This window comes from Perissodus microlepis, chromosome 14, assembly GCF_051167445.1.
Source record: "Perissodus microlepis isolate ML-2025 ecotype Zambia chromosome 14, ASM5116744v1, whole genome shotgun sequence".
In the NCBI taxonomy this organism is placed as follows: Eukaryota; Metazoa; Chordata; class Actinopteri; order Cichliformes; family Cichlidae; genus Perissodus; species Perissodus microlepis.
In genome coordinates this window covers 3,526,864-3,589,300 of record NC_140474.1, presented here as the reverse complement: position 1 = coordinate 3,589,300, position 62,437 = coordinate 3,526,864, and the positions used below count along the sequence as shown (strand labels likewise).

Here is a 62,437-nt window from a genome sequence, read left to right as displayed (position 1 = left end):
TATAAGCACATTTGCAAGGTGTGTAAGAAATTATTAAAACCACTCATGTGTTTCCTTCCACCTACTGTCCCACGGTTTCCTCTCCAGTGTGGTACTCAGCTTCTCGTGAACACAGGCATTTTATCTTCTAAACGCTATTCAATTCATTTCAATGATTAATGCTTAAACATGGAAAAATGATTTATGCTTCTCACTGGTTCTCTAAAAAAAGTCCGGAGACCTCTTGGGTCACTATTGGCTTAAGCTGTACCATACCTAAGTTATTAAAACACAAATAAAGTCATAAAAATGTGTGTGTTTGTGTTCATCACTTTCCTGTTCTGGTGTTCTGGGTAAACCACGGCCTGAGGCGTGCCCTGGGGTCCTGCCCTCCTCCATTTCAGTCCGTTTGCATCCATTGGTGCTGCTGCTCAAAGTTCTGTCCATACTGGTTCTGGCCCCAATTGAGGCAGTCCTTTTCTCCAGTGTCCTGCATCTTCTCCTTGTCCAGCTCCTCCTTAACTTGACCCTTTTGCTTCTGTAGCTCCTTCAGGGCTTGCTCCTGCTGTTGGAGCTTCTTGTCAGGTTTGGCGACCTCCTGCTCCAGCAAGCTCCAGCCTGATTTCAAGTCCTGTGTCTGAGACTCTAAGCCTGACTGATGGGTTCGATTAGCAGCCAGCTCCTCCTGAGCCATGCTCAGTTTCTGCTCTGATGCCTTGAGCTCTTACTGAGGGCAGAAACCTCAGAGTCTTTTCGGTACACGTCAGATTAAAGTCCATTGATGTTTTCCTTGCTTTGCTCCACGGCCTTCTGCAGCTCTGCTGTCCGGCTCTTCTCAGAGGTCAGCTCCTGGCCGAGCCCCGACACCTGTGCCTTCAGCTTATTTTCTTCTGGTGCTTTTGTCCATTCTGAGGTGCCTCCTGACCTCAGTTACTCCTCCTGTCTCTGGCACGCCCTTTTTGCTGCCCGATCATCCGTGTTGGTCAGTCACTGTCCTGCACAGTTTTAATGCAGATTTGTTAAGGTCAGCATTCTTTTGCTCGGCCTCACTTTTCCTCTGGGCTTAATGGGCGTCTCGTCAGAGCTCTGTCAGCTGAAGCTGTCTGGAAATCTCCCCCGTGTAGTGAAACGGGCCTTGGATTTAACGCTCTCCGTCTCCGCTGCATGAGATCGTTTTCCTGCAGCTCTGTTGACATTTTCAGGTTGTTGTTGTGGGTCCAGCTGCTGTAGCATTTGGTCAGGGTCACATCAAAGATGGTAGAGGAGAGAGCAAAGATGGTAGAGGGGAGAGCAGGAGTCCAGGTCAGCCTCGGCAAAGCAGCCTGTAATCAAGCATAAAGAGAAAAAACAAAAACAAAACAAAAACAAAACAAAAACAGACGAACAGGAAAATGATGTTGTGTTGGCTGTGTTATTCAGAGAGGGGAGAAACACCGGGCCAGGCCCTGTGTCAGCCTTCTCTCCCCCTTTTTTTTGTTTTTTCTCACTATATAATCAACTCATAACCCACCAAGCTGACAGGACAACACAGGTACATGTTAAAATTCTTAAAATCATGTTTAAAAGCCCAAAAAGGAATTTTCCTTCATTCAGTAATCACTTGTATTAATCAATCAGCAGAAAACATGTCACAATTTGAATCTTCTAACCACTAAATTTGTCGTGTCATCACTGGTTGGTCAGACCAGTGTCTCTCTTTTTTTTTTTTGAAGTTAAGTTGTTGTCCTGCAACCCAGAGAGTTTATTCGTTAGTAGTGGATAAACTTTATCATTCAGCAACAGGTGTGTGTTAAGTTTCGCTGCTTTAACCTTGCTGGAAAATCTTCACGTGTTCATGAATGTAAGCTGTTTCTTCATTCCGTGTGTGTGCGTTTGTGGGTGGGTTATTTTAACTTTTTTCTCAAACGAGGCATTTCTCTAACCCGTGCCTTTCTCATACATTTCTCTGGTTGTGTGTGTGTTTTTATTTTGTTTCCCAAATTTTGATTTCCCACCTTAAATAACAGCATTCCATGTCTACAGCCAGGAGTTAGGGCTTGCTTGTGAGATTCAGGGACACATGGTGCCAACAACAATTCAGTCAAAAACTTGCCTGCAAATTTCCAGTGATGGTAACCGATAACTGGAGGAGAAGATGTCCTTTAAGTTTCTTTTCAGGGTGGGGACAAAGTGAGGTCAAGCTGTAAACTTTTGAGCCAAAGCTTGGCCTGTCTGTCGTCCCAATTCTGTTTATGCTTTTGCCGCTGTACTCAGGTTTCCAGGTTGAGAGAAATCCACCTGTATTAACACACTAAAACATTCACTTAGTATTTCTTTTCTGAAAACATCAGCTCACTTCATCCGCCTAGATTTTACTCTCTCTCTCTCTCTCGGTGCATACTTCTCACAGTCTGGCCGTTGCCTTTTATGGGCATGCAGAGTTCCTGTCACACACACAGCTGAAATTCGTGCTTGATCACACCCTATATTATGATAAAACCAACAGTAAATCAAATGTAACCGCTTATATTATTGGGCTGAACCAAGGGACACTTTAAAAATCTTATAAATCCTGCTTCACACCATAAAACCGAAACAAATCCCAGCTGTATTTCTCACACAATCTTACTCTGCCGACTGAAGTGTCGGTCTAAATCATGCACGATTTGTCTTTTCTATATCAAAACCCAGCCAAACATCAAACATTCACCCTAGTCATTCAAAACCTTATTTGTAATATTATAATCACCAAACTCAGCGTCTTATTTACAGGTTTTTAACAGTATTTGCAAATCATAATTATAAAACTCAAAAAACACGTTAAACAGGAAGCAAAAGTCCTCTGTGCGCTTCACAGCAGCCACCTCATTTGCATGTTCACACACCGTCTAAAAATAGCTCGCAGCGCTGCAGCGCGCTGTCGTCACACACAGTCTCGTCTCACACACAGCTCTATTATTTTATATTACAAAGACGTCCTATATTTACAATCACTGTCAGGCCTGACAGCTTTAGCGCCTACACAATTTTGACAAATTTAAGTTAACGGGTCCAACCGAAAAAGTCCAACTTTTTTGTGATCAATTAACCAGTATCTGTCCAACAGTTTCTGGCCTCATCTCTAAAGTCCCTAACTCAATTTAAAAGTGTCCAACACCCAAGGTCCAACCTTTGATGCCCAAAAAAGCGCAGATACCGTTCCAAACGGTAAGGAGACTCTAACTCCTAGCTTATTCCAGGATGCCCCGTACCCCACAGTTAAGCCAAACTGAACTAACCCTGTTCGCCGACAGGTCAAGGTCGCGCGTCCACGGCCAGGAGGGAGCGTAACCTCCGGGCTATGCGCTTCTTAGCAGTCCAACTGCCGTTCTTGAAAAATTTATAATACTTTGAAACAACAGTCAACACCCCAAAACAAGTGTATGACTGACGCAGGTCCAACCTGTCTGACCAATGGGGACTCTAACCCACAAAATGACCAATTCCCTATCCAACTAAATTCACTCAGCAGTCCAACTGCTCTAACTACTCAGTACTGTCACAGTTCTCATGAGATTTTTCATCAAAATCAAAACAGACATCTACCAGTAATTTCAGTGAGTAGACTTCAATTTTGTCATGTCCAATTTGGCACACTTTGGAAATAATTCAACAGGTAGTGCCTTACCTTTGTATAAGCTGGCTTATGCCCACTCACGTCAGACCACTGGCTTGTGCCTGTCCGTTCGACAACCTCGGACCGTCCAAACCTCCAAAATTCCACCCCAATACCACAGGACGAGCCCCCAAACTGTTACGAATTCAAATATTGGGGATGGATACAAGAGGAAAAACCACAATAACAACACTGGTCCGGCCGGGTTGAGTCAAACGATGATTTTAATGATCACACGCGTGGGAGATGGACAGCGTACGCAGACAGCATCAGATCTCAAAATGGTGGAGCATTGATCAAACTCTTATAGCCTCTAGTGGCCCCCACCTAATCATAAAAGCCTAAACATTCACATTCTTTCTCTCACACAGTGCCTAAGCTACGACCTTGGCTCCCTGTTTATCTGCTCCTGCTGAGATGGGGCAGAAAACTCCAGTATGTTCTGTTCTCTTCTAATCAGACAAGAGAGTACTGACAGGGACTAGAAGGAGAGAGCATATTTCTCCTGTTTTGGCTTCCCTTCATTGGCTTCCTGTTAAGTCCAGAATTGAATTCAAAATCCTGCTCCTCACATACAAGGTCTTAAATAATCAGGCCCCATCTTATCTTAATGACCTTGTAGTACCATATCACCCTATTAGAGCACTTCGCTCTCGCTCTGCAGGCCTACTTGTTGTTCTTAGAGTATTTAAAAGTAGAATGGGAGGCAGAGCCTTCAGTTTTCAGGCCCCTCTTCTGTGGAACCAGCTTCCAGTTTGGATTCGGGAGACAGACACTATCTCTACTTTTAAGATTAGGCTTAAAACTTTCCTTTTTGCTAAAGCATATAGTTAGGGCTGGACCAGGTGACCCTGAATCCTCCCTTAGTTATGCTGCAATAGACGTAGGCTGCCGGGGGATTCCCATGATGCATTGAGTTTTTCCTTTCCAGTCACCTTTCTCACTCACTATGTATTAATAGACCTCTCTGCATTGAATCATATCTGTTATTAACCTCTGTCTCTCTTCCACAGCATGTCTTTTATCCTGTCTTCCTTCTCTCACCCCAACCGGTCGCAGCAGATGGCCGCCCCTCCCTGAGCCTGGTTCTGCCGGAGGTTTCTTCCTGTTAAAAGGGAGTTTTTCCTTCCCACTGTCGCCAAAGTGCTTGCTCATAGGGGGTCATATGATTGTTGGGTTTTTCTCTGTATCTATGAAGCGCCTTGAGGCGACTTTTGTTGTGATTTGGCGCTATATAAATAAAATTGAACTGAATAAGGCGATGACTTTCTGCAAACAGTATTTCTCATAACTCAGCAGTATAATGCATCATAAAACAATATCATTCATTCACAATAAACCAGCAGTCTAATGTAATGCAACTCAGCTTAACAAATGCAATAGTTATCACCTTCTTCTAATTCAGGAGAATAATGCAAACTAAAACTACATAATAATTCACCATCTTTAATTAAGGGTCTAACATGGCATAAAATAATATTATAATCTGACACTTTGCAGGTCACTATGGTTAAGAATGCAAGAACAATGATTTCAAGCATCACCATCCTATTAACATGTCAGGTCTGCCATTCTAACCCAAACAGCCTGACATAATGATCTCCAGCCTTGTGCTCGTCAACATTCTCACCTGAGTTAACAAGACGATTACTGAAATGATCTCAGCAGGTCCTTTAATGTCAGCAATGAAATGCAGTGGAAAGGTTTTTTTGGGGATTAAGTTAATTTTCATGGCAAAGAAGGACTATGCAATTCATCTGATCACTCTTTATAACATTCTGGAGTATATGCAAATTGCTATTATACAAACTTCAGCAACTTTTCCAATTTCCAATATTTATGTAATTCTCAAAACTTTTGGCCACGACTGTAGTGAGGAGGTAAAATTATTAACAAGATGATCGATCTCTGATGATTATGCCATCTCAAGGGCAACAGAAGCAGTAATCTTCAGAGACATGAAACACGGGACCTTCCCTGCTGAGTGCTAGGAGCAAAAACTCCTCCTCTCCCCTTACCAGGAGCTTCTGCTGTTGACCCACTAGATATTTGAAGCAGTTCAATTCAATGCCAGTAATTAAAGCTGCATATTACAACTACTACAACTCCAGCCGCAAACTGAAATCAGTGAACTGGTGAAACACATTCTGGATCTTTATGGTGAAGCAGATACATGAAAACCAAAAAAATGACCTGGTTTATTTTGTCTCAGTTAGGAAGAAGAGGGTAACACGAGCAGCAACAGTGGCATGACTGAAAAAAGTCCTAAATAAAACAATTCAGTATTTTTTGGCTTGACTTAAAAAAGGACTACAACATAATCCAAGAATTTATGCATTTTCCATAAAGGTTTCATTATTGTGTGGATGCTTTAAGCATCCACACTATTGAGTTCCTCTTGGGACTTCCGTACACTTTTTGGCACTTAACTACTTCCACAATTTTCAGCCGATTTTCACCGTTCAAATTTTAAACTATTCTGCTATTTCTGCTAATGATGGCTATGTCTTTTGGTATTTTTCACTATTATACTTTTTAAAATATTAAGCTTAATTTGTCCCATTGAAATGAATGGGAAACTTCTGCAATTCTGCTAAAATTTGCTTGTTTTTGAAACTTAACTACTTCCTCATATTTTCACGTAGAACAACCATTCAAACTTTAAAATGTTCTCAAATTATTGGGCTATTCAGGTATAAATCAGCTTTTTCAAATCTTTTACCGTTTTACTTTTATGCCTCTTAAAGTTTTCAGTTGCAAAATTGTGATTTTTCACAAAATACATGCGTTGTTATGGTTGCTATGCACTTGGCTTCCAGTGTGCCACTGAAGGTTTTGCAGTCTTCTCTTCATGTCCGAACAACTTCTCTCTACTTGCTCAATTTTCACTCAACTTCCACAAATTATACATCAAAACGTAGGTATTTTTGCTGGCTTTCCGAAAATGTCACTATCATTGTTGTGGGATTTATAGAATTTTGGCAAATCTCCTCAGACCAACACAAAGTTGCAAAACTCTCCATAGAAAGTCAATGGAGAGCTTGTTTAAAATCACCGCTTGATTTCTGTAATGAGAGGCATATTCGAATCATCATATCTCCTTAACGAAGCGAAGTTAAGACATAAGGCTTGTCCCAGTATATCTTCAGACACTCCTGACGCTCACAATTCAAGAATTATTTTCTCAACTATTACCGTTCTGAAATGAGTTAGACTTGTTTGAGGGTAGGAAATTTGTCCTTCGCTCAGATTTCTTCAGATTTCAAACTCTGGAAATGAACCACTTTTTTCTCTCGTCATATCTTTTTAATGGATTTCCACAGAGACCTGAAAATTTCCATGACTGTTCACCAAAGCCTGCTGTCTCTTACGGTGAAAGAATGATATTGATACTCCAAATAGATTTAGAGTTAGAAAGCGTTGTTTGAGGGCAAGTCAAGGCAGTTTTTGCTTTGCTCTACTCAGTTATGGTGCATTAGAAGTCAAATATCTTTAATAATTCATATTTTAATGATAAATTGTCAACACTTTAAGATTCCCCCATCTCTTCTGAACAAAACGGTGTAAGAATGACCGTTCTAGCCCCTACGGTTAGGAAATTATGGTCATTTGTTTGAGGGGAGTCGTCACTATGAGAAATAGACTACAAAAATCCTGTCTCTGTGCTGCGTGTGTGCACCTGTTTTGGCGGGAAAAAGTACACAGCCTCTCTGATTGGTGGATTCAAATTTAGCAGCTCCCAGGCTGCTTGACTGACCTAGAAACTTGCTTCTCTCGCCGTGTGTGTGTGTGTGTGTGTGTGTGTGCGAGACAACCACAGAGAGAGAGAGAGAGAGAGAGAGAGAGAGAAAGCCTTTTACAGTATTCTGCAAACTTTTATGATTTTACCAGCTTTTCTAATATGGACCTCAGATTCTTGTTAACACTCCATGGCACAAATACTGTTCCCTTTAGGCTCTGTGTATGTGTGTGTGTATCAATATTTCTCCCATTTTAAAGTATTACTCCTCCATAATTGTATTTCTGTTAAATCAAAGTACTTTTACTAAATCTTAGTACTTCTGCTCAATCATAGTATTTCTGCTAAATCATAGTATTTTGCCAAATCTTTGTTTTTGTGCCAAATCATAACATTTGTCTTATGTTATAGTATTACTACTAAGTGGAGGAATTTCTGTCATGTTACAGTATATGTCCTGATTACAGTATTTCTGCTAAATCATAGTATTTCTACTATATTATATTTTTCTCTCTAAATATAGCACTTCTGCTATATAATTGTATTTCTGCTATGTTATAATATTTGTGCTAAATCAGAGTATTTGTGCTGAAACATAGTATTTCTGCCAAATGATAATATTTCTGCTAAATTATAGTATTTGTGCTAAAACATAGTCTTAATTTAAAATTACAATATTCATAGTTCATCACAGTGTCTCTGGTAAATCACAGTATTTCTGCTATGTTGTACTATTTTTCTAAATCATAGTGTTTCCGTAATGTTTAAGTATTTTTGGCTAAATATATTCTTTCTATTATCTTATACTATTTCTCCTAAATTCTTGTATTTTTGAGAAGTTATCATGTTTCTGGTAAGTTACAATATTTCTGCTAAGTTCTGCTGTGCTATTGTATTTCTGCCAAGTATTATGTTTCCTCTAAGATATTGCAGTTCTGCTAAGTTATTACATTTTAGCAAAGTTCCTTTGCTTCTGCAAAGTTTTTACAATTTCTGCAACTTTTCAGCTTTTTCAGCTAGTTTTTGCATACAGCTTCAGCTTTAAAGCATCCACACTGCATTTTCGCAGGAAATGCAATTTTTTCTAGTTACAACTGAACTGCTTGATTAAGTTAAAGACTCTATTGTAGATAAATCCACAGAGAAGTATCAGTTCTTTTAGGTACTTAGTTTGGCTCAATCTTAATGTTTCCAGCTGCAGTAAGTGCCAGTTTCTGTCAAAACCTTCAGAGAAACACATTACACACAAATATAAATTCAGTTTATAACCATGCATTATAAGCATTATAAGCATTAGAAACATATTTCCTGTGAGAACTCATGCAGTCTTAATACTGAGGCCACAAAACAGCTTCACGTGACCTGGTCTCTGTATTACACAGGAATTTCAAAATACACAGGGTAATAACTTTTTCTTGTCTAGACTCACTTGTACTAACAGTGGAAATCAGACTTTGTGGTCAGAAAAGGTTGGAGACATGGGAGAATCTGAAATATGTGCTTATCATCAACACACCTAGTTCTGAGGAAATTTTGGCAACTTCACTCTGTGTTCACTGTGTGAAAATGTCTTTAGCTGGTGATGTGAGGTCATTAGGAAAGACACACTCAGACATAAAATTATACCATACTCCAGCTTTTTGTGTGTAGTAGTCCAGTATTCGTTGTGTTTCAGGACTGCAGCTGGTCTTATAGACAACCACTCTGTTCACTCCCAGTAACTGCAGCATCTCAAGACTCTGTACCAGCTACAATCCAACACAGATATTTTAGAAGGTTCAGACATTTAGACACGGAGCAGTTTGGAACACCCATGACATCCGCAAGCAACGCAATGCACCAGGTCCATTTGGGAAACCCGACCTTCTGTTTACCTCACCACCTCCTGGTATGTCATTTGAAAGTCTGTGGTTTTTTTTTACTTCCTTTAGTTTACTTTTACTTTATTGATATAGCACTCTTCACAGGATAAAAACCACAAAGTGGCTTCACAATAATATAAAACAGATAAACATAAAACAGCACAATTTAACATACAGCACAAATTGAGTTAAAAGCCAGTCTAAGAAAATGAGCCTTAAGCTGCTGTTTAAAAGAATAAATACAATCAAGGAAACGTAATGATGGAGGCAGAGCATTCCATGACCTGGGAGCCACCGCTCTGCAAGATCTATTGCCTCTGGTCTTCTGGTGGGACTACCAACAGCCATTGATTAGATGATCTCAAGCTGGGAGAGGGAGCGTGGGGTTCTATGAGATCAGAAATGTAGGCAGGAGCTTCACGATTCGGAGCTTTGAAAGTCAGTACTAAAATTTTTAAATGAATTTTCTAAAATGTACTGGAAGCCAGTGTAATGAGCGTAAAACTGTTATAATGTGCTTTCTTTTTTGTGTCTTCCTAAAAAGCCTACTTCTAGTACAATAAGAGATTTCTGAATTTCTACTGTCAATACAAAAATTGCTTCATATTGGCACCTTTAAATAAAAAGTAATCTAAATGTTTGTGAGTGATATTTCCATCTTTTTAAGTTTCTGCAATAACATCTGCAAACCCTGATGATTGCTTATTATACAGGTTCTAGAACAGCTTTGTGATTATTCATTTATTTTTTATCATTCAAAGTGAACATCTTTTCAATATTTTCTTTCATTCGCAGGATATGGCAATGTGCTGCACATAGTTGACCCAGACCTTTTAGACTACGCCAAACAATTAATCTGTGACAGGGAAGAGCCTTCACTGGTAGCAATCCAGGAATTCAGAGACATGTGCCAGAACATTTTAGAAAACAGCCAGTTTCCCTGCACACATGATGGTTGCCTTGCTGCATAGCTCATGCTAGTCCAAGAGCTCACAACTGCCATGAACAGAAATGCAGTTCCTACACCTTCTACGTTTGCAGAGGCAAATGACATATACATCTTTCTGAAGAGAGAGAGGATGGAAGGTGCACCAGTAAACATTTCCGATGACCAATAAAATAATACAACATTGTTTGTTAACATTTATTTATCCTTGTTTACAATCAGCAGGTAATTTGAAAACTGTCTGACCAACAAAATGTACAATAAAATGTTGAAATACAATTGACAAGGTGCCATCTTTCATAATGATTCAGTGTTTCATTTACCACAACTTTTGTTAACCCTAATGTAGAACATAATTAACATTGAAAGACTTTTGAACTGCAGACTGTAGCAACATTACCACTTGTAGCCATATCGGCTCGTAAGATCAAGGCCTGACTTGAGAAACTTAACGACATCAGATGCGGAAGGCCTTGAGTCTGGGTCATAGCTCAACAAACCACCAAGAAAACTGTGTTTGTCACTGAGATGTGATAGGGCATGTCGTGGGGTTTTGGTGGCCATTAGTGCAGCCAGTTCTCTTTGTTTTTTAACAATCCACGGACTGGACCCCGTCAGGATCTCCAGATATGTGGCTCCAAGGGACCACATGTCTGTCTGGAACGAGGCCTCTTCAAACATCAGTATGCATTCAGGGGCCATGTAAAGATATGTGCCACCAGTTGGACCAATAGCCTGGGCAGTGAACTTACTCCCTTGACGAAGCATCACAGTGTCTTTTATGTTTGCCATGCCCCAGTCTGTCAGGACTGCCTTCTTAGAAGGGTGGTGAACCTATAAGGTATACATATGAGAACTTCCCAGGTTGTCCAAAATCTCACAAATGTTATCAAAACTGTCATTCCAAAGACCACAGCTCATAATTGAAAAAAAAACAAAAAAAAAACGTCAAAGCTTTTAGCACCCGGATCGCCCAATCACTGCAGATTTATTCTGAGATTGTTTATTATACCCAACATTAAAATTAACACATTGGATAATGATCAATCACGGTTTTATAGTCCTGTGCATTTTTATCACCATTCCACTTAAGAAAGTGGTACAGACTAATAAAATAATAGAAACTTTCAGTTTGTAAAGCCTAAACTTATTACAACATGTTTGGGAATTTTGTAGGTGTGCAACAACCAATATATTTTGGGGACTATGTAAGAAACAATGTAAGGCTTCTTACTTTAAAAAAATCCTTTATATGAATATGCCAGTACATTTGAACAATGAGAAACTGTTGTGTTTAATAGACTGAAGAGAATAAAGTTAAATAAATAATATACTATTTTGATTTTGATTTTCACAAACAAAGTAAAGAAAAATAAAAATAAAGTATGGCTTACCATGACATTTGCTGGCTTTATATCCTGGTGAATGATTCTCTGTGCATGGATGTACTCTACTGCCATGGATAAGTCCAGTGATATGAAACCGGCATCATCCCCTTCAAGCTATCAACACAATATATAATATTAATAAAACAATGCGGAGCCAGGTGTGACAATATAACATGTCTACCACTCGAAATTTATTACTTCAAATTGGATTAGTATTCAAATGCAATTGCAATTTCAATAAATTACAATGGGACCTAAGACCAACAAAGTCAATGTTTGGAAGTGACCATCAAAAAGCCCTGAGTCCTCTTGCGAAACTGAAAGCAGAGGTGAACGGTGTGTGTGAGCAAGGTGGCCAACAAATATGACCCAGTTACACCAGTCCTGTCTGGAGGACTGGACCAAAATTCCTGAATAATATTGTAAGAATATTGTAGAAGAAAACCTAAAATGTTTGAACTCATCCAGGTAAAAAAAAAAAAGCAATTCTACCAAAACAGTAAGGAAGCTTATTGTTAAAAAGCTAAGATTATTCTTTTACTAAGTTCACACTTTTCTGGCATTTGGCAATTAAAGACCATTTTGGTAATTCTAAATGGTTGAAAACATGAGAGAAATAAAGTCATCAGTCTTTTTATATGTTGTACACAAAGATGGTTTCAAGTACATATTTAAACAAATGCCAGCAATAAAAAGTATTTTTTTAATATGAGGGTATTAACATTATTCACATCTACCTAAATGTATTAAACATAAAATTATGAGTATTAGTACCTTTACCAAGAAGCTGTCTGTGTGAAGCACTTGCTGCAGGGTTGCGCCATGAATGTATTCAGCTGCCAACAAAAAGCAGGACTCAGTGCGGGCAACTGCCATGAGTCTGACGATGTTGGGGTGAGACAGTCTCCTAATAAAACAAAAACATCTCCAAATAAAAAACAAAACAGAGCGATATTATGTTACAGCTTGAGGAACAATCGATTTGGACAATGAAACAAAAAAAAGTGTGTCAAAGTTCTTACAGTGAAATGTTTATCTCATGATTAATGTAGCTGTCCTCCATCCCTTGTTGGCCACACATGTGGCCACACATGATCCTTTTAACAGCTGCTGGAGTACCATGAAAAGAACCTATATGCCATGCCAAATGTCCCTTCTCCCAGTAGATTGTCCTCGCTGTATGTAATTAAAGCCTCTTCCACATATGGAACACGTGGAAGATACACTTGGGGATAAAAAACACAAAGTAACATACATTAACATACAGCTACTGCTAATCATTCTTCTACTAACTGCTGGATCAGTAATATCTTATCCAGGTTTACTCCAGGAACTTGAGTACCAAATAGTGAAGAATGAAAACCTTTATTTACAATTTTGTCTGATGATATGATGTTAGCCCTAAATGAGAAAGAATGCTTACATGATGGCAATTTTGGAGTTGTGTTGAAAGACTCAGCAAAAACTATCAAATGCCCACTATTTCCAGCACCTTCAGATAGCTCTTCAGCTCCCTCCATAGCTTCTTTTGCCTCAATAACTGCATGTGGTAACATGTCTTGGCTCACTGCTCCACCTGGACCTAGAGATGACCCTACATTGTCCTCCTTCCTTTGCTTGGACTGGCTTTTCTTTCTGACTCTCCCTGTTTCAAATTCAGCTGAGCTGGATGTTTCTGGATGGAAATCCTATGAACACATTCAGCCAAGATATACTTTTTGCAGGGTGCGCTGTGAAAAGATCCACATTCATGACAATGATAAGAAATTAATTAGTCTGTTGAAAATGAAGCCATGGTTTTACCTGTTCTGCAACACTTTGTCCTATGAGGGTTTCAGGAAGTTCATCTGCAGAATAAGATGCATATTATATACTGTAACTGTGCAATGACCAAGCATAGTAAACAAGTATGTAAAGGTTGGAAATGTAATGCAAACAAAAAAAAGAAGTCAATTTTAATGATTTAGTTAGACATCCAGGCATTCACCTAAATTGCAACTTTCATCACCACCCACTTTAGTTACAGGGTCTTCATCTGTAAAATAACACATTAATTGCAATATATCTGAATGCCCAACATGGTCAGCGTACCAAAAAGTAACGATTATTTCATACCATACAAATTTGAGTGCTAGACAGTAGTTAATAGCAATATTGATCACTTTATTACCCAGTTGTCTTCGCCCGATGTATAGTGTTCTTTTCCACAGATGTGTAATATCAGAAACAGTTCTGTATTCTTTGTGGAACTCCTCCTTACTCCACCTGGTCCCGTCAGAATGGCAAAGAGTGAACTCACTCCCCTCAGTATGCTCTGGCCAGAAGCGTTCTTTGCCTATGGTAATTAAGTCATCATAGGTTTCATGGCCTTGCAGAATGATTCGAGGTGGAGCTTCGTCCATTATTAACTTCTGGTACCGTCCACACTTTCTAAGAGTTCTTGGCTTCCACTCCATAGGAGCCAGTCTGACCTAGCGTCAAGGAAAAAAGTGAAATTTATGAAAAAATATGCCTTTTTAGAAAGTTATTTTTTTAATATATTGCTGATAGTCATACACGTAGCTTCACTTTTTAACTAACCTTCAATAATGATTTGCCATGGTCCAAACGTTTATCATTCAATGGAAACTGCCTTTTCTTTACTTGAGGCTGTAGTAGTTTCTTGGCTTTACCAAAGGCCTCTGCTGCACCTGTAATGGATGAAGCTGAAAGTTAATCAAACTGATTTGCAGCAAGTTCTATATTACAAGTGATCTTAAAGCAAAATAATTGGGGTTTTCTTACTGAGAAATTCATTGCCACGTGTTGAAGTAGTGTCATCTGCAATATAAATAGGGCAGTGATGTGAAACGTGGTTTATAGAATTCTACTACAATCACAGACTACTGCACAGTCATCTGCTTTCAAAATGTATTGCATCTATTAATAAGGTGGTTAGTCAATCATAACCTGCTAAGCATATCATGTTAAATAAAGGAGATTATTTTACATGTTGTTCAAAAGTATCAAAACCTACCTGATTTTTCTGCTGTCAGGAGCTTTTTTACGTTGTTATCAAAGCCTTTTTGGGTAATCTCACCTTCAAATAAAATTTTAAAAGGGTAAGGAGTTATAGATTGACTGTAGGAGCCAGATCCTACATGACTATCTAACTTTTAAATTGGAATAAAGTCTTTTAATTTTGTGAGAAATCCATCTTTTGTCATTTTTTTAAAAATCCGACAATATCATAAAGTAATAACTATATACGTCTATTAACATGCATATTAATAAAGAGAAGTAAATAGGAATACCAAACAATGTTAAATCATTAAAGTACGATATTGTCAGGGTTCTTTGCAGTTAAAAAATGAACTTGCAAGCATTACAAAAACATTTAATAAAGTGTTTGCCCGTGTCTGCCCGGCTGACTCAGGTTGGCTACATATGTTTCTTGCTTACATCTACCTCTCTCACGCTTGCCGTGTCTCGCCAGGGCGGAGCTCATTGCGGGCTCCCGCCCTGGCCCTCGCACCTGAAGTTAATCACACACCTGTGGCTCGTCGCCTAAACTCATCCACTACTTAAGGCAGTGGCTGGAAACATCTCGTTGCTGGACTATTGAGTAACCTCGGTAGTAAGCTCCAGAGTACTAGTCTCTTGTTGCCTTTTCGTATCGCTGACCCTTTGGATTAATCACTTGTTGTCTGTAAATAGGAATTCCGTTTCCCTGGAACCCTTGGTGTGCGGGCTGCTGGTGTGCGGTGTTTTTTGTGAAGTCCCTCGTGTGTGAAGAGCTCCTTTCCCAGATTTCCCTGTGCCCTGGATTCCCCCCGCCCTCTCACTTGTATATATTTGCACCTGGTGTTGTATAGTAATAAACGGAACTGTATTCTAGCTGCCTTGTCTGCGCTTGAGTCCATCCCACTTCGTGACAGATTACCATTTTCAAGGTCTTTTTTCAGCTGCTCGTAAGCTTTCAGCTTGTCCATTTGCTGAAACGTATACAAAACAATTACTAAACAGTTTAAATTTAAATCACGTTTCACCACCACTGTCGCTAGCTAGAATGAATTAGCCAGACAAAAATAGTACTGATTTGGTTTCGTACAAAACTAGCTTTCCTTCTCTGATATGTAACTTTCACAACATAACCGCAACTTAATATAACACAACTGTGGCAAAAATATGGACAAATATGGTCTTCATTAATCCCATGCAAACGTACACCTATCTGGAATAACCCTGACATATTACAAAACAATAATATGATTAATTTTCCAGAATGGAGTTGTAAAGGAATTAAATACTTAGAACATATATTAGAAGGAACAGAATTTATTCCATTTGACAGACTAATTATACAATATGGGATCAACAAGAAAAGATTTTTAGAATATCAACAAATTAAATCCATAGTAAAAAAGAAATTTAACCTCAGTCAAGTTGAATTACAAACACCACCAAGTGCGGTACATTTTCTTACTCTTAAATCCCCCAAATTATTGTCTAAAATATACAGAACACTTTCTAAAATAGATGAATCAATATCCCTTCCTATTGCAAAGTGGGAAGCAGATTTATCAGTCAGCTTAGACCAAAACTTCTGGTCTCAGATATGCTTAAAAACCTTTAAATTGATTAGAAATCCCAGTCTGCAATTAATACAATACAAAATACTACATAGAGTGCACTATACAGGTCATTGGATGTTCCAGATGGGCTTTACATCTTCCAACAACTGCTCACACTGTCAAGGCAATACACCAGAGAATTACATCCACGCTCTTTGGTTCCACCAGTGCAGAAGTTTTGGTGCAGGATATGTGAAGACTTATAGAAGTGTCTGAAATGTAAAATTCCAACCTCCCCTTTAGTGTGCTTGTTGGGCAAATTGGATGATATCACTACAGAAACTAATACAGTCCACATGGTTTTTACTGCCCTATGCATTGCCAAGAAAACGGTCCTCATAAACTGGAAAAATAAAAAATAATCTTAATTCTAGCCAATATAGAAACCATCTAATAGGTCACATTAGTCTCGAGACAGCCTCTGCCACCACATTAGATCAATCCCTCTGGGCTCCTTTGATCGGCTCCATCACCTAGCGGGGGTGGGGGGTCGTGGTTTGGTCCCGCCTTAGCTATTGTGGTTGATGTGGAGGTTGGGACGGGCTTAGGGCGTCTGGAGAATCCCTAGGGACGTTATCCCTGGAGGGCTTAACCCAGGGGTTGTGGTCATAACCTGGTTAGTGGCTCTGGTTGCTCTTAGAGGGTGTTCTCCTTGTGGCTGCGTGCAGCAGGGCTGGGGGAGGGTCTGTGCTGGCGGACGTAGGTTACTGGCCTGGTAGCCTGGCTGCCCCTGTGTGGATCCGGAGCAGGCGTGGGGGCTTGGGGTTCGGGGGTGCTTCGCCTCCGTGCTAGGGCTCTGGCTGGGCCTTGGGGGCTTCGGTCCTTGTTGGTGTGTCGCCGAGGTTGTGGGCGGGTGGGTGCACGGGGGCTCAGCCCTGGCGCAGGGGGCCCATGACGACTTTTTTCCTGAGAACTGAGACCTGACAATTTTTTTGCCTGATACCTGATGACTTTTTTCCTGACACCTGACATTTTTTTGTCAGAGACTTGAGACCTGACAACTTTTTTCCTGATGCCTGACAACTTTTTTCCTGAGACCTGACATTTTTTTGTCTGAGACCTGAGAACTGAGAACTTTTTTTCCTGAAACCTGACGATGTCCTAAAATGTACACCGTAGTGCCCTTGTTTCATATTCTTTAAGTGCCAATAGATGACTAGGACGCTCTGATTTAAATTAGTGCTTCTGTCTGGTTCTGTGTAAGATGAACTCTGCTTTAGATAAGGTTACTGCATTGTATTCATCTTTAGAATAAAGTGTTTTACTAGACAAAACTTTTTACAACATTAAAATGTATTTAAAAAGAATGACAAAATGTCACAATCCTGGGTAATTGGACCCAGCGTTTTGAGTTTTAATATATTTTGATGTTTTGGTTTATGTTTAATTCCAATAGGTTATCTAAGCTCATTTGATTTTGCCTAGGTTGCTATTTAAGTTCAAAGTTACTTGGATCCCTTTGTGTCATCCCCCCTGTCGGTTCGTCATGTTGAGTCTGTGTGTCTTAACCTGTCATGTTTCATGTCTGCGTGTCCTGTCTTGTCAAGCTCGTGTCATGTCCACGTCCCTTTATGTTTCCTGTTTTATTTTGAAGCGGTCTGGTGTTCCATGTTCATTGTGTTTAGTTTCACTTCCCCTGTGGCGTCTTTGTGTTCATTGTAATCAGCTGTTTCCCCATGTGTTTCCACTTCCCCTGATCACCTCCTGTGTGCATTTAGTCTGTTTGTTTTCATTCATTTGTTGTCTGATTGTCTGCTATTCTGCTATGTTCATGTCGTATTTCCAGGTTTTCATGTGTTCATCACAGGTTTTCATGTTCATGTTAAGGTTTTTTTCGTGTTCACCAAGTTTAGGCTATTGTTTAGTTTTGCCTTTGCCCTTTTATTTTATACTGTTTAACCAGCCTTAAATAAATGGCTCGTTGATAGGTTTGTAGCTTAAACCTATTCGCTGGAACGTTAAAGACAATATAATTACACAGCAAAGCAAGACACGAGTAGGCAAAGTTCTTCATGTTTCTCGTGCACGGGAGAGAACCGGACAAACGCCGTTACTTCGCTTGACCCCAGTTGCTCTCGTCCGCTCCCCCGTAACACTGCTCTTTTATTGAGGTTACATGAATATACATAGGTTCATTAACATATGATGTCTACATACAAACAAAGAGTACCTTGCCTGTGTGTGTGTGTGTGTGTGTGTGTAGGTGGTCAGAGTGTGACCCCATAAAGACTTCCCTAAACCTGCTGGTCTGGAAGTCCAGCAGTTCATCTAAACAAAAGGCACTTAGCCTAAAACAGATATAGATACGTTTATCCTACCATAAAACAATAAGACAAGGTACGACCTCTCCCATGCTCCCAGGATGTAGGGGTGAATGCCAGAACACTCTGGAATGCACACCAAGCCTTTGCAGACTATTAAGGATCAAACCTCTACCAATCTAAAACTAATTATAAAACTCTAAGCATATATAAGTAGATATTTCTAAGCATAAATGATAATCAACAATACAAAACCTGACACTCGTCCTTAGTTAAATCAAAGTTTCATTTTGCATGTCAGCACTTGGGTCCTCCTCCTCACTCCACACAGGCAGCTTCTCCACTAACTGTGACATAAAATTTCATTTTCTTTATCCCAAAATTGTAACTGCTCATTTACAGCAACACAAACAGAGAGTGACTTCAAATATATTTTTTAAAAAAGAGACTAAGAATGAAGTCTAATCTTTACATATTTATGCTTTTTTATTATTCAATCCATATATTCTTGACACAGCTTAATAGATTTTTGTTTCAGTGGTCTAAACCAAAGTGGCAGCTCATTCTCACACTTTATGTAATAGGAGGCATAGTAAAACACCTACTCTTCAAGAATTCAGTTCATTATTTTTTCTACTTTCGCAAAACTATAAACTTTCTTTATGATATCTTAAACATTTTCCATTTAAATTCTAGGCACATTAACCATCCAAAAAAATGTATAACACAGACAAGTAAACAAATGTTGGTCACATGAGCTTTTTAAAAGACATCCTTTTTTTATATGTTTATACATATAACACACACACACACACACACACACACACACACACACACACACACACACACACACGTGTGTGTGTGTGTGTGTGTGTGCTATATATATATATATTATATATATATATATATGTATATATATATATATATATATATATATATATATATATTTTTTTATAAACATAAAAAAATTATATCCTCTCAATTATATTTACATGTACATGTGTTATGAAGTCTTAAGAAAATAATCACCTCAGTTCAAGGCTGGTACCTTTGGTGCTTGCCACTTATCTCTTAGTGAATAATTTCAGGCATATGAATTTTTCAAGAACAGATTTGTACCATTGCTGAATGTTATATAAAAGTTAATTTACTGCCTGGAAATAAATAGTTTCCCTTTGGAAAACATTTGAGAACCTTACTAAAATAGCTGCTCAGGAAGATAAAATATTGTAGTTGTTTGAGACAAATTTTTAGTGGTGGAGTAATCCTCGCTTTATATTGATATTTGGACTATTTGGGCCAGAGTCAAAACTGATGTATGTTTTTTACTGAAGGACTATGTCACTCTCTGGATAATTAAAGTGTTTTCATAAAAACAGAGGTCAGTGTTACCCTTTTCTCTAACTTGGAACTCATAGCCTTCTCTGTAGAAATAAGAGGGAAAAAAAAACGGCAGTAAAAGCAGTATCAGTCAAGATGACATGAAAGATGTTTGCATTTTGTGCTGTCTGTGGTTGTCTTGGTGTGTTAAAAATACTGAAAAAAAAATTAGATGAGATGACAGGAAAGGAACATAGTTGGAGTTCCAGTATAGATTTTATACAGCAAAATCAGTACAGTGTTTACTATATATGCATTTTGATTCTGCACAAATGGAGATTCTCAGTTCTACTAATGCAACTCTATTTGTATCCATGCAAGGAGTTGGAATCTCACATACTGAAGATTTGATCTCCAGATAAAGCCCTTCAAAAATTTTTTTGAGCAAATAACCATGGGGCTTATCCTAATGGGTTGACTCTCAGTCTGCTCCCTGAGTGAGAAACATAAAACGTTTAACATTAATTACTAGTGAAACCTGCGTTTTTTAAGGGACTTAAAAACCTGCATTACAGTGGCTTGCAAAAGTATTCGGCCCCCTTGAACTTTCCCACATTTTGTCACATTACAGCCACAAACATGAATCAATTTTATTGGAATTCCACGTGAAAGACCAACACAAAGTGGTGTACACGTGAGAAGTGGAACGGAAATCATACATGATTCCAAACATTTTTTACAAATAAATAACTGCAAAGTGGGGTGTGCGTAATTATTCAGCCCCCTTTGGTCTGAGTGCAGTCAGTTGCCCATAGACGTTGCCTGATGAGTGCTAATGACTAAATAGAGTGCTCCTGTGTGTAATCTAATGTCAGTACAAATACAGCTGCTCTGTGACGGCCTCAGAGGTTGTCTAAGAGAATATTGGGAGCAACAACACCATGAAGTCCAAAGAACACACCAGACAGGTCAGGGATACAGTTATTGAGAAATTTAAAGCAGGCTTAGGCTACAAAAAGATTTCCCTTGAACATCCCACGGAGCACTGTTCAAGCCATCATTCAGAAATGGAAGGAGTATGGCACAACTGTAAACCTACCAAGACAAGGCCGTCCACCTAAACTCACAGGCCGAACAAGGAGATCAGAAATGCAGCTAAGAGGCCCATGGTGACTCTGGACGAGCTGCAGAGATCTACAGCTCAGGTGGGGGAATCTGTCCATAGGACAACTATTAGTCGTGCACTGCACAAAGTTGGCCTTTATGGAAGAGAAAGCCATTGTTAACAGAAAACCACAAGAAGTCCTGTTTGCAGTTTGCCACAAGCCATGTGGGGGACACAGCAAACATGTGGAAGAAGGTGCTCTGGTCAGATGAAACCAAAATGGAATTTTTTGGCCAAAATGCAAAACGCTATGTGTGGTGGAAAACTAACACTGCACATCACTCTGAACACACCATCCCCACTGTCAAATATGGTGGTGGAAGCATCATTCTCTGGGGGGGGGCTTCTCTTCAGCAGGGACAGGGACGCTGGTCAGAGTTGATGGGAAGATGGATGGAGCCAAATACAGGGCAATTTTGGAAGAAAACCTCTTGGAGTCTGCAAAAGACTTGAGACTGGGGCGGAGCTTCACCTTCCAGCAGGACAACGACTCTAAATATAAAGCCAGGGCAACAATGGAATGGTTTCAAACAAAGCATATCCATGTGTTAGAATGGCCCAGTCAAAGTCCAGATCTAAATCCAATCGAGAATCTGTGGCAAGATCTGAAAACTGCTGTTCACAAACGCTGTCCATCTAATCTGACTGAGCTGGAGCTGTTTTGCAAAGAAGAATGGGCAAGGATTTCAGTCTCTAGATGTGCAAAGCTGGTAGAGACATATCCTAAAAGACTGGCAGCTGTAATTGCAGCAAAAGGTGGTTCTACAAAGTATTGACTCAGGGGGCTGAATAATTACCACACCCCACTTTTCAGTTATTTATTTGTAAAAAATGTTTGGAATCATGTATGATTTTCATTCCACTTCTCACGTGTACACCACTTTGTGTTGGTCTTTCACGTGGAATTCCAATAAAATTGATTCATGTTTGTGGCTGTAATGTGACAAAATGTGGAAAAGTTCAAGGGGGCCGAATACTTTTGCAAACCATTGTATGTCTTATCATAGTTTCTTTATTTGTTTAATTTATTATTCATTATTATCTTCATCTTGGGTTTCCAAAGCCCTGTAAAAAGGTAATATTGGTTCCCTGTGATGGCATTAGCCACACATAGGTAAAACATGTCCATTTGTTCACTTAGTTTGATTTGCAGTTGCTTCACTAATATAATTCATTAATCAGTTTACTTAAACCTAACACTGATATTATGAAGCGCACAAATAATAGCATTGTGCGGTTTTTAAAAAATTTCTTTTGTGTTATATTAATTATGTTTCTTCCTTTGAGTTACCTGGTTTGGGGCAACCATGTGCTATCAGAAACAGGGTTGTTTTAGGTTTACTTATGTTATTCTGTGCTTAGTGTTAGTGTTTGTTTGTTTTTCGTTTTCTATGTTTCCCCCCAATTGTGTGTAAATGGTTTGGCCAAACCAGTATAAAAGCGACCCTCCTGTGTCTCTGTAATTATGTCAGTTTGTGAGTTGTGTCTACTTTGTTTGTTTAAATTTTTGGAAGTTACTTTTTGAGTTATATTTAGATGTCCTCTTTTATTGGCCACTAATTATATGTTTGAATTCTGTCTTTTATTTTTTTTTTTTAACTTTTTTTTTTTGTCTGTTTTTTAATTTTTACATAATTGTTGAGTTGTCTTCGGCCAATTATCATCCTCCTTTCAGATGTGGATAAAGGGGATATTTCATTTTTTTGTTTATTTTTTTTAACCAGGAAAAAAGTTCTAATCCTTAGATAATCTTTTAAAGGGGTATTGTGCAGACAATACTCAGCACTTGCAAGCAGACTGTTTCTCATGGGGAGCCTAGTGTGTGCGTGGTAGGAATCCAGTCTCTCTCAGCACTTTGTTCACAGCTGGTGTGAAGTGGGCGCTGTAGCTCAGCAGTCTGCCATCATAAATCAGCTTGTCTTTTGTCAGGTTGGGTTGTATGGGAAATCTGCAAAAAAATGTATAAAGCATGTGTTTGATACATTATAGGAGAGAAATAAAGAATTCTGAATTCACCAGCAAAGATAGTGGTAGGAGTAAAACCTTACAGGTAAAAAGTAGGGGTGGGAATTAAACGCGTTAATTGCGATTAATTTGGAAAAAAAAAAAACTAACACATTTAATTGCACTTTGCATTCCAAGCAAAGGGGGGACTTTTTTCAATTCACTGTTTCCTGGTATACTGATAACACTGATGCACACATCAGAGCTACAAAGAATCAGAAGAAAGCGCGGACTGATCTCGGACTGATCGGACTGATCGGAAGCAAATTTCATTTCAAAAGACTACCCAACAGAAGCCTTGATAAAAGTGTGGTTTTGTGCAAACTGTGCTAAAAGGAGTTTGCATTACCACTGAGGCACTTCAACCTTACGGTACCATCTAAATGCAAAACATGTTGTAGTGAGCGCAGAAACTGTAGGAGCTGTTCGCGCTTGCAGTCCCAGTTTGGCAGCCCAAACTTGACAAAATAACTGGCTTCAGAACCAAAATTAGTAAGTCGATATCAGACAAAATTACAAAATTGATTGCTCTGGCCTGTAGACCACTATCGGTGGCAGAAGATAGGGGGGTTAGAAAATGTGCTACAGTCAACGTCAGGTGATCCAACTTTGCAACTGCTGAACCGAAAAACTATTTCAAGTAAAATTCAACAGCTTTATGACACTGAAAATCAAGAAAAATTAGATGCATTATAGACAGCCCTGCTAATATGGAGGAATTACACCAGGAGCAAACAAGACTGGGGCAACAGAAAGAGCCACTCATACAGGATGTTTCCACATGGTGGAATTCAACGCTGGATATGGTTTCTCATCTACTAAAGAATCAATAGGCTGTTTTAGCTGCTTTAGACAAAAGCACAAGCTAGTCATTTTAACTCCATCAAAGCTGGTAAAACTCCAAAAGCTGGCAACTGCCCTTGAGTCATGCAGGTAAATAAAACTATTTTTTAACTTATTGTTACTGTTTCTTCAAAAAGCTCTGTAGTTGACAGTTATTGTGTAGAATAATAATTACTTTCTTGAACTGTCTCCTACAAATTTGTGACTGGGCTTCTTGTATGTGAGACATAGGTCTCATGTTTAGTGGTTTTACCTGCTTTCTGCCACCTGCATCACACCATGGAGGTCTCTGATGATGACTCAAACTACATGGTGAAGTTTAAGACTGCCTTCACAAAGAACCTGTCTCAATGTGTAGCTACACTCAACAATCAGTGGCTCAAGATAGCTGCTGTGCTTGACCCACGCTTTAAGGATTTAAGGCGTCTTGCAAAGGGAGAGCGAGAAGAGGTCTGGACTAGCCTTGAGGCCTTGCTGCAGGAACAGTGTAAAGATGCCAGCACAAAGGAGCCACCAAAGACAAAGAGCTTCCTCCTCTCTTCATTGTCTTCAGACTCTGATTCAGATGAGGAAGCCCTGTGTAACAGGGCCCTGAGCTTGTACAGAGCAGAATCCACCATCAGCGAGAAAGACTGCCAGCTGCAGTGGTGGTCCAGTCGAGCAGGGACCCACCCACAGCTGTCTGTCCTGGCCTGCAAGTATTTAATTAGTCCTGCCACTTCTGTCTCATGTGAGAGACTGTTCTCACTTGCAGGTCACATAGTAACGAAAAACAGAGCTGCCCTGAGCTCTGAAAATGTAAACAGGCTAGCTGAAAGAGATGATCAGTAAATGAGCATGGAGGAACTGTTAGTCCAGTGGGTTTGTTATTTTGTTGCACTAAAATGTTCAATGATCACACTGATTTAGTCTAACGTAACAAATAATGTGGCCTAAAGTTACTCAGAGTTTAAAGGTGAATCTGGTCAAATAACCTTTTCTGCTTCTGCCTTATTTGTTTAAGAAGAAAAACTGCACTTTATGTTTTAAGTCTGCCCAATTTTGTTCAGGGATTATTTTTGTTTCTCTGTTTTGAATTGAAATGCAGTTTAAATGCCCCCCTCCCCCAGAAATTTAAAGAGCTTGAGTTTACAATATTTATGTCCACGTCTATTATTTGATTCAGTCACCCACTAAAACCTTTTTAAATTTAAAAAACATTTGCACTTTGGGGCAAATTTTCTTGTGCGATTAAATGCAATTAATCAAGGTTAAATACAAAGCCTCTAATTAATTTAAGTTTTTTAATCGAGTCCCACCCCTAGTAAAAACACATTAATAAATTAACAACTATCATTTTAGCTATTTTGTTAAAGATGACAAACTTTCCAAGTTGTTTGTAATCAGATATGACTGTAAATACATTCTTTACAATTTTCATCAAATCCTTGTAAAAGCCAGTGCAGGCGTCCTTGTTTGGCTACCATTACAAATGTATTCTTTGCATCTAGCCACAGAAAGATAAAGATCCCACTGCTCAGAAATAAAAACATGAATCTTTTGTTAAAGAGAGCAAGGTGAAATAAATATCAGTGGGCTCAATATACAGATTTAATAAAGAGTAACAATTTTTTAATAACATTAAAAGGGAAACAGAGTACCATGGGAGTGGACACAATTTTGCTGTTTTTTGTAGCTACTAATGTGGAGAAATTGTTTAACTAATTTACCTTGTGTGGTACATCCGTGCTATGTTCCTGTCAATCCAGGAGCAGCCATGCTGTGACTTCAGAATCCCATGAACAGTTGTTGCAAACACTGCTCGAGGGTTGACAATGATCTTGAAGTTAGTGTAATGAGTCTTCTCAATGATTGGTTCTTGGTACAGGTGGGCCAAAATGTTCACACCAGTGACATTCTTCCAGTCAGTCTGTGGTGGCAGACTTTGGGATGCTGGAGGAGCCAACGTGACATTGATGGGGAACACGTTATTTTCAAACATGTAGCACTTGTTGGCACCATATTTCTTCTCCAGCAGCGGCAACAACTCTACCCAGCTGGCAACAGAATAAGAAGACAGTTCTAATATGTAAAACCACTTGAACAGCACACAAGCAATTAAAAGGTGATTAATAACAAGAGGAAAGTTAAAAAGACTTTTATTGTGTTTTAAGTGTTGCAATAATAACTTCTGTATTTTTCTTCTAATAGGTCATACTTTTTTTAAAACATTTTTTAAGCAGTCTTCAACAAAAGTTCTCCAGACTTTCTCAAGATCTCTCAAAGTTTTTTATTTCCGGTCCAGTCCTGTACTTGACATGGTGCCTTTGTTGGCTGTTTGTTCATTATGTTACTTAACACTAACCTGTAAATAGTTTAGAATCAGAATCGCATTTATTGGCCAAGTACAGTGGCTTGCAAAAGTATTCAGCCCCCTTGAACTTTCCCACATTTTGTCACATTACAGCCACAAACATGAATCAATTTTATTGGAATTCCACGTGAAAGACCAACACAAAGTGGTGCACACGTGAGAAGTGGAACGAAAATCATACATGATTCCAAACATTTTTTACAAATAAATAACTGCAAAGTGGGGTGTGCGTAATTATTCAGCCCCCTTTGGTCTGAGTGCAGTCAGTTGCCCATAGACGTTGCCTGATGAGTGCTAATGACTAAACAGAGTGCACCTGTTTGTAATCTAATGTCAGTACAAATACAGCTGCTCTGTGACGGCCTCAGAGCTTGTCTAAGAGAATATTGGGAGCAACAACAGCATGAAGTCCAAAGAACACACCAGACAGGTCAGGGATAAAGTTATTGAGAAATTAAAAGCAGGCTTAGGCTACAAAAAGATTTCCCAAGCCTTGAACATCCCACGGAGCACTGTTCAAGCCACCATTCAGAAATGGAAGGAGTATGGCACAACTGTAAACCTACCAAGACAAGGCCATCCACCTAAACTCACAGGCCGAACAAGGAGAGCGCTGATCAGAAATGCAGCCAAGAGGCCCATGGTGACTCTGGACGAGCTGCAGAGATCTGGGGGAATCTGTCCATAGGACGACTATTAGTCGTGCACTGCACAAAGTTGGCCTTTATGGAAGAGTGGCGAGAAGAAAGCCATTGTTAACAGAAAACCATAAGAAGTCCCGTTTGCAGTTTGCCACAAGCCATGTGGGGGACACAGCAAACATGTGGAAGAAGCTGCTCTGGTCAGATGAGACCAAAATGGAACTTTTTGGCCAAAATGCAAAACGCTATGTGTGGCAGAAAACTAACACTGCACATCACTCTGAACACACCATCCCCACTGTCAAATATGGTGGTGGAAGCATCATGCTCTGGGGGTGCTTCTCTTCAGCAGGGACAGGGAAGCTGGTCAGAGTTGATGGGAAGATGGATGGAACCAAATACAGGGCAATTTTGGAAGAAAACCTCTTGGAGTCTGCAAAAGACTTGAGACTGGGGCGGAGCTTCACCTTCCAGCAGGACAACGACCCTAAACATAAAGCCAGGGCAACAATGGAATGGTTTCAAACAAAGCATATCCATGTGTTAGAATGGCCCAGTCAAAGTCCAGATCTAAATCCAATCGAAAATCTGTGGCAAGATCTGAAAACTGCTGTTCAAAAACGCTGTGCATCTAATCTGACTGAGCTGGAGCTTGTTTTGCAAAGAAGAATGGGCAAGGATTTCAGTCTCTAGATGTGCAAAGCTGGTAGAGACATACCCTAAAAGACTGGGAGCTGTAATTGCAGCAAAAGGTGGTTCTACAAAGTATTGACTCGGAGGGCTGAATAATTACGCACACCCCACTTTTCGGTTATTTATTTGTAAAAAATGTTTGGAATCATGTATGATTTTCATTCCACTTCTCACGTGTACACCACTTTGTGTTGGTCTTTCACGTGGAATTCCAATAAAATTGATTCATGTTTGTGGCTGTAATGTGACAAAATGTGGAAAAGTTCAAGGGGGCCGAATACTTTTGCAAGCCACTGTATGTGCACAAACACATACAAGGAATTTGGTTCTGGTAGATGGTCACTCAAGCACAGCAATGTAAATCACAACAATATGTAAACGATACAATATGCACACACACACACATATATACATAGTGTATATACTTACTTAACACATCTATTGAACATTCATGTTAACAAAAAACTCTGTAAACATTTATCCAGTCTCTCTCTGTCACTCTTGTGGAGGCACTTCAAGTCCTTGAAACGAGGAACTAAAGCTATGTACAGTGCGTGTTCTCAACGATATTAATAGGTCTGCAGTTTGTTGCAATCCACTTGGCAGTTGTGTCAGTCAATATGTCCGAGGTAGACTTGCTGAGTCCCCGATGCTCTGTGAGTGGTTTGTCGCAAGCTGGGTGACGCATTAGCCAAAGTCCAGGCAGCATCCCCGGCTAACGTATGCTTCGCGTCAATGTGCTATTTTGAGCTGGAAGTGCTTCGGTGAAAAGAAAATTCCTTCTTGCACAATGTGCATAATACTTTATGTCGGTCGACTGTTCTGTCTTGTTATTTTTTTAATACTTATATTTCCTATCGAGAGAGCCAATGTGCGTTTATCATCTTCCATACTGAGTTGATTGGTTCAACTGCCCGTCACTACCAGATCAACTGCCCATTTGCACATATGCAAAGGTAACTCTACTTGGACAAACTGCCCGAAGTGCGTTGACAAAAACATTTCAGGGATTTTGAGTCATTCTGCACTCCAGATGCATTAATTTCGTTAACACTTTTTAGTTGCATTGATCGTGACAGCGGATTAATTTGCATTAATGCGTTAATTTTGACAGCACTAATAAAAATAAATAAATTCCCCGCTTGCCCCTGCAGGCGGTCTATCCTTCAAGCTCAGGTCCTCTACCAGAGGCCTGGGAGCTTGAGGGTCCTGCGCATTATCTTAGCTATTCCTAGGACTGCTCTCTTCTGGACAGAGATCTCCAGTGTTGTTCCTGGGATCTGCTGGAGCCACTTGCCTAGTTTAGGAGTCACCGCACCTAGTGCTCCGATTACCACTGGGACCACTGTTACCTTCACCCTCCACATCTTCTCGAGCTCTTCTCTGAGCCCTTGGTATTTCTTGAGCTTCTATTGTTCCTTCTTCCTGATGTTGCTGTCATTGGGAACCGCTACATCTATCACTATAGCCGTCTTCTTCTGTTTGTCTACCACCACTATGTTCGGTTGGTTAGCCATCACCATTTTGTCCCTTTGTATCTGGAAAACCCAGGAAAATCTTAGCTTGGTCATTCTCCACCACCTTAGGAGGCATCTGCCATTTTGACCTCGGGACTTCCAGGCTGGATTCGGCACAGATGTTTCTGTATACTATGCTGGCCACTTGGTTATGGCGTTACATGTATGCCCTGCCTGCTAGCTTACACCCACATCTTACACTATGCAGTTATGTGCTAGATTGTCTAAGGGGCACCTTTACAGAGCCTGCACCTGGGGTCTTGCCTGGTGTGATAGACCCCAGCCTCTATGGATCTATCTGCCGGTGGTACATACCGTGCAGGGGCCTGTCCTTCCATGATGGTGCCTCCTCATTCTTGGGTTTCTGTTGTCTGAGGTATTCACTGAGCACGCGGTCAGTTGGGGCCATCTTACTGATGTATTTTTGGATGTTTGTTGTCTCATCCTGAACCGTGGTGCTGACACTCATCAGTACCCGGCCTCCTTCCTTCTGCTTAGCGATCAGCCTCAGGGTGTTGGACATGGGGTGAAACCCTCCATGCATGGTCAGGAGCTTCCTGGTCTTGATGTCAGTGGCTTCTATCTCCTCCTTTGGCCAGCTTATTATCCCAGCAGGGTACCTGATCACGGGCAGGGCGTAGGTGTTGATAGCCCGGATCTTGTTCTTACCGTTCAGCTGACTTCTCAGGACTTGCCTTGGAGGTTGCAGCTTTTCTTGCGACCTCTTTATGGTTTCCATTTGCCTGTGGGATCCCTAGGTACTTGTAGCTGTCTTCTATGTCTGCAGTGTTGCCTTCTGGTAGTTCGATCCCCTCAGTTCTGACTACCTTCCCTCTCTTTGTTATCATCCGACTACATTGCTCCAGTCCGAATGACATTCCGATATCATTGCTGTATATCCTGGTGGTTTGGATCAGTGAATCAATGTCTCGTTCACTCTTGGCATACAGCTTGATGTTATCCATGTACAGGAGGTGGCTGACAACTGCTCCATTCCGTAGTCAGTATCTGTAGCCAGTCTTGTCTTTGAGGGGGTTCAGGCCCATGTAGAACAGCAGTGGGGACAGAGCATCTCTTTGAAGTTGTCCTCTAGTGTTGTCCGCCACATCCCCATTGAGTTCCCGATGAAGGCTCTTAGGGTCTTGTTGAACTGGTATAGTTCTATGCATTCCAGGATCCAGGTGTGGGGCATCGAGTCAGAGGCCTTCTTGTAATCAATCCAGGCAGTGCACAGATTGGTCAGCCTAGTCTTGCAGTCTCAGCTGACTGCTCGGTCTACCAGTAGCTGGTGTTTTACGCCTCTGGTATTCTTGCCCATCCCTTTCTCTGCCCCGCTCATGTATTGACCCATGTGCCTGTTCATCTTACCCGCTATGATGCCTGACAGGAGCTTCCACATGGTGCTGAGGTTATTGGTCGGTAGTTGGATGGAACTGGTCCCTTCTGGGGGTTCAGATCCAGATTTTTTTTTCAATATTTTGGAGAGTATAAACTCTTTCAATGAGAATGTTTTATTAGTTAATAATCAATTCAATTCAAGTCATTTAGGCATTAAAAGTGCCATGGTAAGTGAGGCAGAAATCCAAAGGGGTTGAGTTAGGGGACATTGAGTCATTGGATTGAGTCATGACCCTCATAAATTCCGCTAAGGGATGGAAGGCCAAACAACCACAGAGTTTGGATAAACCCTCCTCAGCTAGCACAATCTCAATCAGCAACCTAGAAATAGTCTGACTATAGGTAGCCAGAAACACTCAGTGTTGCATACCAGCCAGTCTCTGCTTCTATATCAGTTCAAGCTTCAGCTGGACACCTTTTTTCTCCCTCCTGTTATTTGTGGTCTTCATGAACCCTGGAGGGGACTGCTGTGGAAGTGGGACGAAGATCCACTCAATCACACAAAACTGCTTTAGAACTGCGACGCTCTGCAGCAGCTCCTTTAGCCATATTCATTCTGTGCTGAGCACATGGCCACTGGTGCACTGATTTTCCTTTGGGTGCACTAGATTCTTGCCTCTAGAGAAACTGAGGCTAAGTCAAAGCAGGAAATTTGAACAAGAATGCCACAGCAAGTTTTCTGCTTTTATGCACAAAGATAGCATCAAATCTTGATCTATAATGCAATACCATTTGTAAAGTATCTGATTGACAGTAGATTCATTTTTCAGCATGACAATGATCACAAACACACAGCCGGTGTAGTAAAAGCATACCTGGGTTGAAAAACACAGAATGGAACGCTATTAGTCATGAATTGGCCTCCCCAGAGCTTGGACCTCAATACTATCAAAGCATTGTGGGATCAACGGGACAGAGAACAAACCGAAAGCCAGGCAAGGAAGAGCTCTGAATGTCCTTCAAGAATCCTAGAGAACTGTTACTGAAGATTACTAAAAAAATTGTAAATATTGACTTTCAACCTCACTAAAATTATACAAACTGTTCTTGTTTTGTCTTATTTGTTTTTAGTATATCACTGCACATATTTTCCATCTTCATAATAAACCATGAAAATACACACACATACCTGATGACATTCTGGGGCAGTATGAGCTCATCTATATCATGTAGAGCCACATATGTGGACTGGTACATGTATCTGTAAAGGCAGTCATTGAGAGCAGGAATCTGACCAAAGTAGTGAAGTTCACCGGGACCATGTTCAGGCAGCCAGCCACGAGACACGTTCACATATCTGGACAGAGACCAAGGAATAACCTCCACTAAACCTGAGAAAAGACATTGGAAGCAGTTCAATGTCAGTATTTAAAGCTGCACATTACAATTACTGCAACTCCAACCTCAAACTGAAATCATTGAACTGGTGAAATGCATTCTGGATCTTTATGGTGAAGCAGACACATGTAAACAAAACATGACCTGTTTTTTATTTTTGTCTCAGATGCTGTGTCCGAATTCAGGGGAAGGATGCTCATAAGGACACTACCTACCTACGTCACAAGGTAGTGTCCTTAGACGGACGGGTAGACAGGAAGTGAGCGGCTGTGGACAGCCCCCTTTTTTTCTCACTAGAAACTTTATTGAACAAACAATGAGTATCCAACATAACAGATGGGCTGTGGACAGCCTCCTAGCCTTCAACTCCGCCCTTACTTGCGTGTTTTTCCGGTCACTAGCGCCACAGCGCGAAAACTTCAAAATGGACCCAGAAATGTTGCTCCGTTTTAATTTTAATTCTCGAGGAGCTAGAAAAACCTTATCGTCATCGCCCGCACGTTTTGTACCTTTGGCTCATCAGAGACAATCATGTCCAGGTAAAATAATTTCCTTTAATCTACACGCATTTAGGAATTACTTAGCTAATTTCACGGATAATTGAATTATTGCCAGCGTTGTGCCAAAAAGTGTTCGTCTGCCAAAACTGATTTCCAATGTTTCCGTGTGTAATATGTGTAATATCTTTATGTATGTTGGTAAATAGACTTCGGTGAACATGGTTGTTTACAAAGGGGTTTTCTATATACAATAATTACCTGTTGTTCAAGTATCTTTATAATGTAGGTACACTTGATATATTTGTTGCGCTGTCTGCTGTCCTCTTGACCAGATTACTCTTAAAAAATAAATTTCTAATGTCAACAAGATTGTTTGTGAACTGGATAAATAAAGGATATATAAAAGTCACTGCCAAAAACTGATTGCAGCTTCTACCTTGTTACAGGAATGTTGCTGGTGGCTTAAAGTGACTTGATATCATTAATGAGGGAAACATTTGACATATGTTTCACGTATTATAGAACAACAAGTTATTTATAGCAGGTTAAATATGAGCAATCAGTTTAGGGCAAAAACTGGAAATCACTTTTTGGCAGACGATCATTTTTTGGCACAACATCGGTAATTCTTACACATGTACTGTATCATATAAAATATATAAACTAAATATCTTTGAAACATATAGAATCGAATCTTTTGTTTGTTTTTTTACATAGCACTTTATCAAACTGTTGTCTGCTACAGAGTTACAAGTATTATACTAATAATATAGCATCCACCATCTCCTGCTTGCATATTTCTGAAAACATCTTAGTGGTATGGCAGCCATCGATTGAGCCAGCCCTGCAAACCCTGTGGATGGACGATGCAGTGGACAGTGGGAGGAAGCATCCTAAAGCTCTTTGCAGACCACCCTGTGTGATTCTCCACTCGCCGACCAGAAAAGACGAACCGCAGGTCTCAGTTGCAGCACCCCATCCATGTCTGATCTTGCTTGGGCAGATTCAGCAACACCCCCAGAGACTTCCTGTAATCTATTACAGTTGTTCAAGAAACGGTCCAGGAACAGGTTACTCAGGTTAATCCTGCGTGAACAACTGAAAATATTGTTTTTCCATCTTTACATACGGTGTATTTGAAATATTCTTGTTTAATTGTTATTGTTTTTGTCTTGGTCGGATCATTTTATGTGGTTGTATTTATCCGCAATACCTTAAAGGCCGGTCCGTGTCTGACATAAACCGGTCTGTGGTGCAAAAAAGGTTGGGGACCGCTGCTGTACACCATGGGGGTTAATAGAACCGTACAGTTTTATTTTACAGTTCCAATGTACAGCACTCTGTGTCAGCTGTGGTTGTTTTAAAGTGCTTTATAAATAAAGGTGATGATGATGATATGATGTGTAAATTGATTTATTCTTGTACCTCCACGCCGTAGCGGCCCAATTCTTCACCCCAGTGAAGAGGTGATCGTTTTCTCCTCGTTTTAATAAATTAAGCCGTTTGGTCTTTGTTCCCCACAACATATCACCAATTCGAAAAAATCTAAATTAGCTGTATGTAAGCGGCAATACATGAAAAACTGCGGGACCAGAGGTGGGTCGAGTATCCAAAAATTGTACTCAAGTAAGAGTATCATTACTTTAAAATATTATTACTCAAGTAAAAGTGAAAAGTAGTCGTCAAAAAAGTTACTCGAGTAAGAGTAAAAAAGTACTTGGTGAAAAGGCTACTCAAGTACTGAGTAAGTAGCGAGTAACTGTTTGAAATGTCCGATTTATTTTATAAATAAATGCTATCAGACAAACAAAAATAAATACATATACAAATTTTAGTACTTTCAAAAGGAATATATGTAAAAAGATCCACAAAATAAGGCACAACAATTCTAATTTCAAGATTTCAGTTTTTCACAACGTAAGCTTTTTCAAGCAAAACCCACAGTAAATATATTCACATTTACAGCAGCCTCAGAGAAAACATTAGAACGAGGCAACTTCAACATAACAGACTACAACTGATGCGCCAGAATGTCATACTAGGGGCGGTTCTTTTAAATACAAGGAGGGATTAAGTAAAACAGAAACAAATGACACAGAGATGCAACAGGTATAATCAGGAAAAGTTTATTCCCAAGGTGGACAGCAGGAATGAACCCCCCCCCCACACACACACAACACATCTGTGCTAAAATTCCACAGGAATAGACATTTTAACAATTTTTGTATACTACAACAACAACAATCTTTGTATACTAAAATACCCTGAAGTATAGACAGTGGATTAACACAATGTAATATTAAAACACTAAAAACATGCGATACAAACATCAGAATGAAAATATTTCAAATAAAAACTACACTCACAAATAAACACTGAAATCAGAGTAAAACTAATTATAAAAGACAAATACAAATTTCCATTATGTGGATGTACATATGTGTATGGCTCACTTTACCATAAATTGTTTCTTCAGTCAGTGAAATGGTGGTTCAGCTTCAGCAGCAGTTGGCTCTCAAGGTTCTTGCTGTGAAGCTGTGACCGTTTGGCAGTGAACAGGAGGGGGGTTAGGGAGGAGTTAGGGTTAGGCAGGAGCCCTGCATGACTAAGAAGTCTTTCACAGGCTCCTGATGCAGGAAGAGCTGTATTGATTTTGATCAACAGCTTCTTGATGTGAGGAACGCCACGCAATAGAGCCACACCTCCAGTGAATGGACATGAAAGGTACCTCTCCAGCTCCCCTGCTTCTGGCTTTCCTGACCCCATGGATCCATCATCTTAGTCGGTTAGGCTGCTGTTTGCGCTGGCCTCATCCAGCTCTGTGTCTAGGTCTGATGAAGTTGAGACCTGTGGAAAGATGTATGGTTTTCAAAAGAATTAGCTCTGGTCATTATAGTGCTGTATACACTGCAAAGCTGCAGATGTTTGGCAAGAAGATTTGATCACACTGGAGATGGTTTTTACTAACTCTTGTAGAAAAACAAAATCTTGTCATTCATATCCCGCACAAACAGTTTGCAATGAATTCCAGATTAAGTTTAAAATAAGAATGCGTGCAAGACTAAGCAGTGCTAACCAATGGATCCTCCTGTTTGACTGTTACTATGGGAAAAGACGAGAAAGACGGTGATGGAAGCGTGACTGGAGCTGCGATGTAGCCTATATAATATTTATATTGTACGAACGTGATAATTCTGTATATTGTAATAACGTGAAAGGTATATTGTTCAAACGTGAAAGGTATATTGTTAGAACAATATATTTTTCTATTTTTCTTTTGCCTGGGTGGCAGCTCTACGCTTCTGTATCCGAGGCTTTTCAATGTGGCCTCACAAAATTATCACGACTACAACAACCATGAAAAGAGTTGGATGGACATTGCTGCTCAATCACAGCTGCCTGGTCAATGTTTTTCATTAGTAATTTAGCAAAGTTGACGGTGGTATGTGTGTGTGTGTGTGAGTGAAAGACAGAGAGGGAGAGCGAGGGACAGATTTTGTATGATGTGCTTCATGTTATGGACGCACAGTTTGAGCACTCAGGTCGCATCAGAGCATCAGGCCGTATAGTGTGAGACCCTGCATCGTGACCTATGAACTTCTAACCCCTGAGATTTAATTGTACAGTTTCAGCAGGAGCTGAATAACGCGACTGAAAAAAATCGCACAGTGTTTGCCCAGCTTAATGCAGACTGTTTAAGCTAAACAAGCTGCTGCTTCACATAATAAACCCTGTCAGCCGCAGTATTGCCTTCTGTTTTAACAGTTAAAGCAGTAGAGACGAGCTGTTTACATGTGCGTGGAACTCTAGCGTCATTAACCAGGCTAGCTGTTAGCTTATAGCTCACGCTAGCTAACCAGCGAGCAGTTAAAAAGACAGCCGAAGCTGCACAAAACAGCCACAAACTTATCTCACTACAACGTAGCGCCGAAAATATGACTCGCAGCTCGAGCTCGACACAGCTGCTGTAACATAAGACTGACATCCAGCTAACCACAGCTAAAAGATATTTAGAGAAAACTTACCGTTTCCACAGGTTACACGAGCTGAGTTTTTTCACGCTGAAAAGTTGTTGTTTTGGCTCTCACTGAAGACACGGACGCTGAAGACATAGCTGTTCTTTTGTACTGCTTTTAAGCGAAACATTCTTTGTATGTAAGGCCAAGGGTGTTCATCCTCTTCAGCTCTAGCGTAGACGACTGGCTCTGCCATGTTTTTAATGTTTCTTCTTTCCGTGTGTCCGCTACTTTAAAACGCTTGGGCCGCTCTGCCCGCCACAGTGCACTCATACACAGTAGAAAACAAGTGATCCAGACTTTAAATATCATTTTCACAAAATGTGCAGGCGTTCACATCTAAGTTAAATTTCCGTCTTAAGAATTCATTGGTTGGATAAACCTCATTAATGATTTTAAAGTGAACCTCTTTTACTTTAGGGGAAAGAGGAAGTGAAATATACTTTTTTCTTATCGCCTTAACCTCCATGGTCTCAAATTCTTTAAGGATATAATTTCTTTTAACCGGATTAGGGCAAATTTCATTTATCAAAATATTCCTGATCACTTTGTTTGTAAACCTGCTGTCACCAAATTCGACTCCAGCTATGCAGAGCTGCCTCAGTCCAGGAGAAATTTTAGAGTGCACAATATCTTCTTTTATCATTGATCTCAAAGGGACTGGGATGGCTTTCACCAGGGATTTATATCTCTTAGCAGTACATCTTACATCAAATTTCTCACAAAACGTCTCATGTTTTAATAAGACCCCATTATCATCCATAAAATGAGCTACAGCCCAAATCCCTTTAGATCTCCATTCATCCATGTACACAGATTTCCTACACAAACGGTTATACCTGTTGTTCCATATAGGGGTATTGTGAGGAGTAAAGTTATGTTTATAGATTAATTTCCAGTAGAGAAGGACCTGCTGATGGAAAGCTGAGAGTTTAACAGGTAACGAACTGCAATCAAAGTCACAACGTAACAAAAAGTCTATTCCACCCATTTTGCCAAAAATCACATTTGGAATAATGTTCCAAAAGGAATTTTTGTTCCTAATGAAAGATCTTAACCATTTCAATTTTAGTACACTCCACTGGCGGCATGTTATCTAATGTGTTAAACTAATTATTTTTTAAAAAGTAACGAGTCAAATTTTGCAAATGTAGCGAAGTAAAAGTACCGTTTCTTCTTCACAAATGTACTCAAGTAAAAGTAAAAAGTATCGTGCAAAAAAGGTACTTTAAAAGTAAATTTTTTTCAAAAACTTACTCAAGTAAATGTAACAGAGTAAATGTAACTCGTTACTACCCACCTCTGTGCGGGACCCACCATACAAGCTGGTTTACGGTTATTTAAATAAAAGAAACATGTCTATGCAGATGCCCAACGCTTAACAACATGACCGCTATAACAATTTAACTTTTGTACAACCAGATTTTCATATACTTACATTTGAAAGTGTTTTCCTCTCCCGCTTCGACCACCATCGTTATCAGAAACAAATCTCCTGTATGACCCGCAATGAATCCTGGGATATAGTAGGACACGAAGGATACATCGGACCCATCGGACCCATCCTTAAAATTTGGGGAAAAGTAGGACGCATTTGTCGCCACATTTTGAGCACTCTTTGAATTCGGACGGCCTTCGTCGCGTCGCTGTGACATCATTGCATCCAAATATGGCATTGAAGCATCCTTCCCCTGAATTCGGACACAGCCAGTGAATTAGACCAGAGTGATAAACCTGGAGCAGCAGCAGTGACATGACTAAGAAACAACCCAACGCAGAGTCAAAACAACCTAGTTTTGGCTGCACTAAAAACTGACAAATTAGGTTATCCTCTTTTGCTCTCAAACATAGTCCAAGAATCAATGCATTTTTCATCAAGGTTTTTGATATTAGAACTGGACTGTGTGAAATGCTCTATTATACATGAATCCACAGAGAAGTATCAGTTTTTTCAGGTAATTAGTGTTGGTCATTTTTAATGTTTCCAGGATCAGTAAGTGCCAATTTAAGCCAAAACCCTGAGAGAAACAATATTGCACACAAATATAAATCCAGTTTGTGAGCATGGATCTTGGAATTCTGGTATCCTGTGAGAGCTCATGCAGTCTTAATACTGGGACCACAAAACAGCTCCATGTGTCTCTGTAATACACAGCAAGTCAAGATGACTCGCTTGCATAAACAGTGAAAATCAGGAAACATGGAAACACGAAGATAAAGACATGGGAGAATCTGACAGAATGTAATAAATGAATGTGTAAATGTGTGTAAGACAGTTTTAACTTTCACTCATTTCAGCTGCAGCCCTGATGGTGTTTAATGGTCTGAGAGCACATAAAGAATACAAACAGACAGTACTTGCAAATATGATAGAATGTCTACAAGAACACATTTGTGTCCTGTTTTAGGATTATAGCCTATATGGAGTTTTATAAAAAAATAAAATAAAATACAATTGTGGTGAAAATGTTTATAGCCAGCATTACATAAATAAATAAACACCAAATGATACAGCTGCTTCTAAAAACTATTTCTCACTGATATTTAGAGAAAGACCAAAACTTTGGATGCTTTAAAAAACTTTAGATGCCGTTACCAACACTGAGGTCTAAAGAAACTATGATGTCATTTTCAAAAGAATTGATTGGTCAGTCGTGATTTCATACTTAACCTCTTGTTGATCTCTTATCCTAAAAATGACCTGCCCCTGAGAAGGTTAGGTTTTCTGTCTATGATGCCATATTGATATTCCTTGTTTAAACACGAACCATTATCATAGTACTGAAAACTCCAGGCTAATCCTGAAGTTGCCTGGGGAAGTCCAAATCCAGTACAAACTGGAGTGATTTATAGAGGAAACTGTAGTAAACCAGTGTGTGTTTTGTTTTGATCACAAAACATTAGCTGTGATTAGCTGAAGGAAGGAAGTTCAGGGTGTTTGGCAACTTCACTCAGTGTTCACTGTGGGAAAATGCCTTTAGCTGGTGATGTGAGGTCATTAGGAAAGACACACTCAAACATAAAATTATACCATACTCCACCTTTTTGTGTGTAGTAGTCCAGTATTCGTTGCGTTTCAGGACTGCTGCTGGTTTTATAGACAACCACTCTGTTCACTCCCAGTAACTGCAGCATCTCAAGACTCTGTACCAGCTACAATCCAACACATTTGAACAACAAGCTTCAGAAAACTGTAAGTGTTAATATGCAAGCCAGGCAGAAAAGTCTTGTTTCTTTATTATTATAACTGTAAGGAATACTGGGAAAAATATACATTTTCTGGTTTTATTTCTTCCTGTCTTAGTCTGCATACTTTAGAGAATGAGTTTCAAAAATCTATTTTTTCTGTCTTCTGAAAGCAAGAAAGCAAATGTCACTGTACCTGCAGCACGTTGGTAAAATCAAACATGGTGGAGATGCAGACGGTGAAGTTGTAAGGAAAAGATTCTGTCTTCTCCTGCTGGTTCTGCACCTCTAAAAACTCTTGGTTGAGATCATCTTAAGAGACCACACAAACATACACTTTTACCATCTTATTTTTGTAACTGAACTCCAATTAGTAATACTTTTTGGGTTAAACAATCTTAAAGTCAACTGACATATAAAAATGTTTCAGGTATCAGTTACTCCCTGAAGCTTTGTTTTACTGACAGGCTATAGAGTAGATATTGATATTTCACAAAATGAGTGGGAGTCTAAACCTGGTGGTGACATAGGAGGCAAAATGAGAAAATCACTAATGTCAACATAATGTAAACCTGAATGGTCATCAAATAGTTCACTTAGAATGTAAAGTTTAGAAAAATTATTGTAGAACCTTTAAAAAATTAAGTAATTATTTACCTTATTATTTATTTACTTTTTACATCAATATTTTGGTATTTAATTGATCTCATGCACACCATGAACTGGGACTAGATGTATTTTTTAAATCCATTCATTAATTGCTGAGATATTTCAACTTAAAGCAAACACCAAATTGACAAACAGACTGGCATTTCCATTAACATGCCCCACAGCAAGGTTAACATTGTACTTGTACTTGTAGAGTTGGCATCAGCGGAGGTCACAGCAATAGAAGATGGTGTCTCACAGCCTGAGGGAAGGGGGCACATGATGTCTGCTGTCCCATAGGCAAAACCAAAGTGATCAGTGTGGATGTCGGCCACACCATTAGAGAGGAGCTGCTTCTCCTGGCAACAAAAGACACAGCGATAGGCCAACTTCTCACTCCGCAGCACCACTGCAATGACACGAACCTGGAACAAGAAAAAGGCAGGAAGGAGGGTTTAATATAAGAGAAATTACAGGACAAGCATTATGTTTAACCACTGCCACCAAAGTGCTAATCAACAGCCTTATTGGACTCATACAAGCCAATCATGTTGTGTTACTCATCTGCATAGTAGATGTGCATGACAGAAAATATCCTTGTTCCTGTAAGTGAATATGTTGGTAAGTGCTTTTTTTTCTTGGTTTAATCTAAAATAAGGCAAATGTTTTCAATAACCTGCTGAATTCTGAAGTTTGAGCACTTACAGAAAAATTATGATATCTAATATATGAAATCTAATTTTTGTGACAGTTGTATTTTAATGGAGAGAGAGAGATGTACCAGCTACAATCCAACACAGTTTGATGTCATCCATGTGGATGAGGAGGGGGCTGATAATTGCTCCATTCTGTAGTCAATGTTGTCAATGATCTCACTGAGAGGGTTCAGGTTTATGCAGAACAGCAGTGGGAACAGAGCATCTCCTTGATAGCTCCCCAACTTGATGGTGACTTGTGCTTGTAAACATACACGGCAGTCCCAGTGGCATTTTGATCATCTTTATTTTACTGGTTGCTGTACACACACAGAGCTGCAGCTCTCCCGCTGCCAGCTCAACGTAACAACAAACATATTCACCAAAACTCCAAACTTTTAAGCCGGCGAGGCGTGAATGCAGATGCCGCCCAGGTGGGTCAATCGCACCTGCAGCAGCACCGCAAACCACGCCCCACCACAGGGCTATTGGCTTGAAGTTGGCCTCCAGCGGTTGCCACAACTGGTTTTAGTTCAGACTCTCAGTTAGCCAATGAGCTGAATAGATTTTATTTGAGATTTAATGATAATTATAATCCAAGGAATACACTTGATTTCTTAATAGAGAGCACCAGAGGCCCCCCAGCTTTGTTCTTTGATGAAAGAAGGGTGGGAAATCTTTTTAAAATGAGTAAGACTAATAAAAGTCCAGGTCCTGATAATATATGTGGCCAGGTGCTTAGAACATGCGCTGAGCAATTATGCAGTATTGTTTATTACATCTTTCTTTTATCTCTTCAGCAACAGAAGGTTCCAGAGGTATGGAAAAAATCAATTATTTCTCCAGTTGCTAAGACCACAAAACCTACATCATTAAATGATTTTAGGCCTGTCGCTCTAACATCCTTAGTGATGAAGTCCTTTGAAAAACTTGTCAGGAAGGAGATCCTGCAGCAAGTAGAGAAGCTTATAGATCCACTACAATTTGCATACAGGCCTTGTAGAGGTGTGGATGATGCAGTGGTTACTCTGTTGAACTTCCTTTATCGCCATCTTGATGGCGCCAAAGCTCATGCTCGGCTCTTATTTATTGATTTTTCTTCAGCTTTTAATACTATCCAGCCACATCTTTTAGTTGATAAGCTTCTTAACCAGTTTAAACTTGATTTTAATCTCGTTGGTTGGATTTTAGACTTTTTAACTGACAGATCTCAGTGTGTGAGAGTAAACGGTTGTTTTTCCAAACAGCTGAACTCTTCTACTGGCTCACCACAAGGTTGTTGTCTCTCTCCTCTACTGTATATTTTGTACACTAATGACTGTCGCAGTACACAGGCCAACAGGCATTTCATTAAATACGCAGATGACACAGTCCTTGTAAGCCTCCTTCATGGTGAAGAGGATTCCCATGGGCCTGTTGTGGATGAGTTTGTTTCATGGTGTGATCAGTCCTTCTTAATGATTAACACCTTGAAAACCAAGGACATGGTTATTGACTTCAGGAAGTCATCCCCCCATCCTGCGCTAACAGTGGTAAATGGTGCAGCCATTGAACTGGTGGACAGTTATAAGTATTTGGGGGTTGTTCTTGATAAGACTCTGTCCTTTGAGTCACATCTTGCTGCTACAGTGAAAAAGGTTCAACAATGACTGTACTTTTTAAGGAGGTTGAGAGGTTTTAATGTTTCATCTGAAATGATGATTCTTTTTTATAAAAGTTTGAATCTGTTTTAACTTTCTGTATCATTGCTTGGTACGGTAATATGTCCCTGAATAATAAGACCAGACTTAACAACCTGGTTGAAGTGGCTGGCAAGATTTCAGGGAGGTCTCAGGTCCAGCTTGTGGACTTTTATAACAGGCAGGTGCTGAGGAAGGCAACCTCTGTCCTGTTGTGTTCAGATCATCCTCTCTTTAATGATTTTCAACTGCTTCCATCAGGTCGTCGTTATAAAGTGCCTGCAGTGAAGACAAAGAGACATAGATTGTCTTTTGTACCTAGTGCTATTATCATAGTTAATAACACTAAACCATAAGTGTTGTTGCCATTGCACATTGCACTTTTTTGATGAAAAATCTAGGTTGTTTTATCAGGCTTATATTATTTTGGTGAGTGTATGTGATGTGTTGGTTGTCTGTTTGTTTGTTTGTACGGACATACTGCAAATCAATTTCCCGTTAGGGACAATAAAGTTACCATTGACCATTGACATTCCTATTGAGTTCCTGACGAAGGCTCCTAGGGTCCTCTTGATCTTGTATAGTTCTAGGCATTCAAGGAGCCACATGTGGAGCATCGAGTCATAGGCTTTCTTGTAGTCAATTCAAGTGGTGCTACAGATTGCTGAGCCTGGTCTTGCAGTTTTGGGCAACTGCTCTGTCCACCACTAGCTGGTGGTTTGCTTCTCTGTTATTCCTGCCAATTCCTTTCTGTGCCCCACTCATACATTGAGCCATGCCAGTTCATCTGTTCAGCTTCCCAACAGGAGCTTCCACTTGGTACTGAGGCAGGTTATTGACCTGTAGTTGGATGGGACCTGTCTTTGACCCAGCAGTTTTGAGTTTGTTTTGTATTTTTGTGTCTTTATATTGTTGGAAATATTTTAAGTTCTTGTGTTGCCACTATTAGTTAAGATTTATTTGAGTTTCATTCTAGTTTTACTATTTTTATAACTCCTGATTTATAAGTATTCTCTTGTCTTCACTGTCAATATGTCGTATTTCTTGTCTCCGTGTTTCATGTTATCAAGCTTGTGTGTCATGTCTTCTTTTCTCTGTTTCCTGTTTTATTTTGGAAGTCTTGTGTGTCTTTGTTCACTTTGTTTAGTTTTACTCTTCCCCTGTGATGTTATGTTCATTTGTGTCAGCTGTTTCCCATGTGTTTCTACTTCCCCTGATCACCTCCTGTGTGTATTTAGTCTGTTTGTTTTCATTCATTCCTTGTCAGGTCGTCTGTTGTTTCTTGCCATGCCATGTTTCCAAGTTTCATGTTCAAGTTTGTTCAGGTTCTTTTCAGGGCTCTTCATGTTGTGTTTTAGTTCTCCCAGTATAGGTTAATGTTTAGTTATGCATCAGTTTGCCTTGCCTTTTGTTTATGGGCTGAAATTGTGGCCATAAATATTTTCTACTTGTAAATCAACTGCGTAGTTGTGAACTGAGTTTTGTAACTTCGTAGACCAAAATATCTGAATATTTTATGTTTGTGCATCTATAGATGAGAATTTGTGTGTGTATAAAAAAAGATTTGTGTTTGTAACAAATTGTAATATATCCACTGCAGACCCGTCCACATTTTACTGCTTTCCAGCATACTTTTAGTATCGGTTGCCATTTTTACAGACACGGCTGCAGCTCTGCCGCTGCCAGCCACACACATCAACACAACAACCCCAACCACAGGACCCAGTACAATATTTAAGTTGGCGGGGCATTAAACTGTGGATTTTGTCACTCTCATGATCCCTTCCAGCTTCAGCCTCACCTTCTCAGACGGCACTTTATGAGTGATGGGGCAGAGGTCTTGTAGGTCTCCCGGACGTTAAATGGTAAATGGCGTGTATTTGTATAGCGCTTTACTAGTCCCTAAGGACCCCAAAGCGCTTTACACATCCAGTCATCCACCCATTCACACACACATTCACACACTGGTGATGGCAGCTACATTGTAGCCACAGCCACCCTGGGGCGCACTGACAGAGGCGAGGCTGCCGGACACTTGCGCCACCGGGCCCTCTGACCACCACCAGTAAGCAACGGGTCAAGTGTCTTGTCCAAGGACACAACGATCGAGACTGTCGGAGCCGGGGCTCGAACCGGCAACCTTCCGATTACAAGGCGAACTCCCAACTCTTGAGCCCCGATCGCCCGATTGGTCAGCATTAGCAGAAATAAACAGGAGAGATTTTGAAATCTGGTTCAAAGGACCAAACTGTTAGTAGAATTCCCTTATGCAGTGAGACACCCAGAGTACTGAGTTCCATCATGTGCATCATGCTAGGTTTTGCTTCCCCCGTCTTGTCAGTTAGATTAGACAGGAGCTGTCGAACCTCAGCCTCTGCTGCTCATGTCCATTTTGGCAATGACCAGCATGCCTGCCTCAGTGATGCCTGATTGCTCATTGTCAGTGTCTGCTGCCCTGCCTTCGTGAACTCCCTCTTTCAGGAGGAAACAGAGCTCTCACAAACGTTTCTCCACCCAAAAACGGTCTCTGACATTGGATTTTCTGAGTCTGCTACTGAGTAAAATTGGCATTTTCCCTAATGCACCGTCTGAGCCTGGGGTTTCAGTAACAGCAACCTTTTTTGCGGATTCTGTAAGGTCAAACACTATGTTTTGTGGCAATAAGCTCATTCCTGATACCTTTCCTGGGTCTGAAACAACTTTTTCTGAGACTGCTAGTGTGGAATACCAGTTGGACAATAAGTATGTGATTCCAAATGTTTCAGACCTAGCCATGAACAGTGCTGTGATTTCTGTTTCCATGCAGTAAGAGTGTTTTGTAATCCTGAGCTGGTGAAAATAACTCATTGTGATATGAACCTTGTAAAAGCCGATTCTTTGCGTTCAATTTCTGAGTCAGCTAAGTCTAAAATGGTGAATTGTGGTTTTTTTTTAAGCCAGCCCGGTCAGAAGCTGTTGCCACTCAGTCAGAAGCACTGCTTCCTGTAGCTGGAGCCCGTTTATGGACTGTGTCTTCTGTTGTTCCACCTCTGGAATCTTGCTTCCCAGTCTGCACCTCTAAAGACTGTTATTCCACCTGCTCCTGTGACTGCACCTGAGCCTTTCTCTCCACCTGTTCCCAGGGTGGCTCGCACCCAGCCTTTCCCTGTACCCATACCTGTTCCCGGGAGTAGCATGGCCAGATTTCAACATCAGCCTCAATCACAGTGGAGCCTGCTGTATGCCCTGCACAGCACTAGCCGGAGCAACTAGAGCCTGCTGTGTGCTTTAACAGCCCCAGCCAGCTTCTGCTCTGGACGAGGCCTCCACTGCACCATTTGGTCCTGCTCTGCCCAAGCCAGAGGTCTGCGAGCCACCGCCAGGTCCTGCTCCACCCGGACCAGAGGTCTGCACTCCAACCAAGCAGGAGATCTGCCCAAGTTATTGGTCATTGCACTACCTGGACCTGCTCTGCCCGAGGGTCTTTGTCTCCATCACCACGGCTGTTGATCTCCCAGAGGCTTCAGTCTTCGCCGCCATTGTCCTTAGGGATTAATAAAATATGCTGATTCTGATTCTGATGTTTGGAGAAAGACATATGCTAATATGACCCAAAGAATAGGTCTGTGTAGGTTCTCAGTGATCCAGGTCATGGTAGTCTAAGGAGCTTGGAAGGAAAGTGACTGAACTTCTGTAAGTTTCTTGTAGATGTTTCACCTCTCATAGAACCAACTGTATATCTGCGACAAACGATAAAGGTGACTCTTCAGAGCTTGGTTTGAAAGATGGTTAAAAGGTGAGTGAAAGAGGCCATCCATGTCCACTGTGAATTACCATCATTGAAAAGGTGGCTTTTCACCAACTGTCAGCCACCCACAATGCAGTCTTAAAACCCGTCCCAGGCGCCTGGGACGGGTTTTAAGCCCCTGTCAATAGAAAATTGTACTTAGTAGTCAGTATAATCTTTTAATAATATAAGTTTGCATATGGTAGAATACTGCATGTTGACCTTTTGATGACTTAGGCTGTTGTTCACTACAAGACTTTGTGTGCATTCCAGAGTGTTCTGGCATTCACACCCACATCCTGGGAGCATGGGAGAGGTCGTACCTTCTCTTATTGTTTTGTGGTAGGATAAACGTATCTATGTCTGTTTTAGGCTAAGTGCCTTTTGTTTAGATGAACTGCTGGACTTCCAGACCAGCAGCTTTAGGGAAGTCTTTATGGGGTCACACTCTGACCCCACACACGCACACACGCGCACACACACACACACATATAAACATCCACATTCCAACTATACACATCCACATTCCAATGTAAGGAACAAACACCCACTGATGTCTATAAATAAAGACCAGGGCAGTGGCAGAGCGCAAGTCCCTGAGCTCTCACTCCGTGTGAGCGTTCTGTGGCTGCCCTTGCTGCAAGTAAAACTGTGTGTTTCTCCTCTCTGATTCTCAGCTGAAGAAGTGTTTTAGAATACATCTCTTGACAGCCCCACTCACATCTTGCATCAGGTGACCTCAGTAGGTCACATTATAGGATGAGCAACCCTAAATCTAAGCAAAACAAAGGGAAAACAGAACAATAGTAATTATAAATAATTTATATGTTCAAAAGGGAATAGGAAGAAGCACAAGTTATTTAATCCCATCCACTTTCCACTATTTGGTAACGAATAAACAAACTAATAAGCTGGAGCTTTAAGTTGCCAAGCGGAATAGGCCAAATCCTTTCTGAGATGTGAACAAACCTTGTGAACAAAAACAAGATATGTCTGTCCTTACTAGGAAGGGTTTCTCCACTATCCATCCATCCATCCGTTAGTCCATCTTCTTCCGCTTATCCGTGGCCAGGTCGCGGAGGCAGCAGCCTAAGCAGAGAAGCCCAGACTTCCCTCTCCCCCGCCACCTCCTTCAGCTTATCTCGGGGAACACCAAGGCATTCCCAGGCCATCTGAGAGATATAATCTCCCCAGCGTGTCCTGGGTCTGCCCCAGGGCCTCCTCCCAGTAGGACATGCCCAGAACACTTCAATTGGGAGACACACAGGAGGCATCCTTATCAGATGCCTGAACCACCTCAACTGGCTCCTTTCGATGTGGAGGAGCAGCAGCTCTACTTTGAGCCCCTCGCAGATGGCTGAACTTTTCATCCTATTTCTAAGGGAGAGGTCAGCCATCCTTCAGAAAAAGCCCATTTCTGCCGCTTGTATCCGTGATCTCGTTCTTTTAGGGACTACCTACTCCTCATGACCATAAGTGAGGGTAGGGATGTAGATTGACCAGTAAATTGAGAGCGTTGCTGTTACACTGAGCTGTCTCTTCACCATGACAGACTGGTACAACGTTCGCGTCACTGCAGCCACAGCACCAATCTGTCTGTCGATCTCCTGCTCCCTTCTCCCATTACTCATGAACAAGACCCTGATACTTAAACTTCTCCACTTGGGACAGGAACTCGTACAGAACCACATCATCTGTGAAAAGCAGAGATGAGATTCCGAGACCACCCAAGCAAAGCCTTCCACTCCTTGGCTACACCTAGAAATTCTCTCCATACAAAATTACAAACAGAATGGGTGACAAAGGTCAGCCCTGGCAGAGTCCATCACCCACAGTCTTACTTATTGCCGACTATGCAGACCAGGCTCTTGTAATGGTTGAATGAGGATTGAATGGCCTATAGCAATGGGCCAGACACCCCATACTCCCAAAGCATCTCCCACAGGATACTCCGAGGACAAAATTGAATGCCTTCTCCAAAACCACAAAACACACATAGACTGGTTGGGCAAACTCCCATTCACCCTCAAGTACCCTTGAGAGGGTAAAGAGCTGGTCCAGTGTTCCACGACCAGGGCGGAAACTGCATTGTTCCTCCTGTATCCGAGGTTCCATTAACAGAAGGACTCTCCTTTCCAGCCTCCTGTCATAGACTTTCTCAGGAAGGCTGAGGAGTGTGATCCCCCTATATTTGGAACACACCTTCTTAAAAATGGAAACGGTAATCTCGACATAACATTGTAGAGGTTAGTCAACCAAGACAGCCCTACAAAATCCAGAGCCTTCAGGAACTCATCCACCCCAGGGGCTCTGCTATCAAGGAGTTGTTTAACTGCCTTAGTGACCTCGGCCCCAGAGATAGTCGAGACGTTCCCCTCTCCCATAGTCCCCTTCCGCAAAACGCTACCTTATTGTGGTGGAGGGGTCTGTATGTCCCCGGGAATCCCAGGGGCTATGTTGCCAGGGGGCTTTTGCCCCCTGGTCGGGTCTCCTATGGCAAATTGGTCCTGGGTGAGGGACCAGACAAAGAGCAGTTCAGAAGACCCCTATGAATACTGTAAATTTATGTAATTTCTTATTTGCTGCATTAAAATCTGAGGTCATACAAGTCCATTCTCAACATCAGCACCCTCACCTTCTGTGTTTCTACATAACTCCTCTCTTCCTGCACTAAAACGGAAAGTTTAACACGTATAAAGGAATTTTTACTATCTGATTTAGAAGTACATTTTTTCTTTACTCCTAGATCAGTTTACCTTTATAGCCTTTGTGATGGTCCTCAAAGTTCTACATATTACAAAGGTTGTTTGATTTTAAACTCTTTGGAGTGTCTGAAACCTTCACTCTGCTACCAACATTGAACTTTAACACTGGATAAAAATATTGAGGATTATTGTAATGTACTTGCCGGAAAAACTGCTCAAAACTTTTGTTATGCTCTTATTAACATACTGATGTTTAGCTGATTTATTTGTAATAAATATAGCGTTTAGTCATAAACACAAATATGAGATTATAAATTCTGACTAATGCTCCAGCAGTTTTACAGACATCGGTTGATGATGTACCAATCCCACCACTTGCATGGAAATCCAGGGTTTCCATCACTTAAAACCTTTGCCTATTTCTAACAGGCCCTTTTCCCACGTTTCACTAGATTTCATCAGTGGCTTACCCTCTCTGAAGTTAATGCCTACCTATGATTAATCCTACCTTTTCAAAGCTGCTCACTTCATTGCCTTTATTGTCCTGTTGCATTATAGCATAACATGATGGTTTTTCCTTCTATTGTGCTTCCTATGCTCCCCTCTGTCTGTGTCCTCTGTCTCTTCTCCTTAATATGTATTTGTATAATTTCTACAAGAAAATTCCATTTATTTTTGCCACCCAAAACCGATTCATATAAAAAATATTACTGAGACCATAACAATGTCTTTATGTCAATTTCTTGTCAAATCCTTGTCTGGCATTTTCTGAATGTTCAGTGACCCCCAAACATACAGTACTGTGCAAAACTTTTAGGCAGTCATGAAAAAATGCTGTAAACAAAGAATGCTTTCAGAAATATAAATGATTGTTTATTGGCCCTAAATGTATTCTGCAGCAGGAGAACAACCCTAAACATACAGCCAAAGTTATTAAGAGCTATCTTTAGGGTAAAGAAGAACAAGAAGTACTGGAAGTGATGGTACGGTCCCCACAGAGCACTGATCGCAACATCATTGAGTGTGTCTGGGATTTTATGAAGACAGAAGGATGTGAGGAAGCCTGCATCCACATAAGATATGTGGTTAGTTCTCCGAGATGTTTGGAACAACCTACCAGCTGAGTTCCTTCAAAAACTGTGTGCCAGTGTACCTAGAAGAACTGATGCTGCTTCAAAGGCAAAAGGTGGCCACACAAAATATTGATTTGATTTCTCTTTTGTTCATTCACTACATTTTGTTGATTGATGAAAATAAATGATTAACACTTCCATTTTTGAAAGCATTCCTTGTTTACAGCATTTTTTCCCTCACCTGCCTAAAACCTTTGCACAGTACTGTTCATGCATTATTGGAACCAATATAAAGATTTAAATAATGGAACACTACAACCTTTATCTCTTTACTGACCTTTTTTTTGTCTGTGCGGTGTTCCAGATAAGCCGATACCAGTAGTGTCTTTGTGCCTTTAACCATTGCAAGAGTGTATGTGTACGGTCTCTGGGCGGATGGTCTCTGAGGAACTGCATAGGTGAAAAAAAGATGACACCGCTTTGTCCATAATGACATCAGAATTTGTTTCTTGTTCCCAACTTTATCACATTCTCTGCATCCAAAGTCTAGACAAGCTCCCAGTAATAAAGTTACTAGGAGAATTGTTCTTCGCAGTTCCAAAGCTGTAGATATTCAATTCAGTTTTATTTATCCAGTGTTAAATCACTACAATAGTCTCCTCAAGGTACTTTATATTGCAAGATGTAACAATGTAACAACGCAGATGTAACAACAAAATTTGGAGTAAGCATGTAGCGACTGTGGGAAGGAAAAACTCCCCTTTTAACAGGAAGAAACCTCAGACAGAACCAAGCTGAGGGAGGGGCTGCCATCTGCTGCTACCAGTTGGGGGTGATGGGAGGTAGACAGGACAAAAGAAACATTGAGGAAGAGAACCAGAGATTAATAATAGGAAATGAAAATGCAGAATGGTATATAAACATAGTGACTAAAAAGGTGGGTGAAGAAGAAACACCCAATGCATCATGGGAGTGTGAAAAACTGAACATTTGGCATTCTCCATAAAGATCTATGGAACAACCTAACAACTTAAATTACAGATATTAAATATTTCACAATAAAGCTGAGCAACTTTAATTACTTATACTATAAATTTATAACTTTTGGTAATCATGGTAATCATTTTGATAATTTATGTAGTCTTATTTGTATTTCATTTAAGTTCTGTATTCCACTCCAGCTAATCTGTATTTATTGTACCCTTTTTCACAAAAGTTTGTACTGTGGTTTTATGCAGCTAAATACATTATCCCAAAAGGTTGATTCATTTGGATGTAGTGTTTTCAGTGGGAGAAACATTTCGTCACTAGTCCAAGTGACTTCTTCAGTCTCAGCTGACTGCAGGTTTCCCCAATCTTATAAACAGTACATTTGCACAATGACTGAAACCAGCCCACTGAATGAACAATGAGCTTTGAGGTCAGTAACTTGATCATTAATATGCAAATTGTCATGACCATTGATCAAAAACCACTGATCAAAGCCCATTGATCATTAATCAAAGACCATTGAGCAATGGCCATAAGTACCATTCACAGAGAGTTGGGGAATGGCTGCAAACACAGCATTGTAAGATGGTCAAAGATGTACCCTTGACCCCCTCCTTGAGCGTTCCTCCCTGTCCAGGATGTGCACATCCTCATTATTGAAAGAGTGTCCACTGGGCTGTAGGTGTAAACAGACTGTGGAGTCCTGGCCTGACGAGGTGGCTCATCTGTATTGGGCCATCTGCTTCGCCACAGGTTGTTTGGTTTCCCCAATGCATAAATCATGGCAATCCTCCTGGCACAGCATATTACTCTGTTTGTGTCGGGGGACCCGATCCTTGGGGTGGACAAATGTGCTCATATTTGTGAACCCCCATCCCGTACTGCAGAAACCCTCTGAATTCTGGAACATTCTGAATTCTGGAATTGGAGGAAGAGTGTCAGCCCCCATACTGGGAGCTTGTTATATTGTTCTGTGGGACCAGTTCCCAGTTTTGATTGAAGCTTTTTATGCTTAAAATGTTCCCTTTTGAGAAAGCTCATAGTCAGGGCTACATCAAATGACCCTGCATCTTCCCTTGATTATGCTTTAGTAGGACTAGGCCATTAGGGTTTCCCATGATGCACTAGGGGCTTCTTCTTCAGTCACCTGTTTTCATGATCTGTGTGTTTATTCGCCACATTGCAGTACACCAATAGTTATTATTTTCCACAGTGTATCTTATGTCTTTTTTCCCTCCCCTTACACTCAGCCTATCATTGATGCAAAAAATCTTGGCTTCGTTTCAAAATAAAAATAAAAAAAGTAAATCTAGGCCCTCTTGCTTCTTATATTAAACCCTCCATTAGAAACCTGGGTGTCACATTTGACCCAACTCTGACGCTGGACACACATTAAATCTTTGGTTCGCTCTTGTTTTTACCAATTAAGAAATATTGCTAAGCTGAGTGACATTGTGTCATGCTCCAAATTGGAAATGATTATTCATGCTTTTGATTCATCTCGCTTAGATTATTGTAATTCCTTGTTTACTTGCTTAAGTAATGCCTCCCTGGAACGACTGCAGGGTGTTCAAAATGTTGCTGCTAGGCTTCTGACAAAGTATCCCAAATACTCCCATTCCACTCCCCTGCTGATTCAACTGCATTGGCTCCCTGTCAAGTTCAGGGTCCATTTTAGGATTATAATCATGACCTATAGGGCCCTGCACGGTGTAGCTCCAACTTACATCAGTGATCTTCTTCTTTCTTATCGCCCTAGCAGGTCCCTGAGGTCTTGTGACCAGGGCTTGCTGGTTGTCCAGCATACAAGGTTAAAAACAAAAGGTGACAGAGCATTTGTATCAGTGGCTCCCAGACTCTGGAACTCGCTCTCTTTGAGTTTGAGATCTGTGGACTCAGTCATTTCTTTTAAAAAGCAGTTAAAAACTTATCTGTTTAAACTTGCTTTTGGTTGATTTTGTTTATTTGAGGTTGTATGTCCGTTTCTGCTTCTGTGAAGCACTTTGTGATTTTTTATCTTAAAAGGTGCTATATCAATATAATTTTACTGACTTTACTTTTACTTTGAAATAGCAATAAAAAATAACAAATTTAACATTGAGCACCATCCAGTAAAAGTTAGCTTACCAACATCTCCTTGACTGCTGTTCTGAGTCACATTTAGTTGATCTAAGACTTCTGAACTTGGGACTGCACTGTAGTACATGATCCAGTGGTGGAAGATTTTGTCAGTCCTACAGAGATAACAAGTAACAGCATTGCTGGAGAAACCCAAAGTTGCAGCAACTACCACAATGTGGTGATATTGAACAAAAAAAAATCCTGTGAGTTATATGAGTTATATATATATATGTATATACTAAACAAAAATATGAATGCAACACTTTTGTTTTTGCTCCCATTTTTCATGAACGGAACTCAAACATTTTCTACATACACAAAAGACCCATTGCTCAAATATTGTTCACAAATCTGTCTAAATCTGTGCTAGTGAGCACTTCTCCTTTGCCAAGATAATTAGTGGTGTGCGATACTGCATATTTTGGTATCGATCCAATACCAAGTAAATACGGGCCAGTATCGTCGACACCAATACTTTTCAATAAATAAGGTGGAAGCGTCATTGAATTGCTAAATCTCAATTAATATTTTTGTGATTTTTCCTTTTTTATTATTAAATAGTTAAAACCCAGGACATAATTAGAACAAAGTTTATAATGAAATAGAAAATGCTTTATTATTGTGGCGGGGTGTGGTCTGCGATGCCGCTGCAGGTGAGATGGACTCACCTGCATGGCTTGTGCTCTGCTTGTGTTGTTGTTTTGGTGGTGATGTGTACGGCCCGCAGTGGGAGAGCTGCAGCTGTTGAATGTACTGTTACAGCAACCGTGTGGTTATTGTAAGGGTGACAGCGTGCGGCTCGGGGTGAGCCGGAGGCTGGCGTGCCAGCGTGACCTGCCAAGCTGGAGACGGAGGTTGAGGTGTGCGGGGGTCCTGCCACTCACGGTCCGGCCTCTCTTTCAACATAGGCTGGCACACTGCGTGGTCCTGCGTCACGGCCGCCTACCCAGCTGCCTGTGAGCCCCGGCTCACTCTCACACCTGCTGCTTAGCCACTGCTTGCCACATGGGTGGTCACCGGACCAGCTCCCAGGCTGCCGCTGGAAAGTGGGCGGCCCACAGAACCACCTTGTCACCGGTGCCGCTGGATGCGCGGTCGACCGCCAGAGCGGACACTTCCCCATCGCTGGGCAGGGACTTGGGGCGCCCATGGTCCGGGTTTATTCCATCGCCTGCTCTCACAGAGGGGGGAGTAGGTTCGGCTGGATGGCTCCCGGACCTCAGGCGGGTGATGGGGATATGTGGCGGAGTGTGGTCTGCGATGCCGGAAGGCATCTACAATCACGCCTCGCCGACTTAAAACCTGTGCTCGACTTGTGTTGTTGTTGTGGTTGGTGGTGGTGATGTGTACGGCTGTCAGCAGGAGAGCTGCAGCCGTTTAATGTACTGTTACAGCAACCGTCTGATTATTAAGAATAAATGAAGCATTAAAATGCCATCGGGTCTGCCATGGTGGTTTACAATTATCACTTTTTTTTCCTTTTTTTTTTTTTTTTTTAGAAAAATCTTAAATAAAAAGTGCACGCAAACCAGTAAACAAATTAAAACAAAGAAGTACTGTTGATAAACTATATTACAAAAATTACAATTAAAATTCTCAACAACAAAAACAACTGGTGAAAATATAAATAATAACAACAACACTTCAACAACTTAACAACCCCCAAAGCGTCTAAGTCATGTCTTGTGACAGTGCAACATCTAAACACAAGAGGGGGGAGGGGGAGCAAAGTGTGCCTGCTCTGCGCTGACACAGGAGAGGTGAATCCAGCGACCTGGTTGTTTCGTCTTTGCTGAAAGCACAGTATTGCAAACAAGAGCGGAACTTTAGGTAAAGAACTGATCTCACTAGGCTAGTATCGATCCGATACCGATGCCCATTTGGTGTCGATACAATTTGGGTCGATCCATCCACAGCTAAAGATAATCCGACCCACCTAACAGGTATGACATATCAAGGTGCTGATTAGACAGCATGAACACAAAGCAGGCTTACAGTGCATCACCCCTCCCCCCGCTTGTCCACTCAGACCACAACCTGGTCCTTCTCCACCCCACCTACACTCCTATGGTGAAGAGGAGCCCCCCCACAAAGAAGGTGATAAGGGTGTGGTCTGAGGAATGCACTGAGGCCCTAAGAGACTGTTTTGAATGCACAGACTGGCAGGAACTCTGCAAGCATCACGGTGAGGACATCGACGCCCTCACGCACTGCATCACAGACTACATTAATTTCTGTGTTGAGAACACTGTGCCTACCAAGAAGATACAGTGTTTCTCAAACAATAAACCGTGGGTCACCCCAGAACTGAAGGCCCTGCTGAACAAGAAGAAGAGTGCTTTCTGGTCGGGAGACAAGGAGGAACTTAAGTCCAAAAGGATCTTAAATACAAGATCCGAGAAGGCAAGGAGTGCTTCAGGAGGAAGATGGAAAACCAACTCCAACAGAAAAACGTCAGAGAAGTCTGGAGGAACATGAAAAAAATCTCTGGACACTTCCAGGACAATGGAGGAGCCACAGTGTCTGCTGGCCGGGGGTGGGCTAACGACTTGAATCTGTTTTTTAACAGATTTGACAATGGCCCACTTATCACCTCTCCCACCCCCCAGGTTCCATTAATCCCCCTCCAGTTGCCGCCCCCCCCTCCGGGTGCAATGCCATTGTCACCTGAGCTCTCCTCTCACCACAACCCTGCTTCACCCCTATCCACACATCTACCCACAACAAAGCCAGCCCCACCCCCTACTCCAGCCCAGCCTCACATCTACTTCACAGCTGATCAGGTGAGAAATCAGCTCAAGAGGACGAAGGCAAGGAAGGCAGCAGGTCCGGATGGAATCTGCTCCAGACTGCTCAGGGACTGTGCAGACCAGCTCTGTCAGGTGGCCCTGTACATCTTCAACCTGAGCCTGAGCCTGAAGAGGGTTAATGAACTGTGGAAGACTTCCTGTGTGGTTCCGGTGCCAAAAATCGCACACCCCAGGGAGCCCAACCACTTCAGGCCTGTTGCCTTGACTTCTCATCTGATGAAGACCATGGAACGGCTCATCCTGCACCACCTTCGGCCACTGGTGGGCTCAGTGATGGACCCCCTGCAGTTCGCCTACCGTTCTGGAATTGGGGTGGAAGACGCTGTCATCTACCTGGTACACTGATCCCTCTCTCACCTAGAGCAGGCGGGGAGCAGTGTGAGGATCATGTTTTTTGACTTCTCCGGTGCTTTCAACACCATCCAACCTGCACTACTGAGAGGGAAGCTGGAGGGAGCCGGAGTAGGCAAACAGCTGACTGCATGGACCATCGACTACCTTACCAACAGACCACAGTATGTGAGGCTCCATGACTGTGTGTCCGAGGTGGTAATCTGCAGCACGGGGGCACCACAGGGCACGGTTCTCGCACCTTTCCTGTTCAGCCTTTACACTTCAGACTTATGTTATAATTCAGACGATTGCCATATACAGAAGTTCTCAGATGATACAGCCATCATTGGATGCGTATCAGACGGGAATGATCAGGAATACAGGGGGGTCATCAGTGACTTTGTTGGCTGGTGTGAGACCAACGTACTCCAAATCAAAGCTGGCAAGACAAAGGAGATGATCATAGACTTCAGGAGGAAGTCACCCCCTACAACACCGGTCAACATCCAAGGGAAAGACATTGAGATAGTGGACTCTTATAAATACCTGGGTGTTCACCTCAACAATAAACTGGACTGGACTACAAATACAGACATCCTGTATAAGAAGGGCCAGAGTTGACTCCACCTGCTGAGGAGACTGAGGTCCTTCGGAGTCTGCAGGACTCTGTTAAGGACATTCTATGACACTGTGGTAGCATCTGCCCTTTTCTATGCAGTGGCCTGCTGGGGGAGTGGATGCACGGACAGGGACAGGAGCAGGATTGACAAACTGGTGCGGAGGTCTAGCAATGTGCTGGGATGTCCCCTGGAGTCTGTGGAGGTGGTTGGTGAGGGGAGGATGTTAGTAAAGCTGACATCCATCATGAACAACCCACATCACCCACTGCATGAGTATGTGAGTGGGCTGAGCAGCTCCTTTAGTCAGAGACTGAAACACCCTCGCTGCATTTCCTGATAACATTTACATTTACAATAATTGATTACACAGCGGTGGAGAGTAGATTTTATCAAAGTAGATGTCTTTCTGAAAGCGCTGTAACTAAGTTTAAGAATATACTCCACCCACTGTTATCATCTTCAATGCCCTGTACCAACACAGAGCAGAGCAGCTATCTGAACGCTACCCCAACAGAGGTCGATTATCTTGTTAATAATTTCACCTCCTCACTACGTACGACTCTGGATACTGTAGCTCCAGTGAAAACTAAGGTCTCTAATCAGAAGTACCTGACTCCGTGGTATAATTCTCAAACACGTACCCTAAAGCAGATGACTCGTAATCTGGAGAGGAAATGGCGTGTCACAAATTTAGAGGATCATCATTTAGCCTGGAGAAATAGTTTGCTGCTTTATAAGAAAGCCCTCCGCAAAGCCAGAACATCTTACTATTCATCACTGATTGAAGAAAATAAGAACAACCCCAGGTTTCTCTTCAGCACTGTAGCCAGGCTGACAAACAGTCAGAGCTCTGTTGAGCCAACCATCCCTTTAACATTAACTAGTAATGACTTCATGAACTTCTTCACAAATAAAATTTTTATCATTAGAGAAAAAATTACCAGTAATCATCCCACAGATGTAATATTATCTACAGCTACTCTTAGTACCATTGATGTTAAGTTAGACTCTTTTTCTCCAATTGATCTTTCTGAGTTAACTTCAACAATTACTTCCTCCAAACCATCAACGTGTCTTTTAGACCCCATTCCTACAAAACCGCTCAAAGAAGTCCTGCCATTGATTAATTCTTCGATCTTAAATATGATCAACCTATCTCTAATGGTCGGCTATGTACCACAGGCCTTCAAGCTGGCTGTGGTTAAACCTTTACTCAAAAAGCCATCTCTAGACCCAGCAGTCTTAGCTAATTATAGGCCAATCTCCAACCTTCCTTTCATATCAAAAATCCTTGAAAGAGTAGTTGTCAAACAGCTAACAGATCATCTGCAGAGGAATGGTTTATTTGAAGAGTTTCAGTCAGGTTTCAGAGCTCATCACAGCACAGAAACAGCTTTAGTGAAGGTTACAAATGATCTTCTTATGGCCTCTGACAGTGGACTCATCTCTGTGCTTGTCCTGCTAGACCTCAGTGCAGCGTTCGATACTGTCGACCATAATATCCTATTAGAGCGATTAGAACATGCTGTAGGTATTACAGGTACTGCACTGCAGTGGTTTGTATCATATCTATCTAATAGACTCCAATTTGTGCATGTAAATGGAGAGTCCTCTTCACAAACTGAGGTTAATTATGGAGTTCCACAGGGTTCAGTGCTAGGACCAATTCTGTTTACATTATACATGCTTCCCTTAGGCAGCATCATTAGAAGACATAGCATACATTTACACTGCTATGCAGATGACACCCAGCTCTATCTGTCCATGAAGCCAGATAACACACACCAATTAGTTAAACTGCAGGAATGTCTTAAAGACATAAAGACCTGGATGGCCGCTAACTTTCTGCTTCTTAATTCAGATAAAACTGAGGTTATTGTACTCGGCCCTGAAAATCTTAGAAATATGGTATCTAACCAGATTCATACTCTGGATGGCATTACCTTGGCCTCCAGTAACGCTGTGAGGAACCTTGGAGTCATTTTTGACCAGGACATGTCCTTCAACGCACATATTAAACAAATATGTAAGACTGCTTTCTTCCATTTGCGCAACATCTCTAAAATTAGAAATATCCTGTCTCAGAGTGACGCTGAAAAACTAGTTCATGCATTTATTACTTCCAGGCTGGACTACTGTAATTCATTATTATCAGGATGTCCAAAAAACTCACTGAAAAGCCTTCAGCTAATCCAAAATGCTGCAGCAAGAGTACTGACAGGGACTAGAAGGAGAGAGCATATTTCTCCTGTTTTGGCTTCCCTTCATTGGCTTCCCGTTAAGTCCAGAATTGAATTCAAAATCCTGCTCCTCACATACAAGGTCTTAAATAATCAGGCCCCATCTTATCTTAATGACCTTGTAGTACCATATCACCCTATTAGAGCACTTCGCTCTCGCTCTGCAGGCCTACTTGTTTGTTCCTAGAGTATTTAAAAGTAGAATGGGAGGCAGAGCCTTCAGTTTTCAGGCCCCTCTTCTGTGGAACCAGCTTCCAGTTTGGATTCGGGAGACAGAAACTATCTCTACTTTTAAGATTAGGCTTAAAACTTTCCTTTTTGCTAAAGCATATAGTTAGGGCTGGACCAGGTGACCCTGAATCCTCCCTTAGTTATGCTGCAATAGACGTAGGCTGCCGGGGGATTCCCAAGATGCATTGAGTTTTTCCTTTCCAGTCACCTTTCTCACTCACTATGTATTAATAGACCTCTCTGCATTGAATCATATCTGTTATTAACCTCTGTCTCTCTTCCACAGCATGTCTTTTATCCTGTCTTCCTTCTCTCACCCCAACCGGTCGCAGCAGATGGCCCCGCCCCTCCCTGAGCCTGGTTCTGCCGGAGGTTTCTTCCTGTTAAAAGGGAGTTTTTCCTTCCCACTGTCGCCAAAGTGCTTGCTCATAGGGGGTCATATGATTGTTGGGTTTTTCTCTGTATCTATGAAGCGCCTTGAGGTGACTTTTGTTGTGATTTGGCGCTATATAAATAAAATTGAATTGAATTGCAGGAAGGAGCGCTTTCGCAGATCATTCATCCCAACAGCAGTTAGACTCTATAACTCCTCAATCACGATGTCATAAGTCACTGGACACTGTGAACATCCACGGTCACCACTTCATGCATAATGGACCTTCCATGTGTATGGACATGTGCAGGTATATATGTATGTATATCTATACATATGTATATTTAGTGTGTACATGTGTGTGTGTACATGTCTATAAACAGGAATAGTAGTGGTACAATAGCTATGTCAAGCTATATAGTTTATGTCTTCCATATTTCCAACCATATCCATAATCACATACTGTGTGTATGTATATAGTGTATTATCTTACTTTTTTTTCATTGATTGTACTTATTGTATTTTTGTATTTCCTTCTGATATCTGTACCTGAGCTGAGGTGACGCAAAAATTTCCCCGTTGTGGGATCAATAAAGTCTTATCTTATCTTATCTTGAATATTGCACAGGTGTGCCTTAGACTGGCTACAATAAAAGGACACTCTGAAATGTGCATAGTTTTGCTTTACTGGGGCGTGGGGGTGTTGGGATGTTTTCAGCTTCCAGGAATTGCGTACAGATCCTTGCAGTATGGGGCCACGCATTATCATGCTGCAACATGAGGTGATGGTCATGGATGAATGGCACAACAATGGGCCTCAGGATCTCGTCATGGTATCTCTGTGCATTCAAAATGCCAGCATTAAAATGCACCTGTGTTCGTTGTCCATAACATACACCTGCCCATACCATAACCCCACCGCCACCACGAGCCACTCGATCCACAATGCTCATCAACACGACGCCACATACGTCGTCTGCTATCTGCCCTGAACAGTGAAAACCGGGACTCATCTGTGAAAGAAACGCCTCTCCAACAGAACGCCTCTCGAGACGCCATTGAATGTGACGACAAACTGCAGGTCCATACCCCGATGAGTACGACTGTTTCTGACAGTTTGTGCAGAAATTCTTTGGTTATGCAAACCGATTGTTGCTGCAGCTGTCCAGGTGGCTGGTCTCAGATGATCCTGGAGGTGAACATGCTGGATGTGGAGGTCCTGGGCTGGTGTGGTTACAGTCTAAATCTCACGGTTGTGAGGCTGGTTGGATGTAGGGATGGACCGATCCGATATACAGTATCGGTATTGGTCCAATCCTGAACTAAATTACTGGATCAGATATTGGGGAGGGAAGAAAATGTAATCTGATCCATTAAATATCACAAAAGCACCTCACAAAACAACATAGCAAAGGTAGTGACCTTAGCACGTCAGAGCAGTATGCATCATGTGATAAAGCGGCTGTTGTATGCGAGACCTGTCAGTGATCTGGAGTTCCTTCACACTGAAAACCTTTGGAGCCTCGCTACATGCTGCCAGACCAGGTGTTTTGCCAAGGTAGGCATCCCCGACAAAACCCATTCCGCCCGCACCGCGAGCACCCACCAGGCACAGAGTGCGGATCCAGTTTACTCCACCTCCATTATAGACAATTAGACATGGAAGTAGAGATGTTTTAGTTTTGTGAAAAAGTGACAAGTGAGTGTCGTTACATTACTATTCATTTTGAGGTTTACAACAGAAAATTATATATTCATTGTTCTCACGTAATATCGGATGAGATTATTTTGCCTGATAATTATTTTTATCCTCCTGTAACTTTACTGTATAAAGAGCTAAAACCTCCAAAGTTCCAGGAGTAATTAGTCATTATAAGAAGTGTTTGTGAACTAAAAATCAAGACTGTGGCATACTGTTTGTCCGTGATTTAGACAGGGGGAACAAATTGTGGCAGGCTCAGCCTCATATTATATGTATCCCATTATAACTTTAATGTATAAAGGGCTAACATCTCCAAAATTTCAGTAGTTGGTCGTTATAAGAAGAGTTTGTGAACTAAAAATAAAGAATGTGGGATGTTGTTTCTCCATGATTTGGAGAGCCCAGCTTCTGCTCCCGACAAAGGGGAATCTTTTTAAGTTGTTGAATTATTATTCATTATTTTGTCCTGATATTGAACTTCTTTTTTTCAGAACCAAAGAGTTTTTGAAATCTGCATAAAATTGCATTTTAAATTACTTTTGAATATTACTTTAAATACTTAGATTTAAAGTTCTGCAACAAGTTTAAATAAAACGATTAGTATTGCTGAACTGCAAAATATTTTGGGTGTAGTGTGTTTTTTGTATACAAGTATAGTAGAATAGCTTTAGTGTTTTTTATGTGTGTTTTATTTTATTATGAACTTGTAAAAAATACAGCAAGACAAAAACAGTTTTATTGATTATAAAATAGACTATATTGAATTCATATCAGTATCTGCAGATATCCAAATTTATGATATCGGTATTGGACATATAAAAAGTGGTATGGTGCCATCTCTAGTTGGATGTACTGCCAGATTCTCTGAAAAGTCTTTGGAGACAGCTTATGGTAGAGAATGAACATTCATTGCTTGGGTTTTTTTTTTCTTTCTCTCACCCTCTCTCTCTCACTTTTTTTCCGCTTCACTCCACACGCGAGCCTTGTGCTTTGCGCTGAGCAGAGGGGGGAGGGGCTGTAGTTACACTCACAGTAGCACAGGAACAGAGCAGGAG

General features: G+C 41.0%; 2 protein-coding genes across 2 annotated transcripts; both read right to left on the bottom strand.

The window, feature by feature from the left end:
- Nucleotides 1-12,734: 12,734 nt before the first annotated feature.
- Nucleotides 12,735-15,519, bottom strand: LOC146372865 (uncharacterized). Its single transcript, XM_084950242.1, has 8 exons — nucleotides 15,471-15,519; nucleotides 14,565-14,627; nucleotides 14,333-14,368; nucleotides 14,129-14,238; nucleotides 13,719-14,019; nucleotides 13,536-13,613; nucleotides 13,352-13,395; nucleotides 12,735-12,773 (listed from the first exon to the last, which is right to left on the bottom strand). Exons 1-8 carry the CDS (start codon nucleotides 15,517-15,519, stop codon nucleotides 12,735-12,737), a joined length of 720 nt encoding a protein of 239 aa, XP_084806368.1.
- A 7,203-nt stretch (nucleotides 15,520-22,722) lies between these two features.
- Nucleotides 22,723-54,347, bottom strand: LOC146372864 (uncharacterized). Its single transcript, XM_084951596.1, has 10 exons — nucleotides 54,091-54,347; nucleotides 53,742-53,915; nucleotides 53,080-53,186; nucleotides 50,300-50,412; nucleotides 40,247-40,469; nucleotides 39,593-39,708; nucleotides 39,252-39,363; nucleotides 31,486-31,687; nucleotides 25,464-25,790; nucleotides 22,723-22,855 (listed from the first exon to the last, which is right to left on the bottom strand). The coding sequence occupies exons 1-10, from the start codon at nucleotides 54,345-54,347 to the stop codon at nucleotides 22,723-22,725; spliced, it is 1,764 nt and encodes a 587-aa protein (XP_084807722.1).
- Nucleotides 54,348-62,437: the final 8,090 nt, after the last annotated feature.

Excerpts from the sequence above, each read along its gene's own strand:
- LOC146372864 (XM_084951596.1), bottom strand. The coding sequence starts at position 54,347 with ATGCCTTCCGGCATCGCAGACCACACTCCGCCACATATCCCCATCACC. Across the intron at positions 53,187-53,741 it reads GCAGAGCACAAGCCATGCAG|GACTGACAAAATCTTCCACC; the intron begins GTGAGTCCATCT and ends TTATCTCTGTAG. Across the intron at positions 40,470-50,299 it reads ACCGCACAGACAAAAAAAAG|GTTCGTGTCATTGCAGTGGT; the intron begins GTCAGTAAAGAG and ends TTCTTGTTCCAG.
- LOC146372865 (XM_084950242.1), bottom strand. The coding sequence starts at position 15,519 with ATGGACAAGCTGAAAGCTTACGAGCAGCTGAAAAAAGACCTTGAAAAT. Across the intron at positions 14,020-14,128 it reads ATGGCAAATCATTATTGAAG|GTCAGACTGGCTCCTATGGA; the intron begins GTTAGTTAAAAA and ends CCTTGACGCTAG. Across the intron at positions 13,396-13,535 it reads TGATGAAAGTTGCAATTTAG|ATGAACTTCCTGAAACCCTC; the intron begins GTGAATGCCTGG and ends CTTATTCTGCAG.